General features: G+C 39.3%; 2 protein-coding genes across 3 annotated transcripts; one reads left to right on the top strand and one right to left on the bottom strand.

Moving 5' to 3' along the window:
- The first annotated feature begins 28808 nt into the window (after window positions 1-28808).
- Window positions 28809-34727, top strand: LOC110920205 (T-complex protein 1 subunit alpha). Its single transcript, XM_022164428.2, has 16 exons — window positions 28809-28907; window positions 29014-29100; window positions 29213-29272; window positions 29377-29427; window positions 30150-30245; window positions 30346-30411; window positions 30523-30740; window positions 30793-30904; window positions 30990-31076; window positions 31884-32018; window positions 32123-32227; window positions 32866-32994; window positions 33081-33184; window positions 34046-34122; window positions 34478-34491; window positions 34588-34727. The coding sequence occupies exons 1-16, from the start codon at window positions 28809-28811 to the stop codon at window positions 34672-34674; spliced, it is 1527 nt and encodes a 508-aa protein (XP_022020120.1). The 3' UTR covers window positions 34675-34727.
- Window positions 34728-39068: 4341 nt separating this feature from the next.
- On the bottom strand, window positions 39069-44095 carry LOC110918747 (probable xyloglucan endotransglucosylase/hydrolase protein 28). 2 transcript variants are annotated; one of them, XM_022163031.2, is made up of 5 exons: window positions 43750-44095; window positions 43522-43622; window positions 41370-41578; window positions 39325-39819; window positions 39069-39213 (listed from the first exon to the last, which is right to left on the bottom strand). In XM_022163031.2, exons 1-4 carry the CDS (start codon window positions 43937-43939, stop codon window positions 39333-39335), a joined length of 987 nt encoding a protein of 328 aa, XP_022018723.1. In that variant the 5' UTR covers window positions 43940-44095; the 3' UTR covers window positions 39069-39213; window positions 39325-39332. The 2 variants fall into 2 exon arrangements, with proteins under 2 accessions (XP_022018723.1, XP_022018722.1); XM_022163030.2 differs by having other exon boundaries at window positions 39069-39819.
- Window positions 44096-72089: the final 27994 nt, after the last annotated feature.

The following is a 72089-nucleotide window of genomic DNA, read 5'->3' as shown; positions in this document are numbered from 1 at the left end:
TATCGAAATCAAATACACTATAGATCCTTTTCTTATACAACTCGCAGTTTTCATCACAGAGATGAATTTAGTGGATCTAAAGGGTTTATCTCCTTTAATTGTGATCTTTTCACCTCTTGGTGATTTTATCTGAATTGACTTTTGATCACATAAGATATTTGCTTTGTTGGCTATTAACCAATCCATTCCTAATACGACATCAAATCCTACCAGATTCATTGGGTAAAGGTTTGCAATAAATTTTTGATTAAAAATTTCTATTCTCGCTCCCTGCAAGATTTCAGAAATTCTAACGGTTTCTCCATTTGCTGTTTCTACTAGACATTCTTGTGGTAGTTTAGTTAATGATTGATTTAGGAGTTTGCAAAATGAAGTATTAATAAAACTTTGGTTGGCACCAGAGTCAAATAATACTTTAGCAAAAATATCATTAACTAAAAACGTACCAGCAATTACGTCTGGAATCATCCTGGCTTCCTCTGTAGTTAGCACGAATGCTCTGGCATTTTTAGGATTTTTGTTGGTTGCAGCTGGAGCCAATTTCGGACAGTTTGTCCTAGTGTGACCTTTTTCTCCACAATTGAAGCACATTCCATTACTGGATTTCTTCTTGCAATTCTCTTCCTTGTGTCCTGGGGCCTTGCAAAAATTACAGTAAGTAGAGCATCTTCCAGAATGCTTCTTTCTGCAGGCTTTGCAGTAGGGTGCAGAGGTAGAACCTACATTCCTACGATTGGAATTCCCAGAACGGAATTCTTGAGTAAGCCTTTGGGTTAGGTTTCTCCTCTGGTCTTCTTCTCTAGTACGGATTAACTCATCTGTCAAGGTATTGGCTAGTTCTACAACTTCCTCTATGGTTTGGGGTCTAGCTGCCTTGACTACATGTCTAATCTCTCCAATTAATCCCCAGATATATCGGGAGATTAATACCGGTTCAGGTGATGCAAGGGTAGGTACTATCCTAGCATATTCAAAGAATGTGGTAGTGTAACCCTTACTGTCTACTCCGGTCATTCTTAGATTTAGGAACTTATTTGCTATCTGTTCCTTTTCATTGGGAGGGCAGAATTTCCTTTCTACCATATTCTTAAATTCCTCCCATTCCATGTTATAAATTCTATCACTTCCTCTTGACTGGAGGATAGTGTTCCACCATTCTAAGGCTGCATTTTTAAACAGATTTGAAGCAAACATTATTTTATCTTCTTCAGCACACTTGCTTATTTTCAGAACTGCCTCAGTTTTCTCTATCCAGCGTAAAGCTGCAATGGGTCCTTCATTGCCCGAGAATTCTATTGGTTTGAAGGACCAGAATTCCTTGTAAGAACAACCATGTGGCATGGTTCTTCTTCTTTTGGGAACGGGTGCTTGAAGTATGGGTCCATTGTTCACGCTGTGTTCCGGTTCACTTGGTCGTTTACTGCTATGCTTACTTTTATTATTCGCTTCCTGAACTGTTTGAATAATAAATGGCATTGCATCTATAATTCCTTGTGCCACTATATGCTGAACGGCACTATTATCCATTTGGTTTCCGTTGTTATTATTGTCCGAATTCTCATTAACCACGTTAATGTTACTCTGGTTATCGTTATTCAGATTTTCTTGATTTCCCGCGTCGGCCATCTGAATTTTAGACATTTACCAAATATTAATATCACAAATAATATTTATATATAGCAAATCACATGACACACACGTTTAATCAAAAACGTCGAGCATTGCGACTTTTACTCTTTTTATATAGTATGCATCAATACACACCAGTACAGAAATAAAAATTACAGTACCGACTGAAATGTAAAGCTACAATACTAATAGTATGCATCCGTAGTTTTTTTTTTCTAACACATACACACATATATTATTTTATTATTATTACTACTACCGTACTGTCATCACGTTCACTGATATGGATTCATCCAAAAATCCATATTACGCTCATCGTATTTCCATACGAGGCGTTCTCCCACCTGTCGCATTCTATCACTGCTTTCTAAAATTTCCTCCCCAAAAGTCCTAAGTTCCTGGACATTTTCTGCACTCATTGGGGGTGCAGGTTCTAGGACTGGGTTTGGAAACTGAGGTATGGGTTCCTGATACGGAGGCATAGGGGCCTGGTACGGGTATGGATTTCCTAAAATTTCCCTAACATATGCATCACTAATGTTGTAGGGATCTTGAGGATCTAACCCTGGATAAGCTCCTAAGTTGGGTATTGGCACATTTTCCTGAATTGGGTTTTGTTGCACGTAGTCCCTAACATCATCCCACCAGGGGTCGTAATTGTTTGGGTCTAGAGGATCAGGTGCAGGTACCCTAGGTATTTCCTCCGGGTTGAAATTAGGCATTTCTATCTGGTCTTCTACTTCCATGGGTTGGTCAGGATTTTGTGGTTGGGGTGCTCGCATTTGTTCCAGGTTTGGGTCGGCAGCAGTGGTTGCTAAAATATGGATATTAGCGATACCCCTATTGAGCATATCCTGATTATAAGCATCAGTTTCTCTTTTTGCTGCGGCTAACACTCGCTGTTCCTGCAACTTTTTCATTCTTTTCCTACGCTCGTGCGCTCCCCTACTGAACCATCCCCTCTTTTTCTGAGGAAATGGCTCTTCAGACTGAGCCTTAAACACAAAGATCCCTTCTTCTGTGTCAGCAGAATACCCTGAGAGGGCAGGCTGAGAAGAGGAGGTGCCTTCGCTCCTAGGCGAACCAGACAGTTGACGATAGGCGTCAGAAGGTCCTTGGTCACTCATACTGTAAACTAACAAATAGTCAGATAACACATAGCAAGAAATACAATTATACACGAATTTCCATAATTTATTTCCTAACACTTTAAATTTTGATGTCAGCAGAACGCTTCTGTGGCTGAATCAGTGGCATAGCTCTGATACCACCTTCTGTCACAGCCCCCGATCCCTATCTCCCGGGAACGGGCGGCCGTGAGCCAGTTTCGGTGGTATCACGTTTATTTATCCAATTTGGCAGCGGAAATTTTCATCAGGACCGTAGTTAGGAAATATTTTAATCAGAGTAAACCACCATGTTTTATAACATTAAACATATGGGTAAAAACCCAAGTTTTTAATACACACGTTTCATAGGAATACATCCTATTTATTTAATAAAAACATCCATTTTATTCTTAGGTAACTTTATTGCCACTTTTCCAAGCCTTCAGTGCTGTCCAGCTGGCTTCTATTTGGCTTTCACATATTGTTACCTGAAACGCGTTTTAAAAACATTTTGTCAGTGGGAAATACTGGTGAGTGAATCCCAATTTAATCAAGTTTAAGTAAAAACCAATTTGCAGTATTGAGGGCACATCCGCAATTACATTTGTATCCAAGACATCACAATTAACATCAGTGGTACGGTCATACTCAACTTATGGGATGTTACCACGCCAGTAACCAATTTTGTATACAAAACCCCAACATACCCACTATAATTGTATTCTTTACAAATACTCAATAACTGGTTTGTATGTATTTAGTTAAGTGAGGTTTTGTAAAAACAGTTAACAAAAAGGAGATTACTCACAAAAATGAGTACATAAAAAGAAGGATCAACTCACATTGCTGTTTTAGGTTTTTCGTAAGGGTTTCCTGGAGATAATCTATAAATTACACAAATGCACGTGTGTTAGTATAATAACCCATTTTAACATTAGTAATACCCTCCCCGAGACGGCATTCCAACGACTACGTCGGGCAGAACCACGACAGCCGTTATGGAACCCTAGATCAATCGGGCAGCGTATCTAATACGTCTCCAGGGGTTATAATACTTACATCGTAGCAGAACCTCGCTATTTTAGGGGATATTGAACTCGGGTATAATGCCCACTATTTAAAAGTGTAGAGAGACAGAAAGAAAATGAACGAAATGGACTGAAGGCCGTTGCCTTCTATTTATAGTGCTGAATTCGAGTCCCCACGCGGCCCGCGTGAAGTTTGGGCCGGGTCTACGCGGCCCGCGTCACAGTGGGTCAACGGCGTAGCTTGGCCCGCTCACCACTAGACTGGACACGGTGCTGACACGTGTCGGCTCCGTATCATGCCACAAATCAAGACGCGCGCGGCCCGCATGGACTTAAACGATTATGTACGCGGCCCGCCTAAACTAATGGATTTGGCTAAGTCTGCTTATCTCCTCGCGCGGCCCGCTTAAGCTTGAGGTGAGGCCCTACGCGGCCCGCCTCAACTTAAATATTATTGTTTTTATTTATTTTATATAGTATAATCTATTTTGGGGCTCGGTTTTCACATACGGGTTGCATATAAAGACACATCGAGATATTTTAAAATATATTAAGGCGTCGGAAATATTATGAGGATGTCTGTTTTACCGAGGGTTGTTATAGATATCCTGATCTTAAATCAATTTTAGAGAAAAATCGAGCTCCTTGAAGTTGATCAAACAAATCATCGATCCTCGGTAATGGATACCGATTCTTAATCGTGACTTTGTTTAATTCACGGTAGTCAATGCACATACGCATTGATCCGTCCTTCTTTTTGACGAACAATATCGGTGCTCCCCATGGCGATGAGCTTGGCTGTATGAATCCTTTCTTTAACAATTCGTCTAGTTGTTTTTTCAGTTCTTGCATTTCAGCGGGTGCCAAACGGTAGGGTGCTTTGGCAATTGGTGATGTAACACCTCGAAATTTTGTGTCCAATAATGTGTTGACACGTGTCATGAATATAAACGTGGTATTAAACAATTAATAAAGGACTAAAGTTGACAAACCTTGAAAGTATGTAAATTCGAGGGTTGAAAATGTCAACAAAGGGTAAATATACTGTATAGTAACCCTAAATGATGCTCGTACCTTCAAACGAATAAATCATGGACCGTACGGAGCGAAACGCGGAAGAAAGTGAGAGAGTACAAACTACAGGGGTCAAATGTGTCAACATGTTTAATTTATACCTCTGAGTGACCCTTTGACGAACCCGAGACTTTGTAACAGTGTAATACGCTCACTAGAATATACGATATAAATTTCGTGAAGTTCCGTTTTAAAACGAGAAAGTTATGATCAAATTCGTATGCGAGGGGTTAAAAGCGGCAACAATAAAAGTTAAGCCTTTCCGGATGGTAATTAAACTAACCGGGGACTTAACAACGCGGGTAAATGTCACGAGGCCCTTATTCGTAAATAATCGAGGCCAAATCGCAAAGTTACCCCTTCGAAACCGAAAGGTCAGGTTAATGATTATAAAAGATATGAAAATCTTGAAAATCAGACCTCAGGCGGGCCGCGTAAAGGATATAGTTGAGTTGATGCGGGCCGCGAGCCACCTGTTGATTCGTTTACTGACATGAAGATTCAGGTTGCCCGCGTACATGTAGTCTGATCTTAACGCGGGCCGCGTGAAAGTTCCAAATGCAGAAAACTTGGACAGACTTGCTGTTTGAGCTTGTGAACAATCATTGAGGCATTTATTGAAGCATCGGCGCCCTCTACATGTCTCCTAGCACCTTAGGACACCTGCTGATCATCCATGAACCATTGTAGAGTGAGTTGTAATGATCTTGTGCATGAAACTTCACTATAAAAGGACATACATTGTGCACAATTGAAACACACCTCAAACCTGCAATCTAGTTCACTTCTGGAGCTCCAAAGCATTCTTCTAACATCCTTAGTCATGCACCAAGCTTCTGTAAGTATGCCTACCCTTTTGTGGCTTAGTTTTTGCTTAGTTTAGCTTGAAAGTCAATCCGTCGTAATTAACGATTGACTTTGCGATAAATCACAAATGGTCCAGTGGTTTGTCGAATCAAAGATAGTTATATGTTGGTAATCATGTGGGCTTTAAACCCCAAAAAGGGCACCCTCTGATTCCCACTCTAACTAGTCCGAATGTCGAGTCAAACGTGCTTAGAAAAAGTCAACAGAAATGTTATTTTGGGATTTCATGCATAATATGTAATGTAGATGATATGTAACCTGTTTAAACACTCATAAAACATGATAATAAGTATATTAACTAGTCTAAGCTTGTTTGATCTGACCATTTACTGTTTTGACCCGGTTCGGAGCCGAAAGTCGCAAAGCTTTGACTTTTGCATTGACTTCAGTTCTGACCCGTTAAAGTATGATTTAGATATACCTTAGGACTCTCTTAGGACCAGGTTACATGATGGTATAACCTCTGTGACCGGTTCGTTGGTTGTCCGAGTCTTTTACACCTTTCCGTAAAATGCTTAAAAGTTGACCGTAACGCCTTTTTAAATTAAAACGAGAATTTCGGACATGTGAAAGAACCATAACCTTAGTTACTGATTTCTAAACGTGTCCCTAAAATTTCACGTCAATCCGAGGTCCAGAATAGGAGTTATGCTAAATAGCGCAAATTGCGAAAACTTTAGTAATTAAATAGCGCAATTAGCATAACGCCTATCTAAACCCAGATTTCGACACCAAACCTTTTGCACACTGATGTAAAATAATATTTTGGGATTTTTAAAGATTTTTAATTATTTTTAACCTGCTCATAACCTGCGGTTATGGCAACGGTTCGGTAAATTCCGAATATACCCTTTTCGGCCATAACTTGAGTTCTACAAGGTCTTTTGACCCGATTCCAGTTGCCACTGATTTTAAATAATAAATAAAGTATTTTAGGCTTTAAAAACTGTTCGGGAAACTCAGATTTCCTGTAGAACTCAGAAACCTCTTTTATGATCTTTAAAAAGACCGAAATACCCCTACGGGGCATAATATGAACTTAAACTCGTTACGGGCATTATGGAAGGTATCCTACTGATACCACAACCTCTTTAAAGCATATTGACTTAGGAAATCAGTGTAGGACTCTTACGGTTACCCGTTACGCCTTTTGCGCGCACGGTTCGGCTTATATAACTAGTTTACATAAACTAGCCGAAACGGGTCAAACCATATTGTTTTGACCCCAAAATACAGAGTATGGTTATTATACCCATATAAAACAAGTCTTCAAACTTGTTGGGTTCAAATCACATTCCATTCTCGGTTTTCGCCTTTCACGCGATTAAACCATAACAATCCTTTGAAACTGGCCGGTCTAAGCTACGGCTAAGATAAAGACCTGTTAGGATTCTAATAGGTTATTTTTTAAACCTTCGTTCCAGAATAGGAGACCAGTAAAAGCTATTTGCAATTTACTCAATTAAGGATTTATACTTGCAAAGGTAAATACTTTTAACTTACTTTCCGTTATACGGGCTTGGGCTATGATATATAGCATACCGCTTGATCGAGCATCAAATTCTCCACCGTTGAGTGGGTAATTGAATAAATTTGATCGGCTCGTTTAAACAGTCTTGTTACTTAAAAGCCTTTGGGGGGTTAATGACCATGTCCCGGATATCCCTGGCATCATTTTACGAAATGGCCACGACCTAAGCGCGGAGTGTAGGCGTACACTCGTCAGTGCATAAATAGTCACTGTGGTGTGTCTATTGATCTTTAACCCGGACTAGATCCGGGCTACTGAATGCATAAGGAACATGTAATTCATTCACAAGATTATAATATTAATAATTCTCCCAAGTTATAAAAGGTTAATCTTGCCTCTGTGCATTTTAATCAAAGGTATTTTATGCCTTGTGCATTCAAATCAATTTTACTAAACATTTTACAAAAGTGTCGGTTGAATGTATTTACCAGTGTAAACTGACGTATTTTCCCAAAAAGACTAAATACAGGTACTATGCGTAATTGGCTGGATATTTCTCCTTAGCATCATAAAGAGTCTCGCAAGCTTAAGATGCCTACGTCTGTTGAACAATACTTATATTATTATTTGATCCCCTGTGGATACCATTCGACTATTCGTAATACATTTGATATTACAAACAATGGTTGAAATATAATTATCTTTATGCTTCCGCTGTGCATTCATATATTGTGTGGTTTGAGTATATTGTTGCCAACTACGTCACGGTAATCCCCCACCGGGCCCACCGGTGAGACACGCGGAAATCGGGGTGTGACAGGTTGGTATCAGAGCCAACGTTGAGTGAATTAAACACTATCCTTCTGTGTTTAATCTCAATGACACAATTGCACATATTCGAATCTAGACAAGAACATAGGACAAATTCGAATTGTTATTCCAGTTTGTCTTTTTATAGTTTATTGTGATTTTAAAGTTTTGGAAGCAGGAAATATGCCACCAGCAATTAGAAGAGGAAGAGGAGGAAGAGGCAGAGGGCCGATCATTACTCACAATGATCACGAGGCTGGACCTTCGAACATGCGAGCTCCTTCCAGTACAAGGAGTGAGGAACCACAGAGGAGTAGAAGGAACCTCTTTGAACCTGCAAGACATTCTACCTCGCACAGTTCAACACCTTCATACCATCATTCTTTCGGGCCAAACTCAGAGAATGAACCCAATAACCCTCAACCTTCGTTTATACCTCTACAGCGATCTCTCTCGCACCATTCTTATGGCGATCCTTCGCCTTTCTTCGTAGGACAGTTTAACCCGGCTGATTATGTCCAAGAACCTACAAGTTATGACCCTTTGGGGCCAGAGGATCACTTTTCCGAAGATAATGCAGTGGATATGGACGAGGATATAGACCCCGTCGAGCCTGCAAGGGGTACTCCCAATCATCCAATCGAGATCTCTGATGGGTCATCCTATCATGGAACACCCTATCAAGGTCCCGACAGCTACCAGGCAAGGTTTGACCAATGTGATTGGTACTTCACACCTTCTCATCATTTTTCGCCTCATGACCAACAGCAGCAACAGGATCCCTCTGAGGATTCGCGGTTCGTGGCAGTTACGCCACCGCCACCGCCACAAGTTCAACCAGTACTTCCTGATCCGCCAAGGCGTAGGAGATCAGGCGCACGGATGTCCACCCGAGGAGGGGAATTCCATTTCAGCACCCCTCGCCACTCGAGTGCGAGTCACTTTCCGTCAGTGTCTAAAGAACCACAATTAGGGGAACCTTCGGGTCACCCTGCAGAGGTGAATTCTGCACCAGTTGCACCACCTCCGCCACCTTTCGGCTATGATAACCCTATACCAGTGTACGGCGGTTCCACCGCGTATAATCCGTTTGAGCAGCCGACTCACACGCATTACAACTATAACTATGATGCTGATCCATATGTGGTCGCGGCTAATTACAATGCCCTCCATGGAACCTCTTGGAGACCAGATTACTCAGCTCATGGGTATCCAATACCTCCTAGACCTCCGGTTCAGCAACCGTCGCAACAGCCACGTTTTTCTACACCGGAGCAAGAAGAAATCCTCCACCGTCTAAACCGAGTGGAACGAGACTTCGAAAGAGAACGTAAGAGTAATCGTGGATTTCTCAAGGGCCTAGCAAACCTACTGAAGGGGAGGAAGAAACGAGATCCTTAGTCTCTTTATGTATTGTTGTATTTACAATTTAGTCCCTGTGTGGACATTTATCATGTTTAGTCCCTGCGTGGACTTATCTTTTAGTCCCTACGCGGACATCTATCTCGTATTTGGTCCCTGCGTGGACTTGTTTTTCTGTAAACCTCTGCGTAGGTACTTACTTAGAAAATCCCGTTTAGGGCAGCGTGTAATCATTTTTGAGATTAATGGAATATTATGTTATAAATTTCATTTTGTTATTATATATAAAATAAATCAAAAATTATTCCTTTTAAAATTGATCTGCCTAAATAAAGAATCTTAAGAGTGAAACCTAGCCAGGTGTCATTATAAGACCCGGCCAAGATGGTAAGACCTAATTAAAAGATCCAGATTTCATGTTAACCTCTGTAACATGTTAACGTTCTTGGCAGATGTAATTCGTTAAATCGCACGCGTCATTCTTATATAAGAATCCTTCTAAGGATTCCAAAGCCCAAATTAATGATTGTAAATCGTGGGTTAAATCGTCAATGAAGACGATCACATATTAAACATCCATTAGTGATGTAGTGCCTACAGGCCAAACTTATTAAACATCCATTAGTGATGTAGTGCCTACGGGCCATATCTATTGTCATATAAGACAAAAGGCAGTTGTAGTCTATGACTCCCTGTCAGAAAAGGTAAAAGGACCACGGTTCAAACCTTCATGCCTTGATTCTCTGAAATCCCGGCTAATATTATAAAAACGTCCTCGTGACTAGGCTTTTATGCCACTAACATTATTGTTGTAATTAGGATAAGTATATTCAGATCCTAAATAAATGTGAGTAACAAATTAACCAGATATGGTCTCTGTTTACCATGGTTAATGAATTGCCATAAAAGACAATTCCATAATAAATTCCTAAATAAAACTTTTTCGTTATCTTTTGTAGCAGATTCAAGTTACAATGGCTGATCCAAATGAGGAGAATAGTCACTCGAAAGAAGACAAATATGATAACGCCCAGGTTCATTTGACGGGCGCAGAATTGAAAGCTCTGGTCGACGGTGCTGTTAAGGCAGCCCTGGATCGACAGTATGAGGAGTACACTGAATCTCGGAGCAGAACCATATCTAAACCACACTCAAAGCCGAAAACCCACTCAAAATCTCACAGCAAACCCCCGTCTAAGCCTAAAAAGGACGATGATAACCACTCATCTAATGAAAACAGTGTTCGTCCAGAAAAAGTGTATACTGATGCATCTCGCGCCAGGGGCTGCACCTACAAGTATTTCGTATCATGCAAACCCCGAGATTTCACTGGGGAGAAGGGCGCGGTAGATTGCATGACGTGGTTAGACGAGATGGACACCGTGGTGGACATCAGTGGTTGCGCAGAGAAAGATGTGGTAAAGTTTGTTTCACAATCATTCAAGGGCGAGGCCCTGGCTTGGTGGAGGTCGTTGGTTCAGGCCTCGGGAAAGGCTGTTTTGTACGGCATGATATGGGAGGAATTCATTTCGTTCATCAAGGAGAATTACTTCCCTCAACATGAGGTTGAAAAGATCGAGTCCGACTTCCTATCGTTGGTTATGACGAACCTTGACTGTCAAGCTTACCTCACAAGCTTCAACACGATGTCCCGGTTGGTTCCATATCTGGTAACCCCGGAGCCAAAGAGAATAGCTCGTTTTATCGGTGGTTTAGCCCCCGAAATAAAGGCAAGTGTAAAGGCCTCTCGGCCAGTGACCTTTAGATCTGTAGCTGACATTTCCTTGTCCCTCACTCTGGATGCGGTCAGACAAAGATCGCTGAGGAACAAGGAAGCTGAGAAGAGAAAGCGTGAAGATGATACTTCACGGAGGTCGAGCAAGAAGCACCGTAGAAACGGTGATAACAAGAGAGGGTCTGAGTCAAAGAAGGATGGGCAACAATCTGGTGAGAAGCCCAAGTGCAAGAATTGCAAGAGACATCACTTTGGAAAGTGTAGGCTCGAATCGAACTCGCAGACTCAGTCGAAGTCGTTTGCTTGCGGGTTATGCAAGTCCAAGGACCACAAGACCTTGGATTGCAAAAAGACAAAGGATGCAACTTGCTTCAGTTGCAACGAGAAGGGGCACATTAAAACCAACTGCCCTAAAAACGCCAAGAAGCCTGAAGAGGCCAAGAAGAACAATGAACGAGTCTTCAGGATGGAAGCAAAAGAAGCCGTGCAAGACGATAACGTGATCACAGGTACTTTCCTTGTAAATGATGTTTTTGCGAGAGTACTTTTTGATTCAGGCGCTGATAAGTCTTTCGTAGATGATAAGTTTTGCACATTGCTGAATTTACCTGTCAAAACCTTGAATGTGAATTATGAGGTAGAGTTAGCAGATGGCACCATAGAAACCATCTCTACTGTGTTAGATGGATGTGTGATATCCATTAAGAACCACTCTTTTCCTCTATCTCTACTTCCCTTTAAATTGGCCGGTTTTGACATAGTTCTGGGTATGGACTGGTTATCTCACAACCAGGCCCAAATCGTCTGCAACAGAAAGCAAGTGGTGATAAAGACTCCATCTGGTGAATCACTTACCATTCGGGGAGATACCCAGTATGGACTGCCTGAGCAGGTGACTGTGCTCAAGGCTTCAAGATGTTTAAAGAAGGGTTGTGTCATCTACACGGCACAAGTGATTATTGACGAGCCTAAACCGAAGATAGAAGACATTCCCGTCATTTCGGAATATCCAGAAGTTTTCCCTGAAGATCTACCTGGCTTGCCACCAGATAGGCAAGTGGAATTCAGGATCGATATCATCCCTGGAGCAGCACCTGTTGCTCGAGCGCCTTACAGGCTAGCACCAACCGAAATGAAGGAGTTGAGGACCCAATTGGATGAACTGCTAGCTAAAGGTTTCATCAAACCTAGTTCGTCTCCCTGGGGAGCACCAGTCCTGTTTGTTAAGAAGAAGGACGGATCGATGCGCCTGTGCATCGATTATCGTGAGCTTAATAAAGTCACGATAAAGAATAGATATCCCTTGCCGAGGATCGACGATTTGTTCGATCAGTTACAAGGGGCAAGTTATTTCTCGAAGATTGACTTGAGGTCAGGCTATCATCAACTGAAAGTCAGAGATGAAGACGTACATAAAACCGCATTTAGGACTCGTTATGGTCATTATGAGTTCCTAGTGATGCCTTTTGGGCTCACTAATGCACCGGCCGCGTTCATGGACCTCATGAATCGCGTTTGCAAGCCGTACTTGGACAAATTCGACATCATTTTCATCGACGATATTCTTATCTACTCTAAGAACCAAGCTGACCATGAGAAACACCTTCGTTGTATTCTCAAACTCCTGCATCATGAGAAACTCTATGCCAAATTCTCTAAGTGTGAATTTTGGCTACGAGCAGTCCAATTCCTTGGACACGTTGTTAGCGAGCGTGGTATCCAAGTGGATCCCGCTAAAGTAGAAGCTGTCATGAATTGGCAAGAGCCGAAGACGCCGACAAAGATTCGTAGTTTCCTGGGATTGGCAGGATATTACAGGCGTTTCATTGAAAATTTTTCAAGGATTGCTGCGCCCTTAACTTCCTTGACCAAGAAGAAAGTAAAGTTCGTTTTGGGCCCTAAGCAGCAAGAGTCCTTTGATATTTTGAAACAGAAGTTGAGCAACGCTCCTGTTCTGACATTGCCTGAAGGTACTGAAGAATTCGTAATTTACTGCGATGCATCACACACTGGTATGGGATGTGTGCTTATGCAAAAAGGCAAAGTTATTGCCTATGCTTCGAGACAGTTAAAGGTGCATGAAAAGAATTACACCACCCATGACTTGGAGTTGGGTGCCGTTGTGTTCGCACTAAAACTGTGGAGGCATTATCTGTATGGTATCAAGTTTGTGATCTATTCTGATCATAAGAGCCTTCAACATCTGTTTAATCAGAAGGAGTTAAACATGAGGCAACGCCGTTGGATGGAGACTTTAAATGATTATGATTGTGAAATCAGATATCATCCTGGCAAGGCGAATGTAGTCGTTGATGCCCTGAGTAGAAAGGAAAGGGTGAAACCCATCCGAATCAATGCCAAGAGCATTGAAGTGAAGAATAATTTGATTGAAAGGTTGTTAGCTGCACAGAGAGAAGCTGTGTTGGAAGCTAACTATCCTAAAGAAAAGCTAGGAGTAACTGAGGAGCAGTTAACTCTTGGCAAGGATGGAATTCTAAGATTGAATGGACGAATATGGGTTCCAATTTATGGAGGACTACGAGATGTTATCCTCCAGGAAGCCCATAGTTCCAAATATTTTGTCCATCCTGGAGCTGATAAAATGTATCAGGATCTAAAGGCAAATTATTGGTGGATAGGCTTGAAAAAGTCTGTAGCCGCTTATGTAGCCAAATGCTTGACTTGTGCGCAAGTCAAAGCCGAGCATCAAAAGCCGTCAGGCTTGCTACAACAGCCTGAACTTCCCGAATGGAAGTGGGAATGTGTAACTATGGATTTTATTACCAAGTTACCCAAGACGAGGAAAGGAAATGATACAATATGGGTTATTGTAGATAGACTGACTAAGTCAGCACATTTCTTACCCATCAAGGAGACTTATAGCTCCGACATGTTAGCCCAGTTATACGTTGATAAGATTGTAGCCTTACATGGCATATCTGTGTCTATTATCTCTGACAGAGATACTAGATACACGTCACATTTCTGGAAAAGTTTCCAGCAATCTTTGGGCACACGTTTGAATTTTAGTACGGCTTACCATCCTCAGACAGACGGTCAGAGTGAGCGTACAATTCAGACGTTGGAAGACATGCTGCGTGCATGTGCTATCGATTTGGGTGGTAGTTGGGATAAGAACCTACCATTAATCGAATTCTCCTACAACAATAGCTACCATACCAGCATTAAGGTTGCGCCCTTCGAGGCATTATATGGTAGAAAGTGTAGATCGCCCGTTTGTTGGGCGGAAGTTGGAGACGTCCAATTATCAGGACCAGAGATAGTCTTCGAAACGACGGACAAGATTGTCCAGATTTGAGACCGTCTCAAGGCTGCCCGAGATAGGCAGAAAAGTTACGCAGATTCAAAGCGTAAGGCTTTTCACTTCGAAGTAGGTGATAAAGTGTTGCTTAAAGTATCACCCTGGAAGGGGGTGATGCGTTTTGGTAAGAAAGGCAAGCTAAGCCCGAGATACATAGGACCTTTCGAGGTTATCGAACGTGTCGGGTCAGTTGCCTATAAGCTGAACTTACCTGAAGAGCTCAGTGGAATTCACAATGTGTTCCACATCTGCAATCTGAAGAAGTGCTTCGCTGACGAATCACTGGTGATACCCCATACAGATGTGCACATAGATGAGAGCTTAAAATTTGTGGAAAAACCTTTGTCGATTGAAGATCGACAGGTAAAGAAGCTTCGAAGGAAGCATGTACCTATTGTTAAGGTCAAATGGGATGCTCGTAGAGGTCCCGAATTCACGTGGGAGGTTGAGTCCACGATGAAAGAAAAATACCCTTATTTCTTTGAGTAAATCTCGGGTCGAGATTTATTTTAAGGGGTGAGGATGTAACACCTCGAAATTTTGTGTCCAATAATGTGTTGACACGTGTCATGAGTTTACACGTGGTATTAAACAATTAATAAAGGACTAAAGTTGACAAACCTTGAAAGTATGTAAATTCGAGGGTTGAAAATGTCAACAAAGGGTAAATATAATGTATAGTAATCCTAAATGATGCTCGTACCTTCAAACGAATAAATCATGGATCGTACGGAGCGAAACGCGGAAGAAAGTGAGAGAGTACAAACTACAGGGGTCAAATGTGTCAACATGTTTAATTTATACCTCTGAGTAACCCTTTGACGAACCCAAGACTTTGTAACAGTATAATACGCTCACTAGAATATACGATATAAATTTCGTGAAGTTCCGTTTTAAAAAGAGAAAGTTATGATCAAATTCGTATGCGAGGGGTTAAAAGCGTCAACAATAAAAGTTAAGCCTTTCCGGATGGTAATTAAACTAACCGGGGACTTAACAATGCGGGTAAATATCACGAGGCCCTTATTCGTAAATAATCGAGGGCCAAATCGCAAAGTTACCACTTCGAAACCGAAAGGTCAGGTTAATGATTATAAAAGATATGAAAATCTTGAAAATCATACCTCAGGCGGGCCGCGTAAAGGATATAGTTGAGTTGATGCGGGCTGCGAGCCACCTGTTGATTCGTTTACTGACATGAAGATTCAGGCGGCCCGCGTACATGTAGTCTGATCTTAACGCGGGCCGCGTGAAAGTGCCAGATGCAGAAAACTTGGACAGACTTGCTGTTTGAGCTTGTGAACGATCATTGAGGCATTTATTGAAGCATGGGCACCCTCTACATGTCCCCTAGCACCTTAGGACACCTACTGATCATCCATGAACCATTGTAGAGTGAGTTGTAATGATCTTGTGCATGAAACTTCACTATAAAAGGACATACATTGTGCACAATTGAAACACACCTCAAACCTGCAATCTAGTTCACTTCTGGGGCTCCAAAGCATTCTTCTAACATCCTTAGTCGTGCTCCAAGCTTCTGTAAGTATGCCTACCCTTTTGTGGCTTAGTTTTTGCTTAGTTTAGCTTGAAAGTCAATCCGTCGTAATTAACGATTGACTTTGCGATAAATCACAAATGGTCCAGTGATTTGTCGAATCAAAGATAGTTATATGTTGGTAATCATGTGGGCTTTAAACCCCAAAAAGGGCACCCTCTGATTCCCACTCTAACTAGTCCGAATGTCGAGTCAAACGTGCTTAAAAAAAGTCAACAGAAATGCTATTTTGCGATTTCATGCATAATCTGTAATGTAGATGATATGTAACCTGTTTAAACACTGATAAAACATGATAATAAGTATATTAACTAGTCTAAGCTTGTTTGATCCGACCATTTACTGTTTTGACCCGGTTCGGAGCCGAAAGTCGCAAAGCTTTGACTTTTGCATTGACTTCAGTTCTGACCCGTTGAAGTATGATTTAGATATGCCTTAGGACTCTCTTAGAACCAGGTTACATGATGGTATAACCTCTGTGACCGGTTCGTTGGTTGTCCAAGTCTTTTACACATTTCCGTTAAATGCTTAAAAGTTGACCGTAACGCCTTTTTAAATTAAAACGAGAATTTCGGACATGTGAAAGAACGATAACTTAGTTACTGATTTCTAAACATGTCCCTAAAATTTCACGTTAATCCGAGGTCCAGAATAGGAGTTATGCTAAATAGCGCAAATTGCGAAAACTTTAGTAATTAAATAGCGCAATTAGCATAACGCCTATCTAATCCCAGATTTCGACACCAAACCTTTTACACACTGATGTAAAATAATATTTTGGGATTTTTAAAGATTTTTAATTATTTTTAACCTGCTCATAACCTGCGGTTTTGGCAACGGTTCGGTAAATTCCAAATATACCCTTTTCGGCCATAACTTGAGTTCTACAAGGTCTTTTGACCCGATTCCAGTTGCCACTGATTTTAAATAATAAATAAAGTATTTTAGGCTTTACAAACTGTTCGGGAAACTCAGATTTCCTGTAGAACTCAGAAACCTCTTTTATGATCTTTAAAAAGACCGAAATACCCCTACGGGGCATAATATGAACTTAAACTCGTTACGGGCATTATGGAAGGTATCCTACTGATACCACAACCTCTTTAAAGCATATTGACTTAGGAAATCAGTGTAGGACTCTTACGGTTACCCGTTACGCCTTTTGCGCGCACGGTTTGGCTTATATAACTAGTTTACATAAACTAGCCGAAACGGGTCAAACCATATTGTTTTGACCCCAAAATACAGAGTATGGTTATTATACCCATATAAAACAAGTCTTCAAACTTGTTGGGTTCAAATCACATTCCATTCTCGGTTTTCGCCTTTCACGCTATTAAACCATAACAATCCTTTGAAACTGACCGGTCTAAGCTACGGCTAAGATAAAGACCTGTTAGGATTCTAATAGGTTATTTTTTAAACCTTCGCTCCAGAATAGGAGACCAGTAAAAGCTATTTGCAATTTACTCAATTAAGGATTTATACTTGCAAAGGTAAATACTTTTAACTTACTTTCCGTTATACGGGCTTGGGCTACGGTGTATAGCATACCGCTTGATCGAGCATCAAATTCTCCACCGTTGAGTGGGTAATTGAATAAATTTGATCGGCTCGTTTAAACAGTCTTGTTACTTAAAAGCCTTTGGGGGGTTAATGACCATGTCCCGGATATCCCTGGCATCATTTTACGAAATGGCCACGACCTAAGCGCGGAGTGTAGGCGTACACTCGTCAGTGCATAAATAGTCGCTGTGGTGTGTCTATTAATCTTTAACCCGGACTAGATCCGGGCTACTGAACGCATAAGGAACATGTAATTCGTTCACAAGATTGTAATATTAAATAATTCTCCCAAGTTATAAAAGGTTAATCTTGCCTCTGTGCATTTTAATCAAAGATATTTTGTGCCTTGTGCATTCAAATCAATTTTACTAAACATTTTACAAAAGTGTCGGTTGAATGTATTTACCAGTGTAAACTGACGTATTTTCCCAAAAAGACTAAATGCAGGTACTATGCGTAATTGGCTGGATATTTCTCCTTAGCATCATAAAGAGTCTCGCAAGCTTAAGATGCCTACGTCTGTTGAACAATACTTATATTATTATTTGATCCCCTGTGGATATCTTTCGACTATTCGTAATACATTTGATATTACAAACAATGGTTGAAATATAATTATCTTTATGCTTCCGCTGTGCATTCATATATTGTGTGGTTTGACTATATTGTTGCCAACTACGTCACGGTAATCCCCCACCAGGCCCACCGGTGAGACACGCGGAAATTGGGGTGTGACAGGTGCTGTTCCTGGTAGCAGGTGTATTCTGAATTCAACTTCCCTGTCTGGCGGCAGTCCTGGCAATTCTTCTGGAAAGACATCTGAAAACTGAGATACTACTGGAATGTCTTTTAATTCTTTTCCTTTAGTGTTAGTGATTATAGAAATCAAATACACTATATATCCTTTCCTTATATAACTTGCAGTTTTCATCACAGAGATGAATTTAGTGGATCTAGATGGTTTATCTCCTTTAATTGTGATCTTTTCACCTCTTGGTGATTTTACCTGAATTGACTTTTGATCACATAAGATATTGGCTTTATTGGCTATTAACCAATCCATTCCTAACACGACATCAAATCCTACCAGATTCATTGGGTAAAGGTTTGCAATAAACTTCTGATTAAAAATTTCTATTCTTGCTCCTTGCAAGATTTCAGAAATCTTAACGGTTTCTCCATTTGCTGTCTCTACTAGACATTCTTGTGGTAGTTTAGTTAATGATTGATTTAGGAGTTTGCAAAATGAAGTATTAATAAAACTTTGGTTTGCACCAGAGTCAAATAATACTTTAGCAAAAACATCATTAACTAAAAACGTACCAGCAATGACATCCGGAATCATCCTAGCTTCATCTGCAGTTAGAACGAATGCTCTAGCAATTTTAGGATTCTTGTTGTTTGCAGCTGGAGCCAATTTCAGACAGTTTGTCTTAATATGACCTTTTTCTCCACAGTTGTAGCACATTCCATTACTGGTTTTTCTCCTGCAATTTTCTTCCTTGTATCCTGGCATCTTACAGTAATTACAGTGAGTGGAGCATTTTCCAGAATGCTTCTTCTTGCAGTTTCTGCAGTATGGTGCTGAGGTAGAACCTACATTCCTACGATTGGAATTCCCAGAACGGAATTCTTGAGTAAGCCTTTGGGTTAGGTTTCTCCTCTGGTCTTCTTCTCTAGTTCGCACTAGTTCATCAGTCAAGGTATTGGCTAGTTCTACAGCTTCCTCTATGGTTTGGGGTCTAGCTGCCTTGACTACATGTCTAATCTCTCCAATTAATCCCCAGATATAACGGGAGATTAACACTGGTTCAGGTGATGCAAGGGTTGGTACTATCCTAGCATATTCAAAGAATGTGGTAGTGTAACCCTTACTGTCTACCCTGGCCATTCTAAGATTCAGAAACTTATTTGCTATTTGTTCCTTTTTATTGGGAGGGCAGAATTTCCTTTCTACCATATTTTTGAATTCCTCCCATTCCATGCTATAAATTCTATCACTTCCTCTTGACTGGAGGATAGTGTTCCACCATTCTAAGGCTGCGTTTTTAAACAGATTTGAAGCAAACATTATTTTATCTTCTTCAGCACATTTGCTTATTTTCAGAACAGCCTCAGTTTTTTCTATCCAGCGTAGGGCTGCAATGGGTCCTTCATTGCCCGAGAATTCTATTGGTTTACATGACAAGAATTCTTTGTAAGAACAACCATATGGCATGGTTCTTCTTCTTTTGGGAATGGGCGCTCGAAGTACGGGTCCATTATTCACGCTGTTTTCCGGTTCACTGGGTCGCTTACTGCTATGCTTACTTTTATTATTCGCTTCTTGAACTGTTTGAATAATAAATGGCATTACATCTATAATTCCTTGTGCCACTATATGTTGAACGGCACTATTATCCATTTGGTTTTCATTGTTGTTTGGATTCTCATTAACCACGTTATTGTTACTCTGGTTATCGTTATTCAGATTATCTTGATTTCCCTCGTCGGCCATCTGAATTTTAAACATTTACCAAATATTAATATCACAAATAATATTTGAATATATCCAATCACATGACAAGCACTTTTTAGTCAAAAACGTCGGGCATTGCGACTTTTACTCTATTTGTATAGTATGCATCATTACACACAAGTACTAAAATTTAAATTATAATACCGACTGTAATGTAAAGCTACAATACTAATAGTAGGCATCTGTAGTTTTTTTTTTCTAACACATACACACATATATTATTATATTATGTTATTATTATTATTACTACTACCGTTCCTGCCATCACTTTCACTGATATGGATTCATTCAAAAATCCATATTACGCTCGTCGTATTTCCATACGAGGCGTTCTCCCACTTGTCGCATTCTATCACTGCTTTCTAAAATTTCCTCACCGAAAGTCCTAAGTTCTTGGACATTTTCTGCACTCATTGGGGGTGCAGGTTCTAGGACTGGGTTTGGAATTTGGGGTACGGGTTCCTGGTATGGAGGCATAGGGGCCTGGTACGGGTATGGATTCTCTAAAATTTCCCTAACATATGCATCACTAATGTTGTAGGGATCCTGAGGATCTAACCTTGGGTGAGCTCCTAAGTTGGGTATTGGCACATTTTCCTGTATTGGGTTTTGTTGCACGTAGTCCCTAACATCGTCCCACCAGGGGTCGTAGTTGTTTGGGTCTAGAGGATTTGGTGCAGGTACCCTAGGTATCTCCTCCGGGTTGTAATCAGGCATTTCTGTTTGATTTTCAGGGTTTTCTACTTCCATGGGTTGGTCAGGAGTTTGTGGTTGTGGCTGGGGTGCGAGCATTTGTTCCAGGTTTGAGTCAGCAGCAGTGGTTGCTAAAATATGGATATTAGCTATACCCCTATTGAGCATATCCTGATTATAAGCATTAGTCTCTCTTTTTGCTGCGGCTAATACTCGCTGTTCCTGCAACTTTTTCATTCGTTTCCTACGTTCATGTGCTCCCCTACTGAACCATCCCCTCTTTTTCTAAGGAAATGGCTCTTCAGATTGAGCCTTAAACACAAAGATTCCTTCTTCCGTGTCAGCAGAGTACCCTGAGAGGGCAGGCTGAGAAGAGGAGGTGTCTTCGCTCCTAGGCGAACCAGACAATTGACGATAGGCGTCAGAGGGTCCTTGGTCGCTCATACTGTAAACTAACAAATAGTCAGATAACACATAGCAAGAAAATACAATTATGCACGTATTCCCGTAATTTATTTCCTAACACTTTGAATTTTGATGTCAGCAGAACACTTCTGTGGCTGAATCAGTGGCATAGCTCTGATACCACCTTCTGTTACAGCCCCCGATCCCTAGTTCCCGGGAACGGGCGGCCGTGAGCCAGTTTCGGTGGTATCACGTTTATTTATCCAATTTGGCAGCGGAAATTTTCATCAGGACCGTAGTTAGGAAATATTTAATCAGAGTAAACCACCTCGTTTGATAATATTAAACACGTGGGTAAAACCCAAGTTTTCAGTACACATATTTCATAGGAATAAATCCTATTTATTTAATAAAAACATCTCTTTTATTCTTAGGTAACTTTATTGCCACTTTTCCAAGCCTTCAGTGCTGTCCAGCTGGCTTCTATTTGGCTTTCACATTTTGTTACCTGAAACGCGTTTTAAAAATATTTTGTCAGTGGGAAATACTGGTGAGTGAATCCAAGCTTAATCAGGTTTAAATAAAAATAATTTCACAGTGAACAGTATTGAGGGCGATCCCGCAATTACATTTGTTTCCAAGTTATATCAATTATCACCCGTCGGTACTGTCAGACCTGACTTGTGGAAATGTTACTCCTTAACCAGGTAGTAACAAATTTTGTATACAAAACCCCAACATACCCACGATAATTGTATTCTTACAAATACTCAATAACTGTTATTCGCATAGAAAAGTATGTAAGGTTTTGTAAAAATATTTAACAAAAGGTTTACAAAAAGCGGATCAACTCACATTGCTGTCTTAGGTTATTCTTTAGGGTTTCCTGGTGAATATGTATAATTTACACAAATGCATGTGTGTTAGTATAATAACCCATTTTAACATTAGTAATACCCTCCCCGAGACGGCATTCCAACGACTACGTCGGACAGAACCACGACAGCTGTTACGGAACCCTAGATCAATCGGGCAGAGTATCTAATACGTCTCCAGGGGTTATAATACTTACATCGTAGCAGAACCTCGCTAATTAGGGGGTATAACGCCCGGGTATAATAACGCCACTACAGAAATTTAGAAAGAAAGAAAGAAAGTGAACGATCAAACTGAAGGCCCGTTGCCTTCTATTTATAGGGCCTGATTCTGTCTTTCTCGTGGCCCGCGTTCAATGAGCATAGGGCCTACGCGGCCCGCGTTGACCTCCGGTCAATGCGTAGCTCGTCCGGATCACCATCTAGACTTGACACGGTGATGACACGTGTCATCACCGGGCAGCGCCACATTCTAGGTCGCTCGCGGCCCGCATGAACTTAGACGAACTCATACGCGGCCCACATCAACTAATGATTTCAGCGGAGTCCGGTTACACCTTAATGCGGCCCGTGTTAAGTTGAGGTGAGGTCATACGCGGCCCGCCTCAACTTAAGATTTAAGGTTTTTAATTTATTTTATATGTTATATTGTATTTTGGGCTCGGTTTTCACATACGGGGTGCATATAAAAACATATTGAGACATTTCAAGATATATTAGGGTGCCGAAAAATTTATGAGGGTGTCGGTTTACGTTAGGGTTGTTATAGATGTGGCCTTGAATGTCTTTGTCATGAGCTATCAAATACTACTTTTCATCCTCAGGATCAAGATATTTCACTTTATAAATCCTCATACCTTCAACCCTCTTATGAATATCTATATTAATAAATGTCATATTAGCCTCCTAGATTGGAAGAAGAAACTTTATCTTGTCACTCCTAAACTTCGTTTTCATTGTAACTACTTCGTTAATATTGTTTTCAACCATGGATTACACTCCTTTACTTTTACAAAGTTCTTTCACACACTACAACATAATGTCATGAAAGAGTTACATGTTATGATAAAAATTCTTAAAACAAGTTAAGGTTATCTTTAGTTAACCCCCCAGTTTTCTACAAGCTTCTTTAACCTCCTTTCCAAAATTTCTCTCAACTGCATCTTTAGTCGATTCTCTCTTTTTTTGGCTTGATTCTCAAGATGAGCATTTTGTACCGGGTACCGGTACCAAATTCCTTGAACCGAATTATTTTCGATACCAATTTGGTACCCACTTTTTAACGTTTTCAGTACGGTACCGGTATTTTACTTTCAAATATCGGTACCGTATCATATCGAGCATTTTCGGTACCAGTGCCGAGCTCATCCCTATTTCATTTTTCCTTGAAAAAAATTAAATTTATTCTTCTTTGTACTCTTAAGAACAACAATGTCATTTATTTCAAAAACCAACTTTTCACCATTTAAAAACCTAAATCTAGACAAGCAAGTGTTTTGTGCTAAGAGTAAAGGCTTGATTCTGATTGGATCATTGATCCCCACCAACTCAAAGACAAAAATAAAGTCGCCAACATTTTGAGTCAAGCAAACAGTTAAAGCCAATGTTCCAAAATCCAGAAAAACCTAGTTATCGATGGCATAACCACAACCTATATTCGAGATTCTTGTGATTAGTAACGGTTTATGGGAAGAGGTTGGCAATCAAGGTCACAATGAGTATCATTCCCAACACATCCAAGGACGATGCTTACGTGCTCTTCGCAACATTAACCTCGATAATTTTACGCAGGCCGTCATGGAGAGGTTGGGTTTTGTTCATCTAAATACCCAAAACATGTTAATGACTTACGTAAGCAGTCATGGTAAAATAGTCATTCTGGTACAAATCAATAATGAATTTAATTTTGAAGCTTTTAGGAGACAAGCAGCGCTTAGGCAACCACGATATGCGATTGAAATCTATGTTGAACCTTATCATGTTTAAATTTTGTTGTTAAATCTATTATGGGCTACTCAGGAAGTTATATGAAGTTTTTGCTACTCTGTGTAACATCTGTCAAAAACGGATCCGAGAAACCCTACTCGTTTTATGAATCGGATTTCAAGCAAATAATATGATTTATTGTTTTGGGGTGTTAGTTCTTATTTTGAAACTTTGTCAAATGGATTGAATGATATTAAGAAAATATCAAACATCTTATTAAATGCATTTATTTACTTATAACTAGAAGATGGACCCGCGCGTGTTGCGTCGCGGCCAACAAAATTGACATGTTGTTGATCATATTCACATTTACAATGTGTTAAAGATGTTTTTGTCGGTTAAGCATGTATTACTATCTTATACAAATAAGGGGTGAGGTTCAGCTACAAAGTCCATTTTTCCTACAAAGTGTACAAAGTCATAAAACACCACAATTTTAGCCATAAAACACACTTAAAACCCACAAATAACAGAGTGAAGATCACTAAAACACAATATCCAAACCCTAACAATCCATAGAAACTTCAAACACATCATCGTAGAACTATGAATATAAAACACAACATGATAATCAACATAAAACACACTTAGGTTAGTCATTCGATAATCAAAGCCTTATCATCGAAAATACAACATAAAACCCACAACTAAGGCGTTTTAGTAATCTTCACTTTGGTATTTGTGGGCTTTGAGTGTGTTTTATGTCTGATATTATGGTGTTTTATGACTTTTTACACTTTGTAGGAAAAATAGACTTTGTAGCCAACTCCCACCCTACAAATAAGTAACTCACCAAATAAACTCAATACAATTAATGGTATCATAACTATTACGTTACATGACTTGTATGCATATAAATAACTTATCGTATTAAGCCCCCGCGTTGCGGCGGGGGCGTAAAACTGTGACAAATAGCACCAATGTCACACTATAGCCAACGACCACCAACATTGAAGTTGCGGCGTCTTAACGTGAAAAAATTAGACTGACATATAAAACATAGAAAATAATAACTAACTCGATTTAGGACTCGCGCATTGTGACGAACTTATTAAACGGGAAAAAAATAGACGACGTAAACACACTGAACCACACACGTATGTTGCCCCATGTTAACTCACAAAATTTAGAACGAAACGTATAACAAAACGTAAAATCGTTGAACCACACACACACATTGTGCCGTGTTAAGTCGCAAAATTTAGATCTAAACGTAAAACGAAAAATTTTGCAAAAAATGAAAAACATAGGGGATCAATGTTGAAAGTAAAAGGTTGTGAAGTTAAATTGGGGAAACTAAAAACTTTTGGGTTAAAACTACAAAATCAAGTAGTTTTGGGTTTCAAGTGAAACATCATTTTTTTTTTTTTTTTGAAAAACCCTCAAAACATGGGTACAACACCCAAATGCCTCAACCTGTTATAAATTTATAAAACTACAAAATCAAGTAGTTTTGGGTTTAAAGTGAAACATCATTTTTTTTTTTTTTGAAAAACCCTCAAAACATGGGGTACAACACCCAAATGCTTCAACTTGTTATAAATTTATATTAGAGTAAACTGTGATTTTACCCCCTGGGGTTTGGGGTGATTGGCACTCTTACCCCCCCCCCCTAACGAAATAATTGCAATTTTACCCCCCAACGTTTGGTGTTATGTCACAAGTTTACCCCTGCCCTCAGTCAACAGTTATTTGACTGTTATAGGAAGGGGTATTTTAGTAATCTTACCCTATATTTATTATTATTATTATTAAAATCAAATTATCATCATCATCTTCAAATAACCCAGATCCATCATCATCATCTTCAAATAATTACTCCAACATATTAGATCCCATCTGCAAGGTTAACTTGGAGCCTATCCACTAAAACCCTTCTTCACCAAATACATATCCAAACTGGGGATCAAGATTCTCACTTTGACTCATCAATGGCGGACGACGACATTGAAGAACCTGCCGCTCCGATTTCTTCAAACCGATCAAAAAAAAAGAAAGTATGTATAACAATCTCAAATGTAACAAAAACCACATTCAATTTCCGAAATCACTCATCAAATTTTCCGATTATTCATCTCTCTCTCCGTTAATTCCTCAAACAAACACTCTTCTTGAAATAGCCACCAGAGTTCATGCTGATACATTCGTTATTACATTCACGTTTACGTGAATTATTGTTTGTATTGTTCCTTTGATCACAAAACAAGCCTCTTCTTGGGTTTTCCACCAGTTTGTTGGTGTTTTAGGGGTTTTAAGCTGTTGTTTTGTTATAGGTTGGTGTTTGGAGAGTGATTTTGAGTAGTGTGATCAGTTATGTTGGACTTTAGGATAGTGGATTAGGGTTTATTGGGTGATTTTTAGGGATTAGTGTTAGGGTTAGGGTTAGGGTTAGGGTTAGGGTTTTGTGTTTAGAGATGGTGAATGAGACTGAGCTTGAAGAAGGAGAGGCTCGGTTTGATGATAATGGTGCTGGTTTTGACCCTGATACAGCTCTCTCTTACATTGTAAGAGTTTTGACTTTTGTTTGTTTATAGAAGTTTTGTGTTTTACGCGATTGAATTGATGAATTGTGTTAGTGAAACTTTGTGGTGGTGGTGGTTGGACCGAGAAGTTTATGGTCATTGAATCATGTCAAGTTTCGTTTTGTATGCATTATTGTAGGCATTTTACTAAATTGGTTCGGTAACTGTTGCAGAAAAACCAAAGACATGAATCTACATTGTTGATTAGATTTATGTTTGTTGGTACTTGGTAGTTTGTTGCAATGTCAGTTTGAAACTATTTGTGGTTCATTGAATTGAGAATTATAGACAGTATGCTTCAGTCGTTGCAAAAAACGACAATTTGAGCACTAAATTTAAGTAGTGGATTGGTTACTTTTTAAAATGTAGTTGTACAAGCACTCATAAACTTGGTACCATAGCATCGGTTTGGGGCTTCTTGAACTTATTTCTGTTTTTATTGATTACTGGTTTGGTTGGGTTTTTTTTTTTTTTTTTTTGTCTGTGTAAATGTGTGATTATTGAAATTGTTTCAGGTGAGGAGTATTGAAGAGGGGTTTGAAGGCTCATGGCATTCAGCAACGGTGAAGAGGGGCTATACGGTTTTACAATGGCTGCAGATTACTGATCTACAGATGTTCTTTCTGTTATCAAATCTACACGGTTTTACAATGGCTGCAGACAAATCTGGTGGTGACCTTCTGTGATGCTTAAATGGCTGAAGTTCTACTTGCTGCATTTCAGTTTGTGATCTTGAGTTAATTTGAGGTGTAGTAAATTGACTTTGGCTTTTTTTTCTTGTTTTTGGTGTAAAACCATTACAATGGTAATTAACAGTAATTTGAGGTGTAATAATTCTTATAAAGAACAGATTATTCAAATGTAATAATTCTTGCAGGGGGTAATATTGTTGCTTAACACAAAGTATAGGGGGTAATACGAAAGGGCATTTTAGTAATTTACCAGTGGGGGTAATTATGCGACATAACAAGAACCTTATGGGGTAATATTAAAGGGTAAAATAGTCATTTCACATTAAAGTTAACAGATCTGTTAATAAATTTGACATCGGGGGGTAAAAGTACGACATAACACCAAACGTTGGGGGGTAAAATTGCAATTATTTCGTTAGGGGGTTAGAGTGCCAATCACCCCAAATCCCAGGGAGTAAAATTGCAGTTTACTCTTTATATTATGTAAATGTAAATAATAATAAAACCGGGATTATCAAAGGAACGGTCCAACTCGGCCCAGTTCAAAAAACCCAATCGGTTAATAAATAAGCCGGAGTTAGAAAACCCTCCATAACAAGCAGACATCAAGGGCTCACACACTCACAGTATTAGGGTTCTTCCAAAACTATCATTTTAACCTTCACATCCTCAAGAATCACAATCAACAATGGCGCTTGGTTCACAGCCGCTTGATATTCTCGGAGATCGTCAATCTGGTCAAGATGTTCGCACTCAAAACAGTAAGTGTTTGTGTTCATCTTTTAAAACCCTAATTTCTGCACTCGATAGATAATCACTCAATTGATCCTTAATGTTTTGGTGCAGTTACTGCTTGTCAATCTGTTTCGAATATCGTCAAGACTTCACTTGGTCCCGTTGACTCGAGAAGGTATTTGTTGTTTTGTTATAACAGATTTAGGTTTTTAGGGTTTTGTATACCGTAGATCTATTATGTTTGTGCTGTAAAAATTGGATAGATTTGAGTATGCACACATTTTTACAAACCCTAATTCAAGATATGTGATTCATGAATTTAACATGACTAGTATTATTTGCCTACCAAAGTTAAGGGATAAAATTTGCTGCTTTATGTGGTAGATGACAATATGGTAGTTAATAGTTTGTGATAAAGCTTGAGGATAGGCAAGTCTGTGATCTTGTGGTTTCGGTCGGGATTTTTATATTGTGATCGTCTGTTTTTAGTATGCGACCGATGAGGCTGAGCTCGCGTACATGTTTCAAAGTATGAGTGTGTTTTGTGAATGCGGTTTAGTAGCGTTTGTCGTTGCTCTTGTGTTTATAACATGTTATGCTAAAGACTACAAAGTCGGTGCATAAGAAACAGTAAACCTTTTGCTTATGAATTTGTGATGGATTAACATTAAGTTGAAGTAAAGGAAACAATAAACCTTTTTCTCTTGTATTGTACATAGCATCCAGTTTCGCTTCTTATAACTCGTTATAGTACTTTGGCAATTGTAATTGCTTCTCTATTCTGTTTTGGTTTTATGCTTCTGTTATTTTCTGATTAAATCAAACCTTGTGAGTGTAACTAATGTAAGCACATGCTTCAGATGTTGGTCGATGACATTGGGGATGTAACCATCACAAATGACGGTGCTGCAATTCTCAAGATGTTAGACGTTGAGCTTCCAGCTGCCAAGGTTAGACAAAAAATAGTTCATCTTTTTAGTCTTTTGTAGTTTTTTTATCTTCTTGCTATTTGTCTGTTCAATATGTCATTTTTTGTAACGTATGATTATATTATAGGTTCTTGTTGAACAGGCCGAGCTCCAAGATAGAGAAGTAGGAGATGGCACTACTTCTGTCGTCATTGTAGCAGCTGAATTACTCAAGGTATTAATATACATATTCTAGTAAATACATCTTTGTATTTACTATTTTTCATAAAAGAATTCGACCCCTGTTGTAAAATGTTTATTAATATATTCTTATGATAATTTTGCAGAGAGCAAATGATCTTGTGAAAAACAAGATTCACCCAACATCTGTAATTAGCGGATACAGAGTGAGTGTTAATCAATTCTTCGTCTTCTATATAATATTGTTTTGTTAATTTGTTAATTCTTGCTCATGGGCATGTATACTTTTTTTTTGTTTTAATGTTCGTAGCTTGCAATGAGAGAAGCATGCAAATATATTGAAGAGAAGCTCGCGATTAAGGTAATACTATTATAGAGTAATATGTGAAAATGCCGAAAGTACGTCTACAAGGATTGGATTTTCTTACGTTTATGTTGAAGAAGCTATATTACCTTTTGATTATTTTAAGTAGGGGTGTGCACGGTTCAGTTTTATGGTAAAACCAAAACCACAACCAAAATGTTTGGTTTTTGGTTATTGAAAACCGTTCGGTTTTGGTTTTTTGGTTCTAGTAACGGTTCGGTTTTATGGTAAAACCAAAACCGCAACTGAAATTTTTGGTTTTCGGTTATTGAAAACCGTTCGGTTTTGGTTTTTTCGGTTTTAGCAACTGTTCAGTTTTCCGGTTTTTGGAACAAAATTTCGTAAGATTCAAAAAAAAAGTATAATCCAAGATTCAAGAATCTTTCTTAGATGTTTACATTTAAGTTATTGTATCTAACCTTTTTAATTTTTAATTAATATTGTTCACATAAACCTAACCTTCTAATCTGTTTTTATGTTTCTCCAAAGTTTTTATTAAGACATTTTCTTTTATAATACTTTGAAAATCATTTTAGTTATATCTTAAATTTTGTTATTTTTTAAGCAATGGATAAATCATTTCAAAGATATAATAATTCCTATAACCAATATATAACAACCATTAAAAATGATTTTTTCGGTTTCTTGTGCAGTTCTGTTTTTTTTGGATCGGTTTTCTGCTCGCCCCTAACCTTAAGTGTTCGTTTGTTTTTCTTTAGGTTGACAAGCTTGGAAAGGATTCTCTTGTGAATTGTGCAAAGACAAGCATGTCTTCTAAATTGTTATCCGGTGACTCCGACTTTTTCGCAAATCTGGTACGCTTTTATTATTTTTCTAAAAGTTTTCAGTTTTGTTTTTTTTTTTTTACTTCATCTAAATTGAATAAAATAACAATCACGGGTTACACATCATTAGGTGGTCGATGTAGTGCAAGCTGTTAAAATGACCAATACACGTGGTGAAATCAAGTATCCAATCAAGGTTCGTGACTTTGTTCATAATAACGTCATTACTTTGTCCTTGATGTATATCAGTACCATATTTTCAATATCTCACGCCTGAAAATGTCTGAAACGCTTTTAATATCGTTAGGGAATTAACATCCTTAAAGCTCATGGAAAAAGCGCTAAAGAGAGCTACTTGTTAAAAGGTTACGCTCTTAATACCGGGCGCGCAGCACAAGGAATGCCGATGAAAGTTTCTCCCGCAAGAATCGCATGCCTCGACTTTAATCTCCAAAAGACGAAAATGCAATTAGGTGTTCAGGTTTTAGTCACTGACCCACGCGAGTTGGAGAAAATTCGTCAAAGGTAATAAAATCTATTAATTTATGCATTTACGTGTTTTGTGTTTCTATTAAAGTATTGATATGGGAATGATGTATAAACTTACAGAGAAGCGTATCGAAAAGATTCTAAAAGCTGGTGCTAATGTTGTTTTAACGACCAAGGGGATTGATGACATGGCACTCAAGGTAAATTTGCTTAATTTTTTTGATTATATAACATTATAACTGTATATTTCCTTTAATTCTAACAATTTTTATTGTATCAACTCAGTATTTTGTGGAAGCTGGTGCCATTGCTGTGAGGCGAGTTCGAAAAGAAGATTTACGCCATGTTGCCAAAGCAACAGGCGCAACTGCGGTAATATGCATATATGTATTTATAAATTATAGTTTTTTTTTTCAATGAACACGTTAAAAGTATAACAATTTGTGGAAAAGTGTTTCACTGTAGCAACAATCAAATCAAGGTTTTTTAAAAAAAATTCCAACTTTTCTTTTGGTTTTTTTCTTTTTGTACCCTCAACATTCAGCATTGTCATTTACACCCCTTAGCTTTATAAAAACTTTGTAAAATGTCTTTTTGACCTTCTTAAGTTTTACGTGCTAATTCATATGTATGTGGGTCAAATATAATACATTTTCGTGCTTGTTTTTATGTATGTTTTAGGTTGGTCTACATTTTATCAATTTGTTTTCTTACTTATTTTTATGTATGTTTTTAGTTGGTTTACGTTTTGTCATATATAATACGTTTTCACTAGGCGGTTTAAATTCCAGTTACTTTACGTTTCAACGCCTCCATGCGTGATACCATTTTTTAACATAAAAAAAAACACTCTTTTCTTACGTGCTTTTTAAGTACATTTCGTTGGTTTGCGTTTTGACATAAATGGTCTACTTTTTGTAATAAATTTTCTTCGAAAACAAGTCTGGTCAAATATAATACGTTTTCACTAGGCGGTATATGAGTTTGATTTACTTTACGTTTCAACGCCGTCACAACGCGCGGTACCGCTCCTTAACTTAAAACATACTATTTTCTTTCGTGCTTTTTTAGATATGTTTCCGGATAAATCTATGGTGGTTTACGTTTTGATGTAATTTTTTCTCAACAATGAGTCAAAATACTAGTTTATATTAAACGTAAGTTTATTACCATGTACAGGTGTCAACATTTGCTGACATGGAAGGAGAAGAAACTTTCGATTCGTCATTCCTCGGATCCGCAGATGAAGCAGCGGAGGAACGCATTGCAGACGATGACGTCATACTGATCAAAGGAACCAAAACATCAAGTGCAGTACGTTATTCAACATTTCAACTTGTTTATATTTTTTTAAAAATCGTTTCCATCCACAACATAATTTTTTAAATATTTATATTTGGGATTATTCATTCCAACAGGTTTCTGTCATTCTTCGAGGTGCTAATGACTTCATGCTTGATGAAATGGATAGAGCTTTACATGATGCTTTATGCATAGTCAAGAGGACCTTGGAATCTAATTCCGTAATGCCCCATTTGAAATTTGTATTGATATAAAATAATAGGGGAGGTTCAAATGAAAACAACTAGTTATTGTGAAAACTAGAAAACTAACTAAAACCCACTAAAAAGGAGGGGGGGAAGACTTTTAATGAAGGAGGGGTAAAATTGGAACAAAAAATATATACTTTTCAAACATTTCCCATTTCTCCATACGTTATTATTTTAAAACAAAAATGGCACCATAAGATCACAAATTTTCTTATCTTTCATTCAAGTATATTCGAGCATATTTTTTATGATATAAAAAAAGATTTATGGTGTCGTCTTGTTTTCAATACTATTATTGGTGGGAGGGTGAATTTAGGTTTTTTTTTTTTTTTGGGGGGGGGGGGGGGTGGTTTAGGTTTTTGGGGGGTGTCGGTGGGGGGTGGGTTAAGTAGTTTAGACTTTCCGTATTAGTGCACATGTGCAGTACAACCAAAATTTTTTTTTTTAATGTTTTTTTCCATATATAAAAAGTAGCGCTTTTTTCTAAAAAAATTGTAAAAAAAAAAAAAATTGTATGTTTTTTAGGCTTTTTTAGTTAGTTTTCGAGTTTTCAAAATAAAAGTGGTTTTCATTTGAACCATCCCCTAAAACAATATACATACATTCCAAAGGTGGTGGCTGGCGGTGGCGCGGTTGAGGCGGCGTTGTCAGTGTATTTAGAGTACCTTGCTACAACGTTAGGATCTCGTGAACAGCTGGCAATTGCGGAGTTTGCTGAATCGTTGCTGATCATTCCAAAGGTGTTGACTTTTGTGTAGTCTAAGATCAAGTTATTCAAATTGATTTATTCTCGACGTTACTGATTATAATACTATTTTATGAATAGGTTCTTGCTGTCAATGCTGCGAAGGATGCAACTGATTTGGTAGCCAAATTGCGTGCGTATCACCACACCGCGCAAACTAAAGCAGATAAGAAACATTTATCAAGGTATGTTTATTTTAAATTCATACCTACCACTATAGGGGTGCAAATGAGCCGAGTCGAGCCCAAGCTCGAGCTCGATTAACTTATGAGAGCTCGGGCTCGAGCTCAGCTCGATTCGAGCTTTGTTTTCAAAGCCCGAGCTTGGCTCGTTTGTGTTTTATCAAGCTCGAGCTCGGCTCGGGCTCTGGCTCGGCTCGTTTATTATCTATTAATTAGTATAGTAAATAAAAATGATATAAATAATAGACTTTTTAGGCTTGCAAGCTCGATAAGTAAAGCTCGGGCTCGTTTACTAAATAAGCTTACTTTTAGGTTCGAGGTCGGCTTGTAAACAAGTTTAAATAAGCTCGGCTCGACTCGGCTCGTTTACACTAAGGCTCGAGCTCGGGCTCGATAAACAAACGAGCTTTGTTTTGAAGCTCAAGGTCGGCTCGGGCTCGATAAGGCTCGGTTTGTTTTGAGCTTTTTCTCGAGCCATTCTCGAGTAGCTCGCGAGCCGCTCGGCTCGTTTGCACCCCTACCTACCAGTTAACTGTAGTTAGGGGTGAGCAGAAAACCGAAAAAAAACCAAACCACATAAAAAACCGAACCTAAATTTATGGTTTGGTTTCTAACATAAAAAATAAATGATTTTCAAAGTATTGTAAAAGAAAACGTCTTAATAAAAACATCGGATCAACATAAAAATAGATTAGAAGGTTAGGTTGATGTAAACAATATTAATTAAAAAGGTTAAATATATTAACGTAGATGTAAACATCTAAGAAAGATTCATAAATCTTGGATTATACTTTTTGTTTTTTTAATCTTATGTAATTTGCTAGTTTCCATTTGGATTTTGCTTTAATTTATTTTGATTCGCAGTATGGGGTTGGACCTGATAAACGGTACGGTCCGCAACAACTTAGAAGCCGGTGTAATTGAACCTGCAATGAGCAGAGGCGGAGGATAGTGGGTGCTCGGGGGTGCACCCGCCCACCCCAATATTTCGGTTAGAAGTGTACAAGTTCCGATTTTTTGTCTGAAAATTTTAAAATTATATAGGATCGCCCCCCAGATTATTTTTCCTAAATTGTATATTCTAAATATTTATAAACTTTGTATATAAATGATGGGTAGTTTGGTAAATATACACTTTGTTTTATTTGGAACTATTATTATTTGACCCGATTTGAATCGAATAGCCAACCCGACCCGAACCGAAACATAACGATAGGAAAAAAAGTTTTTTGGGTCCCCTTACTTTACGCCCACTCGAAACTTTTGGTCAAGCTCCGCCACTGGCAATGAGCAAAGTCAAGATACTACAAGTAACTGATAAAACTACTCTTATGTACATAAATTTGTGTTTAAAAATTTGTATTTAATTTTACGAGGTGTAAATACAACTGTTATATGTATCACGGTTTGCAACGGAAGCAGCTATAACGATTCTTCGAATTGATGACATGATCAAACTAGCCAAAGATGAGAGTCAGGATGGTCAAGATTAGATCTTTTTTTGTGGAATGATGTTACCGTTAATCTTTCTTTTTTGGCTTGTTTATTTGGGAAGTTTTGATGAGATTTAGGGAATATTTTATAGAATACTAACCAAGTTTTAAAAGTGTTCTAATTAGGTCACTTGTGTCGTTTTTGTCACAATTAGATAATTTAACATTCAAATCGAGTCATGTCTTTTTCTCCACGTATCAAGAAAAAAATGGAGCATAAGATGTTGGGGTCGAATTATTTTAATATATGATATTATATTTATTAAAAATAACCATTTAATTACATTAAAAATTAAAAAAACAAGTTACAATCCACGTCATCACTCGACGTTAGCATCAAATAAAAGAGAAAAAAGAAACAAAAATCCACATTACCACGGTTATCTACGAAATGGATGAAAAACCTTTAATTTTAATGAAGAATGAATGTTGAGTGACCTAATTGGAACACTTTTGAAACTTGAGTGACCTAATTGGAACACTTTTGAAACTTGGTTACTATTCTACAAAGTTACCCCTGAGATTTATGTTATTAGTGTAAGTTGATTTTGTTAAAACTAGTGGTGATCATCAGTATGTAGCTTTGGATTTTTGAGAGCTTTGATATTTTGTTGTTGGAACTGAAATTTTTTAATTTTTAAGAAAGCTTGGTTAAGAATAGGTTTTTATTTATTTATTTATGTAACTAGTGGGTAGCAACCCGTGCTTCGCGCAGGTCGAACATTCAAACGGCTCAGCCTTGCACATCAAAACGTAACCACGTAGAGGCGCAAAAAAATAAAAAAACTAACGTTAAAGCATTACCAAAAGACGTCGATAACATTCAAAACCAGCCAACCCGTGCGTTAGACCGTTAATAAAATCACATGGCAATAGCAATGAAGAAAACTACTAATTTCAAAGATACGACACCAAATGTTAACGTCTCCAAATTTATTTTGTTGGAATGGGTAATTAACACTTTCAGTTGGGAGTGAAATATTTTTAAAAGCAATTGTAACTTCAATAAACTTTTCCAGAAAATGATTTTTGTAACCAAATCACAATTTGATTACGAAAATCATTTTCCTAGGCTCTTTTGATTACGGGAAAAAATAAGTTATAAAATTATGCATTAGTCTTTCTAAAACATGAGACAAAATTGAGCATAGATATGTTTTTAGAAAATAAAAATGAGGAAGAAAGTGTTTTAAGGTATCTTTACTTCCTCCGGGCCACATGGTAGGCAAGTAGGCAACGATTAGAGTTTCAGGTCACCTACAAATCAAGCTATCAATTACTGTAGCTAAGAGATTGTTCTATGATATAGTATAGATTGGAAGTATATAACTTATGAAAAATTAGAGGGTAGGGATAGTGTACATTAATTCAGAAATGTGAGAAATGTATTATAACACTATATAACACCATATAAACACCGTATAACACTTTGTAACACCATATAACACCATGTAACACTATTTGACACTATATAACAATATATAACACTATACGTCTATCATAGACATGCTATCAGACAAACTATAGTGTTATATTTGTTATATAATGTTACGTAGTGATATATGGTGTTACATATTGTTATACGGTGTTTATATGGTGTTATATAGTTTTATATATAGTGTTATAATACATTTCTCACACTTCTGGATTAATGTACAGGATCCTCTACCACGAATTAGATTGATTACATCATTTATATAATTGTACTTCAAAAGTTGCATTGATTAGATCATTTATATAATTGTACTTTAAAAGTTGTATTGATTGGAGAAAATTTGGAGTTACAAGTGATTTGACAATAGGTTGTCACTTTTAAAAGATTGAAGTTTTTGGTGATACATCTTGATCATGGGTAACAAACGCTCCACACGCCCATGGGTATGGAGAAATCCAATTCATCACCCCGGCGGAATCACTTTTGCAGGTTTGGGATTGTACACCGCACATGTGGGGCGTGGAGGGGAAGGCGTGACCCTAGTTAGTCAGTAGTCATGCTTGAAGGGGTGGATTGCATCAATGTGGCTCTCAAGTGGCGTGATGATCACACCTTGGGTGTGGACATTACACTTGGTTTAATACGATTAGCATGAGATAGGTAAATCTTGTAAATTACAAATAAAATACGCCGGTCATGATAAAGTAGCTAGTATAAACAAAACTCATTTATACATGTCTTGAATGGCTAACTATAATCCTTAGGGTTTAACAGGCAATATTAAACGAAACTTATTTTCCTTTGATAATTTTTAAGTGTGACTTTATTCAAACAAACTTATAATGGTAGGCTAGGCAATGTGACTCGACTTTTCTTTTTAGATCACTTTTCATCATCACATTTTTTAATAGCGTGATTGATTTTGAAATAGTAGATTTGAGTACTTTTCACAATCTTGGAATCTGTAATAATGAAAGTTTTAAATCATGACAAATAGGTCAAAAGCTTTCTAAATTAAGTCATACTTGTGTTCTTAATATACAAAATAAGAATTCTTATAGGAACTTTATGAAAACTTTGATATCAACTTTTCCATAAAAAATTATCATATACAAAAAGGGTTTATATAAATTATCATATACAAAAAGGGTTATATGATAGATTTGTCATTACATACAAAGTTCTAAAACGTATCATCTTAAAGGTAGTAGCCACGTTATCACTCGTGTGTTTAAGAAAAATAAAAATTATTGTTAATAATTATATAAATAGCTACACCAAGTTGAAAAAAGAACAGTTGCGTAAAACTTTATTAACGAGTTTATTTAAATTTTATTTTATCTAGTTTTTTTAACAACAAATTAAAATCACTGACGGACCACTAAAGTATCAGCGGAAGTTGGCTCGCTCGGCTAGTTAATAAAAAACCAATATCCAATTATACTCTTATACAATTAGCAACTTGGGTTACGTCTTATTTATTTAAAAGTCACAGCCTTTAGTTTATTTTACTCACACCCTTTCATTTTAAAAGGCATGTTGGTTAAAAAAATCAAAATATAATTGCTAAATGATGGTTGCCTTTCTAAAATGAAAGGATGTGATTTTAATTTACTTCATATAAAAACGTCCACCCCTTCCGAAAAGTTGTATCCTTTTGTTAAGAGGTTTCATGAGTCTAAGTTGTGAAAGGGTACGTTGGTTCAAAGCCTTAATCACAATGAAATTAAATGCATGGCTTTAAAGTTATATTTATACATCAGATCTTCTACTCTAATCAAGAGTTGATGTTGATTTGCTGCATTATGATAAACGAAAACAGATTTGAATGGATTTTCCATCTTTTACAAGGAAATCTAATCTTTGATCAATTGGTTTTATTTTGTCAACCCCCTGTTTTTAACAATCGGCTAAATTCGTATTTATACTCAAAATAAATCAATGGTTTTATTTGATCTCTTTGTCGTGAGTAAAAAAATGAAGAACATTAGTCGCTTTTGATCTGTCGGTTACTTCCATAAAAAAATAACAAAAAGCAGTACTAAGATTACGATATCATGGATGTGATCATGCCGATAGCAACTACGGTTTAACGTCATACACGAATCAACACAATTCATTCTGGTACGACGTAACGAACGAGGGCATATGCAAATCAAGACAATTCATTTTGATACGACGTAACGAATGGCAAGCAGGCGTATCTCTTCAACGTGAACGGACGACACGAAAATATAATACTAGAATAATCCCTATTGTTAATGGAAGAAACCCCACCACAACTGCAAGAAATTCCCTATGAAGAATGAAGGTGCATGGCAATTTGGGCAAAAGCACGAGCGACATCTCCCGACGAGTTACACACCCGTAGGCCGTAGATGTGGCAGCGCCTGTGGTGGAGTACAGTTTCGATGGGTCTCTCTGATTTAATCAATAAAGAAAACGGAAAACAAAACAATAATTACCGGATTTCAGCGCTCGCCGCTGCTCCAGTCCTCTGAAGCACCCCCCCCCCCCCCCCCCCCAATTGACCATCGTCACAAACAACCAATTAAACAACTTTTCATGTAAGACAATGTAGTTGTACAGAATTCTTCTCATTAAAATACATGAATATAGTACATTTAGAGAACTTTTTACCAAATAATATGCATCAACTAAATTTTATTCCTTCCTTCATTGTATTTAGCATTATCTTTGATGAGAAATGATGTGACCAAGCATGTTTTGAGTAACCAATAATCCAATATGTTCAAGGTGATCTTAATCTAAGACGAGCAACTTTGCAAATGATTGGCACCAACTCAATATTCCTAATTGACAACCCGCCGCAACGCGCGGGTAGGCATCAACTCGTAATATTACAAATAAAAACCCAATATCCAATAACAACCGTATTTGTAAAAAAAAAATTAAAATTTACAAATAAAAACTACCATTTAACAACAGATAAAAAAACTAGGGTCAACAATATTTATAATTAAATAAACAAAAGTGAAAAAGGGTTGCATGATGGATTTGTCGTGTATTCATCAACCAAAATCTCATATTTCTCCACATAATCATCATCACAAACAAATTATATGCTTTCCCACCATTGTCCTCTATTCACATAAAAATTAACAAAAAAAAAAAAGATCAAAGATGATCAACAAAATAAGAAACTTAAAAAAAAAAGAAAAAGAAAATGATAGTAACATAATAAGAGAACCAACCACCATGCTTAAATCGCCACCGCACGGCGGTGTCTCTTCCCATGGTGGTGACCCCGACCGCCACCAAACGTCACAGGATCAAACTTCTTCAACCTCTCCGCTTCTTTCGAGTTGACCACACACTCAGAAGGTGGCGTTTTGTACCTTATTTTGTCATAACAATACGAATATTGCATATGTTTCTTTCTAAAACTTTCCATTTTCGCCCTTTGTGAGCTCGTGATACCCTTTGGGATTGCGTTGGCGTTTGATGCGTCGTCGCATTTGAGCGACGTGAGCTCGATGGGGTCCGCGGTGCATCCGTGGAGAACAAAGTTGGAAAACTCGGCGATGTAAGGGGCGTATTTGTAATTAACCTTGTACTTTCCGCCATTCGTAGCCCACTCGGAAGCGTCCCATATTGTCGCGTATAAAGTCATCGGTTTTGATGGGTAATCCCCACCCATTGATTCGGTTCTTTTGATCTCTCTTATCGGAACATCATCGACATAGAATCTGAACCGAAAATTAAACATCAAGAATTAAAATAATAAAATTTAGAAAAAAAAAAAAAAATTACGAAATTACCCTCCTTTTTTATATAAAAAAAAAACTAGGATTGAAGTAAGGCAGAGAGATGTCACTATTGCTATATATATATATATATATATATATATAGGGTAAGGTTCATGCGAGAACCACCTTATTGCGAGAACCGCGAGAACCAATGTGAACACAACCTAAAATAGCTAAAAAAACCTAAAAAAACCTAACCCCCCCCCCCCAAGCTAAATGCTAAAAACTAAAACCCTCAAAAAAACCTAAAAAAAACCTAACCCCCCCCCCCCCACCCCACCCCCAAAAACCTAAACCCCCCTCCCCCACCCCTCAATAGTAAAAAAAATTTTGGGTGTTTTTTAGATTTTTTTAGGTATTACTGTTTGTGTTCACACTGGTTCTCGCGGTTCTCGCAATAAAGGGTGGTTCCTAACGGATCTTTGTCATATATATATATATATATATATGAAAGCTAACTAGTGTTTCTATTACTACATACAATGTACCAGTAAAACAATTATACCTGCAGCTTTAAATAGTAAAGAAAATCATATTGTAGCTATGGACCATTTGGGTATTCAAACAGGTTCTATAGCTAGCTAGCAACCCATAAAGTAGTTGAGATACCATGACATATTATATCACATGCATCATCATGAAATGTTCTAGAAATACATATATGATATCATGCCACCTTAGGAATGCATTATAACAAACAAATATATTATTAATATAATTTTTTTTCATAACAAAATGGTCAGTTTTGTCACTTTCGTCCAAAGGTCTGTTTTTTTTCACATCTGGATCTAAAAGGTTTGAAGTCTTGTCATTTTCACCTGGCACGTTAACTCCATCCATCTTTTTTTGTTATGTCAGGGGTATTTTCGTCTTTTTTGTTAACTCAAAGGGCAGTCCGGTCTTTTTCACTTTACGTACAAGCATTTAAAATACCCTTAACGAAGAAAAATACGAAAATACCTCTGACTTAACGGAGAAAAATGAATGGAGTTAACGAGCCAGATGAAAATGACAAGATTTCAAACCTTTTGAATCCAGATGCGGAAAAACAAACCTTTGAACGAAAGTTGCAAAACTGGCCAAAACTCATGGATGAAAATGGCATTTTACTCTTTTATAAAAATAATGATCATCAAACATTCAGACAATAGGGAGTGGTGTCATATCAACATCTTTTAAAAGCTCTCATCAAAGTAAAGAGATGACACCTTCAGAAATGTAAAAAAAAAAAAAAAAAACTTTTGCAGAAAGAGATACAAATTTATGCACTTTTTCAGTAGTAAAATTAAGCTAAAATTACCTTTACATAACATAAATAAGTGTTATGAATTTAATCGAGACAGATGGCAAACGGGCAACAAGCTGCGCCGCTAAATCAGTGTTATATTCCCAACCAAAAATACCCATTTTTTTTAATCTTGATAGCTTGTGGTCCATTAAAAAAATAAAGCTATTAAATGAAAAAATAGGGTGTAAATTAACTAACTTACATGATGTGGGCGTGAGTCCAAAGGATGCTATATTGATGAAAATCATCAGTAGGATCAAACCAGAGGCCATATCTCTCTTCCCTGCCAACTTTTGTGCTTCCATTTCCATAAATATTTGTCTGAATTCTCCATTCTTTTCCTCTTATATTTCCCAAAAATTCAAAATCAATTTCATCATGATTCTTCTCAAATATATCTCCATTTGACATCTGCATAAATGTTTTTTGTAATGTCAACAAAAAGAATTTGAAATTATATCATCACAAAGGCAACTTTAATGTTTGACTAATTGTCTAATTGTTGCAACTTTAATATCAAATTTTATAAAAAAAAAATTTTAAGAATTTGAAATTATATCATCACAAAGGCAACTTTAATGTTTGACTAATTGTCTAATTGTTGCAACTTTAATGCACTTTAATCCTTTAATATGCAGAAAATACGGAAATGTTACTTGAACAGGGTCAACATACTAGATTTATGACGTTGACCGTAGCGAAACAAGTTTTCTTTCATTGTTTGATTTCCTACATTACTTTTGACAAAAAAAATTGCAACGTCAAGACTTCCGTAAAAGTTTAATTAAAATCTTGAGTAAATTACTTTTTGAGTCCCTGTGTTTTAGTGGTTTTAACCACTTGAGTCCAAAATCAAAAAGTTTAACGCCCCGAGTCCCTAGCCATTTATTTTATAACGTTTTGAGTCCAAAAAAATGGACTCAACAGGTTAAAATTTGGACCCAAAAGGACTCAGGTCGTTAAACTTTTTGCTTTTAGACTCAACTAGTTAAAACTACTAAAACACAGGGACTTAAAAAGTAATTTACCCAAATAAAATCTTTATCAGTTATATACCGTGCGCGCGCATGTGTGTATATATATATATATATTTAAAATTAAAATTGCAACGTCAAGACTTCGTTAAAAGTTTAATAAAAATCTTTATCGGTTAAATACTCTATGTGTGTTTTTGTGTGTGTGTATATATATATATATATTTAAATTGCAACGTCTAGACTTCGTTAGAAGTATAATTAAACTTTTTATCAATTAAATACCGTTTCCACCACTTAACAAAGACGAAAATCTAAGGTATAACTAATCAAGCAATGATTTTTTTTAAATTACTAACAAACCGGATTCAAATCGGAATAAGAAAATGTTACCTTGTTTACTATATAGTTCTAAAAAGTGATGCAATTTTCACGGGGTACATAACGAATAATCGTTTAATTATTTGTTTGTTTGCTTACAGTGTTTTTACAATGAACACATTACTAATAATCATGGATATGGACTACAATACAAACAATAATAACCAGGTTAAAACAGACAAGAGGAATCCATTTTCATGTATAACTCCAAGCTTATTATATACAAAGTAAAAACATGTGGACAAAATTTTAATTTAAAATCAAAGTGTATGTATCATTAAAAGTAGTGATTTTGGGAGGAAATATTTAATAATATTGACTTAAAATAAAGGAAAAGGTAACGGTTATCAAGAAATGAGGTGCAATAATAAATCTAATTTTATTTATTACCTTTGATCAAACTTCAATGGAAAAAAGGCAAAACAGTAGTCCAAGATGCAAGCAATCCCATTTTATTTTTACTTTTTAATCTTAATTGGAAAAAATAACCCAGAAATATAAAAGTTTTTAACTTTTGATTTTACATAACTTGATAAAATCATTCCTGTCTGGAAAAATTACCTATTTATATCTTTTTTCCATTTATGGCATGGAAAATAAATCAAATCAATTTATAAAAAAATCATACCGTCAATCTTTGAACTTAATTACAAAGTTGTCAAAAATCAAAATCAAATAAAATCAAGTCAAGAATCAAAAATAAAAAATAAAAAAATTTCAACCTGATGATGTTTTTTAGACTCTGTTCTCCACATTTAATAAATGATAAAATTAAATTAAATAAATTAAATACTATTCAGAATGTGAAATAAATTAACACAATAAATACAAATAATTTCTTGAGTAATTTCAGTCATGGATGAATTCATTATCATATATAAAGTATAAACCTTCAAACAAATTTTCCTTCAAAGCTAAAAAAATACCCAAAACTAATAAAAATTAAAAAAAAATATTTTTTATTTTTCAAAATATATAAAAATAAAAAAAAATACTCACATAGAAAGCAACAACAACACCGGCTGTATAATCTGCAGGAAGCTTAATAGAGGCACTGAAGAATCCATGAAGATAAAGGTCTTGTGACACAAATCCAGAACCTGCAAACACACAAAACACAAATAAATAATAATATTATTATTTTCAAACAAAACACATACATAAACAACATATTTAAGTTTATGATATCATAATAAATTAAAATTAATAATACTAATAGTAATAAACCTGTTCTTTCATCAAGAGATAAGTGAACAGATTTTCCATCTTTCAAGACCATAAGATTATCATCCCCAAACAAGTGTGAGTAGCCTTCATCAAAAGATAAAATGGGAAGATTTCTTGAAAACCCATGACCCAAAACAAAAACAGAGCATAGCAGAACAAGTATTAGATGAAAAGTTTGCATCTTGTTCATGTGGGTTGCAATATTTTTGAGCGTAAGGTACAACCCACTAATGCATACACTTGTTTGCAAGAAAATATATAGAGTTTAAAAATGGCAGAGGTTTTAGAGAGAGAGTGAAGAGAGAGAGAGAGAAGGGGAGGGGAGTGGGGGGTTTTATCGGTGGTGACTAGGGCTGTAAACGAGCCGAGTCGAGCCGAGCTCGACCCGGCTCGAGCTCGGCTCGAACTTAATTCGAGCTGGCTCGGCTCGAGCTCGAATTTCAAATCGAGCTGAGATTTGAGGCTCGAGCTCGACTCGATTAAAATTCGAGCTAGCTCGGCTCGACTCGATCTAGCTCGAATTAACAAAGAACCACAAAATTCACTACTTAAAAATCCCTAAAAATGAATCTTTTTATAGACTAAGGGCCATAATTGCAATTATATTTAACCAAATGGCTAAATATGCAAGTATAAATAGATAACTCACTTTGTACATTTTCTTTACTTTCTTTTATAGATGAGATACTCCTTTAGTTTTTATCTCCTGAGCGATGTGGGACCCAAAAATGAAGGATGTAAACCTTATCGAGCTGGCTCACGAGCTCGCGAGCCGAGCCAGGCCAAGCTCGAGCTCGGCTCGTTTACAAACCGAGCCGAGCCGAGCTGGCTCGTTTACAACCGAGCCGCTTTCGAGCCGAGCTCTTTTCGAACTTTTTTCGAGCGAGTTTCGAGCGAGCTGCGAGCCACGAGTTTTTTGAACACCCCTAGTGGTGACTGCTGAAAGGTGTGAGCTGTTTATCATTTGGACACATTTCATTTTTTTTTTAATTTTGAAAACTTAGTTTTTCTATAATGTTAATTAATAGGTTATTTTATTTTTATTTTAAGTTGTAGCTATGATTTAGGTGTCAGATTAATTAAGATTCGGAAGAAGTGAATCTTGGGTATTTTTGTTCCCAAGTTTTTATTGTTTAAGGGTGAAGGAGTGGTTACGGGTTACCTATTTCAAATAGGTAAACTTCTAATTCACCCGATCACAAATTGTCATGTCAATTCATCTAAATAAGTTATCTAATACTTAAAAATGTTGGTGGTGGTTTACCTAACGGGGTTTAACTATTTTTTTTTAAAAAAGAAAAAATGTGTGATTGGCTGAGATGGAATGGACCCCACCACACCCCCCCCCCCTCCTTCCCTCCCTCTCACCGAATCGGTGTAGGTTCACTGAACTCCTCAACCAAAATCGGTAAAGGGAGTGTTGCAGTGGTTTACCGTTCCGGTAAACATGTTTACCGCCTGAAACCGAGCTTCACTCCACTCACCCTAATATTTAAATTCCCAAGTTTTAATTGTTTAATGTTTAAAGGGATTTGAAATATTTGTTGAAAAGATTTATGATTTGTTTTTAAAAATGGTATTCTTTTGACCTCTTGGCGTATGCCTATGTTATTGTTAGGTTGTTAGCTATCTTATCCTCAAAGGTTATGTTAAAAGATGTCAGTTTGATATTTTAAAGGATTATATATCCTACTACGATGTTGATAATGTTATTTCATTTTCAAATTCGAGTGATTTTGATATGTGATGACATGTCCTTTTAGCTTGGTTTAATGTTTGGGATAGAGTTTGTTATGTTCGCCGTTTAAAAAACAAGTTTGGATATGTTCGTCTTTGGCTTTGGCTTCGGCTTCGACAATAATGATCAATGTTTTCTTAACTGAACCGATCATGTTAGTCGGATTGACCGTGCATGCTACTAATTCGCCACATGGAGACCGCTTAATTTTGGGGCGGACGATTTTGACAAGTTTTGGTTGAGCTACTGCTCTTTTGAGAAGTTTGGAAGAGATGATATTTGTTTAATTATTTAAATTTTCATAAATTCTTTTTTTCAGTTTCGTATAATATATGGAAGTAAAACCATGGTACCTATATATGGAAGTAAAATCATGGCACCTAGTATATATGTAATCCAAGAAAGCTCGAAGAAAGCTCGGCTCGGTTCAAAAAACTCGTGGCTCGCAGCTTGCTCGAAAAAAGCTCGAAGAAAGCTCGGCTCGGTTGTAAACGAGCCAGCTCGGCTCGGCTCGGTTTATAAACGAGCCGAGCTCGAGCTTGGCCTGGCTCGGCTCGTGAGCTCGTGAGCTGGTTTGATAAGGTTTACATCCTTCATTTTTTTTTTGTCCCACATCGCTTAGAAAACAAAAACTAAGGGTGTATCTCCCCTATAAAAGAAGTTAAAGACAATGGAGAAAGTGAATTAACTATATATACTTGCATATTTAGTCATATGGTTAAATTAAATGACAATTATGGCCCTTAGGTTATGAAGAAATTCATTTTTAAGGGCTTTTTAAGTAATAAATTTTGCGGTTCTTTGTTAGTTCGAGCTAGATCGAGATTGAGCCGAGCCGAGCTAGCTCGAATTCTAATCGAGCCGAGCTCGAGCCTCAAATCTCAGCTCGATTTGAAATTCGAGTTCGAGCCGAGCTCGAGCTGGGTCTAGCTCGGCTCGACTCAGCTCGTTTACAGCCCTATAATCAGTACAGTGTAACACCCCGTGTTTTCGAATGTCAAAGTCAAAGTCCAAGTCAACTTTGACTTCTTTGACTATAATTAGTCTATTTTATGTTTTATTTGTATTATGCGGAGTAAGTGTTGTTATCAGAATTAATCGAAGTAATCGAATGTTTAATCGACGCGAACCGATTTACGACTGTGAATAGTAGGAAGTAACAATGCGATAAAGTTAACTAATCAGTAATCAAACCAATCTAACCATCATCGAACTCGAATCTCGAATTACGCAAACTTTGGTTGTTATTATACGTGTGTGTGTGCCTTATGTGTTACCTGTGCGTGTTTACTTTATGTTTTGTGTGGTGATCAATCGAATCAATCGAAACTCGAATCGAAACTCGAAACTCAAATCGAATGCAATCGAAATCGAATTGTGACGAATAGTAATGTAAGGATAGTGTGAAGTATAGATGATTGTATGTTAGATATAGTAGTTGGGACGGAAAGTAATTTGAATAGGAAACTCTGTCATACTCGTATCGTCTTCAATCGAAATCGAAATATCGAAAATCGTCGCACCGAACACTCGAACCAGGCTGTTGATCGATCAGGCTGTCAGCCGATCGAACAGCCCAGCCGATCGGATGGACTGTCCGATCGAGCAAGCTGTCCAATCGGGATGCCTGGCCGATCGGCCAGCCCTTTCCTCTTTTGGAGCCTATAAATAGGGTTGTCATTGTCATTCTTTCCACTTTTGGAAACTCCCTGACCGACCAGCTCATGCTCCTCACCTTTTCTCAGATTTCTTCCGATTCCGGTAAGTTTTCATCCTAAATCTTGTACTTTCTTGATCAATGCACACTCCTATACCTTTCTATCTTTCGAATCTTGATTTCTAACCGTGAAATCATCAAGATCTAAGCATTCTAGGATGATGTCATCATGGTGTTCTTCAAGAATGTAACACCTCGAAATTTTGTGTCCAATAAGGTATTGACACGTGTCTTAAGTTACACGTGGCGTATTTAATAAAGGACTAATGTTGACAAACCTTGAAAGTATATAAATTAGAGGGTTATAAATGTCAAACAAGGGTAAGTATACTGTATAGTAACCCTAAATGGTGCTCGTACCTTCAAACGAATAGATCATGGATCGTACGGAAGCGAAACGCGGAAGAAAGTGGGAGATTACAAGCTGCGGGGGTTAACTGTGTCAACATGTTTAATTATACCTCTGAGTGACCCTTTGACGTACCCGAGGCTTTGTAACAGTTAAATACGCTCACTAAAATGTACTGTACAAATTCCGCGAAGTTCCGTTTTAAAACGAGAAAGTTATGATCAAATTCGTACGAGGAGGACTAAAAGCGTCAGCACTGAAAGTTAAGGCTTTCCAAATAATTAATAAACTAACCGGGGACTTAACAATGCGGGTAAATAACATGAGGCCCTTAGTTGTAAATAATCGAGGGCCAAACCGCAAAGTTACCCCTTCAAACCCGAAAGGTCAGGTTAATAATTTCGAAAGATTTCGTTATTAATTACCAGATTCTGATCAAGATTACAAAAGATTTAAAAATCTGAAAATCTTGACCTCTCGCGGGCCGCATAAGGTTTTAGAGTAAGTTAAGGCGGGCCGCGAGCCACCTCTTTAATCACGTCTGATTTTAAACTTCAGGCGGCCCGCGTTAAAGTGTGCCTAATCTCCCATGCGGGCCGCGTGGGACGCCCAGATGCAGAAAGTTTGGACTTGCATGCCTTTTGAACTTGTGAACGATCAACTAAGCAATAAGTGAGGCATGGGTGCCCCCTACTCGACCCATAACACCTTAGGACACCTGCCCATCATCCATGATCACTTGTAGACCAATGTGTGATGATCTAAGAGCTTGTCTTGCACTATAAATAGATCTCATTGTTCACAATTTAGAACACACCTCAAACACACTTCTCTGGTCATTTCTGAAGCTCCCAAGAGTTCTTCTTTAGTTCTAAGTCTTTCAACAAGTCTCTGTAAGTATGCCATACCTTCCATAGCTTTGTTTTTGCTTAAATTAGCCTAAAAGTCAATCCGTCGTAACTAACGATTGACTTTGCGATAATTCACAAATGGTCCAGTGAATTGTCGAATCAAAAGTAGTTATGTGTTGGTATTTATGTGGGTAATAAACCCCTAAAAGGGTTCCCTCTGATCACCACTCTAACTAGTTCAAATGTCGAGTCAAACGAATGCTTAAAAAGCCAACAGAAAGCTATTTTAGCGATTCTTGTATAATTTGTAATGTAGATGATATGAAACCTGTTTTGACACTTATAAAACATGATGTTAAGTATATAAACTTGTCTAAACTCGTTTGAATCGACCATTTGCTATATTGACCCGGTTCGGAGCCGAATGTCGCAAAAGTTTGACTTTTGCATTGACTTCAGTTCTGACCCGTTTTAGTGAGGTATAGATACACCTTAGGACTCTCTTAGGACCAGGTTACATGATGGTATAACCCTCTGTGACCGGTTCATTGTTTGTCCGAGTCTTTTACGCATTTCCGTTAATTACTTAAAAGTTGACCGTAACGCCCTTTCTAAAATAAAACGAGTATTTCGGACACGTGAAGGGACCATAACCTTGCTTACTAAATTCTAAGCATGTCCCTAAAGTTTCACGCCAATCCGAGGTCTAGAATGGGAGTTATGCTAAATAGCGCATTTATAAGAAACTTTTGTAATAAACGGCGCAATTAGCATAACGCCTACCTAAACCAAGATTTCGTCACCAAAACTTTTACCCACTGTATTAAAATAATATTTTGGGATTTTTAAAGATTTTTAATAAATTTTAACCTGCTCATAACCTGCGGTTATGGCTACGGTTCGGTAAATACCGAATATGCCCTTTTCGGCCAAAACTTGAGTTCTACAAGGTCTTTTGACCCGATTCCAGTTGCTACTGATTTTAAATAATAAATAAGATATTTTAGACTTATCAAACTGATCGGGAAACTCAGGTTTCCTGTAGAACTCAGAAAACCCTTTAAAAAGTCTTTAAAATAACCGGAAAACCCCTACGGGGCGTATAATGAACTAAAACTCTGCATTATGGAAGGTATCCTACTGATACCACGACCTCTTTAAAGTATATTGACTTAGCAAACAGTGTAGGACTCCTACGGTTACCCGTTGCGCCTATTGCGCGCACGATTCGGCTTATGTAACTAGTTTACATAAATTAGCCGATACGGGTCAAACTATATCATTTTGACCCCAAAATCCGGAGTGTGAATATTAAACCCATATAAAACAAGTCTCCGAACTTGTTGGGTCAGAATCACATTCCATTCTCGGTTTTTGCCTTTCACGCGAATAAACCGTATCTATCCTTCGAAACTAACCGGTCTAGGCTACGGCTAATATAACGACCCGTTAGGATTCTAATAGGTTAATTTAAACCTTCGTTCCAGAATAAGGAGCCCCAGTAAAAGATACCTGTGACTTAATTGATTAAGGAATATACATTGCAAAGGTAAATACTTTTAACTTATTTTCCCTTATACGGGCTTGGGTTACGGTATATAAAATACCGCTTGATTGAGCATCAAATAATTCCATCGCTTAGGTGGTTAATTGAATAGTTTGATCGGCTCATTTAAACAGTCTTGTTACTTAAAAGCCTTTGGGGGGTTAATGACCATGTCCCGGATATCCTAGGCATCATTTTACGAAATGGCCACGACCTTGACAGTCGGGTGTAGGCGTACACCCGGTATTATGTCTATATTATTAAAAGACGTAGCCGATGGTTTACCCACCTCGGTTTTACGCAAATGTGGTGTGTCTATTGATCTTTAACCCGGACAGGATCCAGGCTACTGAACGCAAAGAAGGAACATGTAATTCGTTCACAAGATTATAATTTTAAATAATTCTCCCAAGTTAAATAAACATGTTTATGCCATGTGCATCCAAACCAATTTTTAACCATTTTTACAAAATGAGTCAGTTGATTGTATTTACCAGTGTAAACTGACGTATTTTCCCAAAAAGATTAAGTGCAGGTACTACATGTAATTGGCTGGTAGTAGCTCCCTAGCATCTAAGGAAGTCTCGCAAGCTTGATGTCTATCTGTTGAACAATATTTTATTTATTTGATCCATCCTGTGGATACTATTCGACTACTTGTGATACAATTGGATATTACAGTAAATGGTTGAATTATATTTATCTTTATGCTTCCGCTGTGCATTCATATATTGTGGTTTGACTATATTGTTGCCAACTACGTCACTGTAATCCCCCACCGGGCCCACCGGTGATACACGTGGAAATCGGGGTGTGACAGGTTGGTATCAGAGCCAACATTGAGTGAATTAAACACTATCCTAATGTGTTTAATCTCAGTGACACAATTGCACATACTTGAGTCTAGACTTGAACATAAGACAAACTGGAATCATATTTTTTTTTTCAGTAATCTTTTTCTTTTATTATTGTTATTTAAAGTTTAAAAGCAGGAAATATGCCGCCAGTGATTTTCCGAGGAAGAGGAAGGGGAAGAAGAGGCAGAGGAGAGATCGTTACTCATCACGATCACGAAGCCGGACCTTCAAATACGCGAGCTCCTTCAACCACAAGGAGTGAAGAACCGCAAAGGCGAAGAGACCTTTATGAACCTGCGAGGCATTCCACCTCGCATAGCACAACGCCATCATACCGGCACTCATTCGGGCCAAATTCCGAGAATGACCCCAACAACCCACAACCCTCCTTCATACCTCTACAGCGTTCGGTATCACACCGAAATTTTGACGACCCTACTCCATACTTCAGAGGTCAGTTTAATCCAGCTGACTACATCCAGGAACCTTCAGGTTTTGTTCCATTAGGGCCGCAAGATCACTTCTCCGAAGATCATATGGACGAGGATACTGATCCGACAGAACCTGCTCGTGGTACGCCCACGCACCCAATAGAAATCTCTGATGGGTCATCCTTCCATGGTGCGCCCTATCAGGGACCAGATAGCTTCATGGCGTTGTTTAATCAACACGAGTGGTACCATACGCCACAGTCATCACAACAGCCGCAACATCCGCGAGATCCCTCCGAGGATCCACATTTCATGGCAGTTACGCCACCACCTCCGCCACAGGCACAGCCAGTAATGCCTGATCCGCCAAGGCGTAGGAGGACAAATGCCCGTATGTCCACCCGAGGAGGAGGGGATTTCCACTTCAGCACCCCTCGACACTCTAGTAGTAGCCACTACCCGCCACTACAAGAAGAAGGACCTTTAAGTCCTGTACAGGAGGCGAACTCCGCACCAGCTGCACCAACTTCGCCACCCTTTGGGTATGACCACCCAATACCTGCGTACACGGGTCCAACGGCTTACAACCCGTTCGAACCGTCATCGCAAGCACATTACAACTACAACTATGAGCGCAACCCATATGTGGTGTCGGCCAGGTATAATGCACGATATCCTGACGGAGCTCATGGGAACATGGGAGCACCGGACTACTCAGCTCATGGGTATCCAGCACCTCCCAGACCTCCAGTTCCGCAACAGGCGCCACAACCACGTTTCTCTCCTCCCGAACAAGAAGAAATACTCCACCGTTTGAGCCGTGTGGAGAGAGAATTCGAGGAAGAACGTAAGAGCCACCGAGGATTCCTCAAGGGCTTAGCAAACCTACTAAAGGGCAAGAAGAAGAAACGTGACCATTAGTCCTTATGTATGTTCTAATGTAATGTTTATTTTAAAAGAAGTCCCTGCGTGGACATTTATCGTATTTCAGTCCCTACGTGGACTTATCTTTTAGTCCTTGCATGGACACTTATCTTGTATTAGTCCCTGCGTGGACTTACCTCTTATTTTAACCTCTATGTTGGTATGTACTATTTAAAAGTCCCGTTTAGGGCAGTATGTGATCAAATTAAAATTATAGAATGTTATATTATGAATTTCATTTTGTGATTACTATATATGAAATAAATCAAAACCATTCCTTTTAATTTGATCGGTCAAAATAAAGAATCTTAGAGTGAAACCTAGCCAGGTGTCTTTTAAGATCCGGCCAAGATGGTAAGACCTAATTAAAAGATTCTGATTCCCTGTTAACCTCTGTAAGCATGTTAACAATCATGGCAGATGTGATTCGTTAAAATTACACACGCCATTCTTATACAAGAATCCTTAAAAGGACTCCAAAGCCCAAAATAATGATATAATAAATCATGGGTTAAATCATCAATAAAGATGATCACTTGTTAAACATCCATAAGTGATGTAGTGCCTAAGGGCCAAATTATCAAACATCCGTTAGTGATGTAGTGCCTATGGGCCATAATTGCTGTCATAATAAGACAAAAGACAGTGGTGGTTTATGACTCCCTGTCAGAAGGAGTAAAAGGACTACGGTTCAAACCTTCATACCTTGATTCTCTGTAATCTCGGCTAACATTATAATAACGTCCTCGTGACTAGGCTTTTATGCCACTAGCAATATTAATTGTAATTAGGATAAGTATGTTCAAATCCTAAATGTAATGTGAGTAACGAATTAACCAAATATGGTCTTCAATACCATGGTTAATGAATTGCCATAAAAGACAATTCAATGATAAACTCCTAAACAGAATTTTCACTATCTTCTGCAGCAGATACAAGCTACTATGGCAAACCCAAATGGAGGAAGTAGTCATACAAATGAAGATGATTATGATAATGCCCAAATAAATCTAACGGGCGCTCAACTCAAGGCTCTTGTCGACAATGCTGTGCAAGCAGCTCTGGATCGACAATATACAGAATCCCGAAGCAGAACAGTTTCCAAACCACCATCAAAGCCAAAGACACACTCAAAAACCCACAGCAAACCACTATCCAAACCTAAGAAGGACGACGATAACCACTCGTCCAAGCCCAAGAAAGACGACGACAACCACTCGTCAAACGAGAATAGTGTTCGTCGCGAACGGGAGTATACTGATGCTTCCCGTGCTAGGGGCTGCACATACAAGTACTTCGTATCTTGTAAACCCCGAGACTTTATGGGGGAGAAGGGTGCCGTCGAGTGTATGACATGGTTGGACGAGATGGACACAGTTGTGGACATCAGTGGCTGCGCTGAAAGGGATGTAGTGAAGTTTGTGTCACAGTCATTTAAGGGCGAGGCCCTAGCTTGGTGGAGGGCGCTGGTTCAGGCCTCAGGAAAAGCTGTGCTTTACAGCATGACGTGGGAGGAATTCGTTTCTCTCATCAGGGAAAATTACTGCCCTCAGCATGAGGTGGAGAAGATAGAGTCCGATTTTGTGTCATTGGTGATGACAAATCTGGACTGCCAGGCCTACTTGACGAGCTTCAATACGATGTCTCGCTTGGTTCCTTATCTAGTCACCCCGGAACCAAGGAGGATTGCTCGTTTTATCGGGGGGTTAGAACCCACGATAAAGGCTAGTGTGAAGGCCTCTCGACCAACGACCTTCAGGTCTGTGACTGACCTCTCTTTGTCCCTCACGATGGACGCGGTCCGACTGAGATCGCAGAGGAACAAAGAGGCCGAAAAAAGGAAGCGTGAGGATGATACCTCGCGAAGGTCAGGAAAGAAACACCGTGGAAACGGTGATGGCAAGAGAGGGGGCGAGTCGAGAAAGGATGGGCAACAATCGGGAGAGAAGCCCAAATGCAAGAACTGCCAGAAATTCCACTTCGGGAAGTGCAGGCTTGGGTCGAACTCACAGTCGCAGTCAAAGACGTATGCTTGTGGACTGTGCAAGTCCAAAGACCACAAAACTGTGGACTGTAAGAAGATCAAGGACGCAACCTGGTACAACTGTAGTGAGAAGGGGCACATAAAGAGCAACTGCCCCAAGTTCGCCAAGAAGACTGAAGAACCCAAAAAGAATAACGCTAGAGTCTTCAAAATGGATGTGAAGGAAGCCCTGCAAGACGACAACGTAATAACAGGTACTTTTCTCGTGAATAATATATTTGCAAGAGTACTTTTCGATTCAGGCGCTGACAAATCCTTCGTAGACCAAAAATTTTGCAAACTGTTGAACATGCCTATTAAAACCCTAAATGTAAAGTACGAAGTAGAGCTAGCAGACGGCACTGTAGAAACCGTCTCCACTATATTAGAGGGATGTATGATATCCATTAAGAACCATTCTTTTCCTCTATCTCTACTTCCCTTTAATCTAGCTGGTTTTGACATCGTTCTGGGCATGGACTGGTTAGCGCACAATCAGGCCCAGATAGTCTGCAATAGAAAGCAAATTGTGCTAAAGACCCCGACTGGCGAATCGCTCACCATTCAAGGGGATACGCAGTATGGGTTGCCCGAGAACGTAACCATGCTCAAAGCTTCGAGATGCTTAAAAAGAGGTTGTGTCATCTACATGGCACAAGTGATTATTGAAGAATCCAAAGCAAGGATAGAAGACATTCCTGTCATTTCGGAGTATCCAGAAGTTTTCCCTGAAGACCTACCTGGGTTGCCACCAGATAGGCAGGTGGAATTCAGGATAGATATCATTCCTGGAGCAGCTCCCATTGCTAGAGCACCCTACAGGCTAGCACCGACTGAAATGAAGGAATTGAGAACCCAGCTGGATGAACTGTTAGCTAAAGGATTCATCAAGCCTAGTTCGTCTCCCTGGGGAGCACCTGTCCTGTTTGTGAAGAAAAAGGACGGATCGATGCGTCTGTGCATCGATTATCGTGAACTCAATAAAGTCACGATAAAGAATAGGTACCCATTGCCAAGGATCGACGACTTGTTTGATCAATTGCAAGGAGCTAGCTATTTCTCAAAGATCGACTTGAGGTCGGGCTACCATCAGTTGAAGGTCAGAGATGAAGACGTACACAAAACAGCATTTAGGATTCGTTACGGTCATTACGAGTTCCTAGTGATGCCTTTTGGGCTCACAAATGCACCGGCTGCGTTCATGGATCTCATGAATCGCGTCTGTAAGCCGTACTTGGACAAATTTGTCATCGTTTTCATCGACGACATCCTTATCTATTCAAGGAATAAAGCCGACCATGAGAAACACCTACGATGTATTCTCGAATTACTGCATCGCGAGAAACTCTATGCCAAATTCTCTAAATGTGAATTCTGGCTACGAGAAGTCCAATTTCTTGGACATGTCGTAAGTGAAAGTGGTATCCAGGTGGATCCCGCTAAGGTAGAGGCGGTCATGAATTGGCAAGAGCCAAAGACGCCCACAGAGATCCGTAGTTTCCTGGGATTGGCAGGATACTACCGGAGATTCATTGAGAATTTCTCAAGGATTGTTGCGCCCTTAACTTCTCTAACCAAGAAGAAGGAAAAGTTTATTTGGGGCCCTAAGCAGCAAGAATCCTTTGATATTTTGAAACAAAGGCTGAGCAACGCTCCTGTGTTGACGCTACCAGAAGGTACCGAAGAGTTCGTAGTTTACTGCGACGCGTCACACACATGCATGGGGTGTGTGCTCATGCAGAAAGGCAAAGTGATTGCCTATGCTTCACGACAGTTAAAGGTGCATGAAAAGAATTACACCACTCATGATTTGGAGTTGGGTGCCGTTGTATTCGCACTAAAACTGTGGAGGCATTATTTATATGGAATCAAGTTTGTGATCTATTCAGATCACAAAAGGCTTCAACATTTGTTCAACCAGAAGGAGCTAAACATGAGGCAACGCCGTTGGATGGAGACCTTGAATGATTATGATTGTGAGATCAGGTACCATCCCGGCAAGGCGAATGTAGTCGCTGATGCCCTGAGCCGGAAAGAAAGGATGAAACCCATCCGAATTAATGCTAGGAGGATGGAAGTGAAGAACAACTTGATCGAAAGGATATTAGCTGCACAGCGAGAGGCTGTGTTGGAAGCTAATTATCCTAAGGAAAAATTAGGAATAACTGAGGAACAGTTGACTCTCCACAAGGATAGACTTTTGAGATTAAATGGATGGATATGGGTTCCTATTTGTGGAGGACTACGAGATGTTATCCTCCAGGAAGCCCATAGCTCCAAATATTTTGTCCATCTGGAGCAGATAAAATGTATCAGGATTTAAAGGCAAATTATTGGTGGATAGGCTTAAAAAAGTCTGTAGCCGCTTATGTAGCCAAATGCTTGACTTGTGCGCAAGTCAAAGCTGAGCATCAAAAGCCATCTGGCTTGCCACAACAGCCTGAACTTCCTGAATGGAAATGGGAGTGTGTAACTATGGATTTTATCACCAAGTTACCAAAAACGAGCAAAGGAAACGACACAATATGGGTTATAGTCGACCGACTGACTAAGTCAGCTCACTTCCTACCCATCAAGGAGACTTATAGCTCTGATACCTTGGCCCAGTTATATGTTGATAAGATTGTCGCCCTACATGGCATACCTATGTCTATTATCTCTGATCGAGATACGAGATACACGTCTCACTTCTGGAAGAGTTTTCAACAATCTTTGGGCACACGTTTGAACTTTAGTACGGCTTACCATCCCCAGACAGACGGTCAGAGTGAGCGTACTATACAAACGTTAGAAGACATGCTGCGAGCATGTGCTATCGATTTAGGTGGTAGTTGGGATAAGAACTTACCCCTAATCGAATTCTCCTACAACAATAGCTACCATACCAGCATAAAGGTTGCGCCTTTCGAGGCATTATACGGTAGGAAGTGTAGATCGCCTGTTTGTTGGGCGGAAGTGGGAGAGGTCCAATTATCGGGACCAGAGATAGTTTTCGAGACAACGGACAAGATTGTCCAGATCCGTGAACGTCTCAAAGCTGCCCGTGATAGGCAGAAAAGTTACGCTGATCCGAAGCGTAAAGATTTTCACTTTGAGGTAGGTGAAAAAGTGTTACTAAAAGTATCGCCCTGGAAGGGGGTGATGCGTTTTGGTAAGAAAGGTAAACTGAGCCCGCGATACATAGGACCTTTTGAGGTTATCGAACGGGTCGGGTCAGTTGCCTATAAATTAAACTTACCGGAAGAGCTCAATGGAATTCATAATGTGTTCCACATCTGCAATCTAAAGAAGTGCTTCGCCGATGAATCATTGGTGATCCCACACACGGATGTGCATATAGATGAGAGCTTGAAGTTTGTGGAGAAGCCTTTGTCGATTGAAGACCGACAGGTGAAAAAGCTCCGAAGAAAACATGTGCCGATAGTTAAAGTTAAATGGGATACCCGTAGAGGTCCCGAATTCACGTGGGAAGTTGAATCCACGATGAAAGAGAAATATCCCTATTTGTTTGAGTAAATCTCGGGTCGAGATTTATTTTAAGGGGGTGAGGATGTAACACCTCGAAATTTTGTGTCCAATAAGGTATTGACACGTGTCTTAAGTTACACGTGGCGTATTTAATAAAGGACTAATGTTAACAAACCTTGAAAGTATATAAATTAGAGGGTTATAAATGTCAAACAAGGGTAAGTATACTGTATAGTAACCCTAAATGGTGCTCGTACCTTCAAACGAATAGATCATGGATCGTACGGAAGCGAAACGCGGAAGAAAGTGGGAGATTACAAGCTGCGGGGGTTAACTGTGTCAACATGTTTAATTATACCTCTGAGTGACCCTTTGACGTACCCGAGGCTTTGTAACAGTTAAATACGCTCACTAAAATGTACTGTACAAATTCCGCGAAGTTCCGTTTTAAAACGAGAAAGTTATGATCAAATTCGTACGAGGAGGACTAAAAGCGTCAGCACTGAAAGTTAAGGCTTTCCAAATAATTAATAAACTAACCGGGGACTTAACAATGCGGGTAAATAACATGAGGCCCTTAGTTGTAAATAGTCGAGGGCCAAACCGCAAAGTTACCCCTTCAAACCCGAAAGGTCAGGTTAATAATTTCGAAAGATTTCGTTATTAATTACCAGATTCTGATCATGATTACAAAAGATTTAAAAATTTGAAAATCTTGACCTCTCGCGGGCCGCGTAAGGTTTTAGAGTAAGTTAAGGCGGGCCGCGAGCCACCTCTTTAATCACGTCTGATTTTAAACTTCAGGCGGCCCGCGTTAAAGTGTGCCTAATCTCCCATGCGGGCCGCGTGGGACGCCCAGATGCAGAAAGTTTGGACTTGCATGCCTTTTGAACTTGTGAACGATCAACTAAGCAATAAGTGAGGCATGGGTGCCCCCTACTCGACCCATAACACCTTAGGACACCTGCCCATCATCCATGATCACTTGTAGACCAATGTGTGATGATCTAAGAGCTTGTCTTGCACTATAAATAGATCTCATTGTTCACAATTTAGAACACACCTCAAACACACTTCTCTGATCATTTCTGAAGCTCCCAAGAGTTCTTCTTTAGTTCTAAGTCTTTCAACAAGTCTCTGTAAGTATGCCATACCTTCCATAGCTTTGTTTTTGCTTAAATTAGCCTAAAAGTCAATCCGTCGTAACTAACGATTGACTTTGCGATAATTCACAAATGGTCCAGTGAATTGTCGAATCAAAAGTAGTTATGTGTTGGTATTTATGTGGGTAATAAACCCCTAAAAGGGTTCCCTCTGATCACCACTCTAACTAGTTCAAATGTCGAGTCAAACGAATGCTTAAAAAGTCAACAGAAAGCTATTTTAGCGATTCTTGTATAATTTGTAATGTAGATGATATGAAACCTGTTTTGACACTTATAAAACATGATGTTAAGTATATAAACTTGTCTAAACTCGTTTGAATCGACCATTTGCTATATTGACCCGGTTCGGAGCCGAATGTCGCAAAAGTTTGACTTTTGCATTGACTTCAGTTCTGACCCGTTTTAGTGAGGTATAGATACACCTTAGGACTCTCTTAGGACCAGGTTACATGATGGTATAACCCTCTGTGACCGGTTCATTGTTTGTCCGAGTCTTTTACGCATTTCCGTTAATTACTTAAAAGTTGACCGTAACGCCCTTTCTAAAATAAAACGAGTATTTCGGACACGTGAAGGGACCATAACCTTGCTTACTAAATTCTAAGCGTGTCCCTAAAGTTTCACGCCAATCCGAGGTCTAGAATGGGAGTTATGCTAAATAGCGCATTTATAAGAAACTTTTGTAATAAACGGCGCAATTAGCATAACGCCTACCTAAACCAAGATTTCGTCACCAAAACTTTTACCCACTGTATTAAAATAATATTTTGGGATTTTTAAAGATTTTTAATAAATTTTAACCTGCTCATAACCTGCGGTTATGGCTACGGTTCGGTAAATACCGAATATGCCCTTTTCGGCCAAAACTTGAGTTCTACAAGGTCTTTTGACCCGATTCCAGTTGCTACTAATTTTAAATAATAAATAAGATATTTTAGACTTATCAAACTGATCGGGAAACTCAGGTTTCCTGTAGAACTCAGAAAACCCTTTAAAAAGTCTTTAAAATAACCGGAAAACCCCTACGGGGCGTATAATGAACTAAAACTCGTTACGGGCATTATGGAAGGTATCGTACTGATACCACAACCTCTTTAAAGTATATTGACTTAGGAAAACAGTGTAGGACTCCTACGGTTACCCGTTGCGCCTATTGCGCGCACGATTCGGCTTATGTAACTAGTTTACATAAATTAGCCGATACGGGTCAAACTATATCATTTTGACCCCAAAATCCGGAGTGTGAATATTAAACCCATATAAAACAAGTCTCCGAACTTGTTGGGTCAGAATCACATTCCATTCTCGGTTTTTGCCTTTCACGCGAATAAACCGTATCTATCCTTCGAAACTAACCGGTCTAGGCTACGGCTAATATAACGACCCGTTAGGATTCTAATAGGTTAGATTAAACCTTCGTTCCAGAATAAGGAGCCCCAGTAAAAGATACCTGTGACTTAATTGATTAAGGAATATACATTGCAAAGGTAAATACTTTTAACTTATTTTCCCTTATACGGGCTTGGGTTACGGTATATAAAATACCACTTGATTGAGCATCAAATAATTCCATCGCTTAGGTGGTTAATTGAATAGTTTGATCAGCTCATTTAAACAGTCTTGTTACTTAAAAGCCTTTGGGGGGTTAATGACCATGTCCCGGATATCCTAGGCATCATTTTACGAAATGGCCACGACCTTGACAGTCGGGTGTAGGCGTACACCCGGTATTATGTCTATATTATTAAAAGACGTAGCCGATGGTTTACCCACCTCGGTTTTACGCAAATGTGGTGTGTCTATTGATCTTTAACCCGGACAGGATCCGGGCTACTGAACGCAAAGAAGGAACATGTAATTCGTTCACAAGATTATAATTTTAAATAATTCTCCCAAGTTAAATAAACATGTTTATGCCATGTGCATCCAAACCAATTTTTAACCATTTTTACAAAATGAGTCAGTTGATTGTATTTACCAGTGTAAACTGACGTATTTTCCCAAAAAGATTAAGTGCAGGTACTACACGTAATTGGCTGGTAGTAGCTCCCTAGCATCTAAGGAAGTCTCGCAAGCTTGATGTCTATCTGTTGAACAATATTTTATTTATTTGATCCATCCTGTGGATACTATTCGACTACTTGTGATACAATTGGATATTACAGTAAATGGTTGAATTATATTTATCTTTATGCTTCCGCTGTGCATTCATATATTGTGGTTTGACTATATTGTTGCCAACTACGTCACGGTAATCCCCCACCGGGCCCACCGGTGATACACGTGGAAATCGGGGTGTGACAAAGAACATCATGTTTTGGCCTCAATCCACCACGAATAGCTCGGATCTATCCGATTTCCACATAAACAAGCTAAGATCTATCACAGATCTGAACGATTACATGGTGTGAAGGATTGAAAGAAGGATTTCCAACTTTCTTTCAACTCTTTTACACTCAATGCCTTCAAACCGATAGAAACGGAGCTTGAGTCAACTCACCAATCATTCTAATGGACGAGTGGCACAAGATTCGGATTCTATCTACGAGGTTCACCGACTTCGGGTTAAACATCAAACTACCGTTCCGAACATTTTGCCGGCCGGACTTGGGTGATTCCTGTCCGAGCAGGGGAAACAAGTAAGAACGAAAGTTCCATGGTCTAGCTCGTTGTTAAACTACCTCGAAATAACGTCAATAACCAAAACAGCCAAGTGTTAGACGAACAGGCCGACCAGGTCAGAATGCTGACCGAACGGTTAGGCTGTCCGAACGAACAGCCCAACCGATCGGACATGTCAGCCGATCGACCAGGCCTGCCGATCGGCTAGCAAGTGGCCCCACACTTTGACAATTTCATGAAGTATAGTATTAAACGAGGTGATGTTCGATCGAACGAATTACTCATCGGATCATGAGATACTATGCTTCAACCCTTAATCGATTTACAACTCGTAGTAGTACGGAGTGCCACCCGATCGAACAGGTGACCTCCAGCTGAGGACTCACTTTTGAAGTTCCTAACCGATCGGTTAAGCCGGCCGATCGAACAGGCCCTTCGATCGATCGACCTGAAGGGTAAAGACACTTCAGTGTTCTCAAATGCTACAACGAAAACTTCAAAAGGTCAAACCATCATACACAAACACATCCTACTCAAAGGAAGAAACAATCCACTCGAACAGTCCAGCCGATCGAGCCTACCGGCCGATCGAACAGCCTGTCCGAATGTCACAGCCCCCGATCTCTAGTTCCCGGGAACGGGCGGCCGTGAGCCAGTTTTGGTGGTATCACGTTTATTTATTCAATTTGGCAGCGGAAATTTTCATCAGGACCGTAGTTAGGAAATGTTAAATCAGAGTAAACCACCTTGTTTAATAATATTAAACATATGGGTAAAACCCAAGTTTCCAGTACACACATTTTACAGGAATAAATCTTATTTATTTAATAAAAACATCCATTTTATTCTTAGGTAACTTTATTGCCACTTTTCCAAGCCTTCAGTGCTGTCCAACTGACTTCTATTTGGCTTTCACATTTTGTTACCTGAAACGCGTTTTAAAAACATTTTGTCAGTGGGAAATACTGGTGAGTGAATCCCATTTTAATGAAATTTAAATAAAACCATTTTCACAGTGTACAGTTTTGAGGGCGCATCCGCAATTACATTTGTTTACAGGTAATACCAATTAACATCCATGGTACTGTCATCTGTCTTATGGTCATGTTACTCCTCACCCCAGGTGGTAACAAATTTTGTATACAAAACCCCAAATATACCATCATAATTGTACCCTTACAAATACTCAATAACTGCTTTGTATATATTTAATTAAGTGAGGTTTTGTTAAAAACAGTAAACAAAAGGTTTACAAAAAGTGAATCAACTCACATTGCTGTTTTAGGTTTTTCGTAAGGGTTTCCTGGAGATAATCTATAAATTACACAAATGCACGTGTGTTAGTATAATAATGTAACACCCCGTGTTTTCCAAAAGTCAAAGTCAAAGTCAAGTGTTGACTGTTATTGGAATTAAAGATTAATAAAGATTAATTTCATTTTAGTTTCATTTTGATTTTCGTATTATTTGGAGTAAGTGTTGTATAATCAAACTAATCGACCGATAATCGAACTATGAATCAACGACCGACTGTGAATGATAGGAAGTAACAAAGCAATAAAGCTAGTCAATCAATAATCAAGCTAATCGAATCAATCATCGAACTCAAGTGTGGGGATTTTAATGCTTTTATACGTGTGTGTGTGCCTTATGTGTTACTTGTGCATGTTTACTTTTGTGTTAAAGTGTGTGGTGAATCAATCAAATCAATCAAGACACAAAGGTGAATCAAACTCAATGGAAATCGAACCCGAAATGGTTGTAAGGATGCTTGTATGTTAGATATAGTAGTTGGAACTAAAAGTAATTTGATTAGGAACTTCTATCATCCTCAAATCATCGTGCATCGAACTCGAAATATCGAAAATCATCGCGAAACACTCAAAAACCAGGCAAGCCGATCGAACAGGGCAACCTGATCGAACAGGCTAGCCGATCGAACAGGCTGTTCGATCGGACAGCTGCTCGATCAGGGATGCTGTTCGATCAGCTGACCCTTTCCTCTTTTGGAAGCCTATAAATAGGGCTGTCCTTGTCAAGCTTTCCACTTTTGGAAAAGCTCTGACCGACCAGCCTCTTCTTCTCACTAAATCTCAGATTTCTCTCAAACCGGTAAGTATTTCGTCCTAATCCTTGTACGTTTTTGTTCATTAATCGATTCTCCATCTTTCTATCTTTCAAAACTTGGATTTCATCCATGAAATCACCAAGATCTAGGTGTTCTTGAGTGATGTCATCATGGTGTTCTTGGTGTCCATCAAGAACTTCATGTTCTTGACTTCATTCAACTATGAATAAGCTAGATCTAACCGATTTCCATATAAATAACCTAAAATCTTCCAAAGATCTTAACATTTCACGGTGGAAAAGGATTGGAAGATGGGTTTTCATCTATCTTTCAACTCTTTTACACTCAAACCAGTGGAAACGAAGCTTGAACCGATTTACAAATCAATCTAAACAAACACATGGTTCAAGATTCGGGTTCTACCGAGAGATATACCGATTTCGGGTTAAATGTTAAACTTGGGTTCCAAACCGTCTCTGGCCGAGTTTGGGTGATTCCTGCTCGAGTCGGTAGACTAAGTAGGGACTTCAGCTTTGTGGTTCAACTCGTAGTCAAAATATCTCTAAAACATCAACAACTAACGGGAAGAAACAAGTGTTAAGTGAAGGGTTAACCAAATCGAGAAGCTGGCCGAACGGCTAGGCTGTTCGATCGAACAGCCCAACCGAACGACTATGCCAGCCGATCGACTAGGCTAACCGATCGACTAGCACTTAGACCCACCAACTTACAAAAGTGTAGTATTGACGAGGTACTGTTCGATCGACTACGCCACTCGATTGTAATCATTACTGCTCGAATCATGAGATACTATACTTCAAACACTTAGACTTTTGAAACATTGGAATGTCACCCGATCGAGCATGCCAGCCGATCGAGTGACATATTTGAAAACAATGCAATGCTAACCGATCGGTTGGGCTAACCGATCGAACAGCTGTTCGATCGGCCAACTTGAAAGGTAGTACAAACCATCGTACACAAACACATCCTTCACATCAAAGGAAGAAACAATCCACTTGAAGGAACCAGCCGATCGAGCCAGCCAGCCGATCGAATGGATGTTCGAACGGACTTTCAAACCAATCGAACAGCCCACTCGATCGAACTGCTGTCCGATCGAATGGCCTACTCGATCCAAGTACATTGTTTACTTTTTCCGCGTTACTCATCGTTGTGTTATCAAACTATTCAGGCTAACCTATTCTCAGTGCTCCCTTCAATCCACAACCAACCACTGTGAGTATACTCGATCCCTTTTTGCTATCAGCACTTTTGGGTGTTACATACGTAATCTATCAAATTCACAAACCACACAAACTATTTGAACGCTAACCTACTTGCATGTATTACTTATCTAAATGATTGCTGTTTATTATGTTTACACGTGGAGTGCTATCTACCTGCTTTAGCAACATAGTACTATAGTTTGGACTCAGCACCCGTTCACACGGGGGTTGCTAAGGACAATTACTTGCATGGATTACGGTGGTAATCATGTATTGCGAACTGTCTCGGACAGTCAACTCGAAGTCATTGGTATCGATGGTCCCATGTTGATAATTTACATGCATCGTTTGCCCTTGTGTACGTGCATGGTTATGCGTAAACTATTCGAACTTTATATGCTATATCAAACTTGTGTACTCACCTTTACATTATATGTATTGACTTTTATTTTAACGTATGTGACAGGTGTTTAAGCTACTAGCGTGCTAGGGAAGCGAGGCAATAATAAGCTTCTAGGAGTCCGTGACCTTAGGACAGTGTCCACGTACCTGTTCCAGGGCCATAATTATCTGTAGATCTTGTACTGGCACCTGTAGTCAGTAAGATTTACGGATAGCCGTCTAGAGGTCTTAAAACAATATTTACGTTTGGTCTGTAATAATTAAGGATTTGAGTTGTCGAAACAGTTCCCATATTGTTTGGTTGATTTCTATGATAACTTGTTATTGTTTGGGACACGGTATGGGACGTGTTATATAACTGAATTGTATGATAGTTGTTGTGGAAACTTCTGAACAATCTGTTTCGCTCAGTGCCGCGCCCCGATGATTCCGCCATCGGTTGGGGTGTGACAGATTGGTATCAGAGCCATAACTATAGGGAATTAGGTTAGACACGATCTAGTCCGGATCGCTGTCTTAGAAACCTAGACTATAGTTAGGAACCAAGAGACCAAGTTTATGTGCTTATTCTATGTTGTTTCCTTCTATTCTATCATTACATCCGAACTCCGAGCCAAATTTCGTAATTTGGACGGGATTAGGAGTGAAACCCGCAAATTCCTGCCTAAATTGCAAATTTTGCCAACTATTTTGTACAATTTTCTATCAACAAACGGGGGAGAATTATACCAAATTAGGGCTGAAACCCGCAATTTGATGAAAATTTTCCTCTAAATTTTCTTAAAACAAGGAAGAAATTGCTGAGCTAGGGGTGAAACCCTAACCTTGGCAGTTATTCCAACTTTAATTTTATCTCGCCAAGGCAATTGACGGACTCCAACGACCTGAACTCACGAGTATGACCTAGAATGCGCATGCATAATGCCCAAGAATCGAGGCAGGAACATGTCCCCTAGAGTCGAAAGTGACTACAAGTTAACTGTGAATAGTTAAATTGCCATGGTTAGTCAAAGTCTAGTAGCCGCAGACAATCCATTTTCCGATTTTGAGTGTTGTTTTGTTGATCTTATATGATTTACCTGTTTACGTGTTTTAAAGATTCATTGGTTACTCCATTTGTTATCAATCTGCGTGACCTTTGTTGTTATCCTATCTCGATCCAAATCCCTGTTAATGTGATCTAAACGAAACCAATATGCTATGCTACGCTACGCCATCCTATGCTACTCGATGTGGTATGTGACCGCTATATTCAAGAACTTAGAGGTTGTCAGGAAACTAAGTGTGCTACTGCGTACTATTAGGAGGAATTATGTGACATTAATAAGCCTCTGGGATAAAAATTGCGTACGTGTTTAGGAAATTAAGTGCTCTACTTGCTTAATTGCTTATGTGCCCTAATTGTTTCTGTGCTTATGTGCCTCTATGATTATGTGCTTATGTGACTATATGTGTTACGTGACGAGAAATGCGACGTGATTATAAGCTTTAGAGATCTAAGAACGTGTGAGACTCGAATTCGTTGTGTTGAGCCTGTGACGATGTCTATTGCAGACCATGTCGTCATCTGGACAACCTAGATCACGCTCGCGTCTTACCCGCCAGGAGAAAAGAGATCGACGTTTAGCTGCTATCATCTCTAAGACCTTGGCAAAAGCCGTCAGTGATGTGTTCGAAAACGCGAGCAAGTCATCTGAGGAATCCCGAACCCTCACGCCCAAAGATCCCAACAAAGCTACTTTTAGCTTCAAACAATTCAAGGCATGTGGGCCAAAAGAGTTTACCGGTGAAGATGGCCCTACGGCTCTGTTTCATTGGTTTGACTCGGTAGAAGTCACCCTTCGTCAAAGCGGATGCCCAGATCACCTCCGTACTCTCAATGCTACTGGTGTCTTCCAGTCGCGAGCTTTAGACTGGTGGACCGCAGAAAGGAACAAGCGCGGGGACGACGCTGCATACGAGCTGACGTGGAAGGAATTGAAAGCGATCATGATGGACGAGTTCTGTCCTCCCCACGAACGCCAAAAGTTGGAGGATGAGTTCTGGGGTATCAAGCAAAAGGAGGGGGACAATGCTGGTCTTACCGCCCGTTTCAAGCAATTGAGTATCATATGTCCCGACCAGGTCAAGACTTCTGACATGACCATCAAGAAATACATCCGTGCTCTCCCGGATTGTGTCGCAGATTTTGTTCACGCCTCCAAGCCCGCAACGATCGAGGAAACCTACCTACTCGCCGCTGAGATTAACGACAAGCGGGTGAAGGCTGGTTTCTGGGATAAACAAACCAAGTCTCTGCATCAAGTCACCGCAGCATCAACCGATAACACCACTGCCCAAGCCTCCAAGTCTTCAAGAAGAAGAAAGAAGAACAAGAGTTGCGCTGCCGCAACCACTGCTGCTCCACTACAGTCTGTACCAGCCCAGCAGCAACAGCCACAGCGTTCAGCGCCAGTGATCAATGCGCCGCCAGCAAAGCGTGCGTACACCGGCCCCCACCCACTCTGTGCTACATGTTCTTATCATCACCCGGTGGGTGTGGCCTGCCGATTCTGTACCCACTGCAACGTCTACGGGCATTTCACTGCGAGTTGCCGCTATGGTCCCCGTCAAGCTCAAGCTCAAGCCGCTGTCAACCAGGCTCTACTCCCAGCTCCTCAAGCTCCTCAAGCTGCACAGGCCCCGGCAAACAATGTTCGGACCTGCTTTGCATGTGGTGACCCTAACCACTTCGCAAACCGGTGCCCGAACAGGGTAGTGAAACAAGAAGCTCAACAACCCCAGCAACAACAACAACAGCCTCAACAACAAGCCGCTCACGCCAGAACTTTCAACATCAATGCACGCCAGGCTCAAGCTGACAACAACGTGGTCAATGGTACGTTCCTTGTGAATGGTATATATGCATCATGTTTGTTTGATACTGGAGCCGATAACTGCTTTGTGTCATTTGAATTTGAGAAGCTTCTTAGACGTAAGCGCTCTTATCTTTCGACACCCTTCGAAGTAGAAATCGCTACCGGAAGAACCATTGCTGTCAATTCTGTGCTCCGTGATTGTACTCTCAAGCTCAACAATCATATATTTCCGATTAATCTCATCCCAATGCAGCTCGGAAGTTTCGATGTCATAGTAGGCATGGACTTTCTCCGTGAAAACCATGCTGAAGTTGTGTGTGCCGATAAGATGATTCGTTTTGTGCTAGCTAGTGGTGATATTCTATGTGTTTATGGTGAAACTACTGCAAGAGATCTCAAGCTCATGTCCTGTCTTCAAGCTCGCAAGTATCTCCGCAAGGAATATCGAGCCTTCTTGGCCAACATTGTTGTAGCTGAGACGGACAAGAAAAAGAAAGTTGAAGTCAAGGATGTTCCTGTTGTCCGAGAATTTCCTCAGGTGTTCCCTGATGATCTTCCTGGATTACCTCCAAGTCGTGATATCGACTTTCGAATCGACCTCATTCCAGGAGCTAACCCAGTGGCCAAAGCTCCGTATCGACTCGCTCCATCTGAGATGCGAGAACTCTCAAACCAACTCCAAGAGTTACTTGAAAAAGGCTTCATTCGCCCGAGCACTTCTCCTTGGGGCGCACCAGTCCTTTTCGTCAAAAAGAAGGACGGGTCGTTCCGGATGTGCATCGATTACCGGGAATTGAACAAGCTGACCATCAAGAACCGATACCCCCTACCAAGAATCGATGATCTGTTTGACCAACTACAAGGTGCTCAGTGTTTCTCCAAGATTGATCTACGTTCAGGCTACCATCAGTTGCGGATTCAAGAGGAAGACGTACCCAAAACCGCTTTTCGAACCCGATACGGCCACTACGAATTTGTTGTCATGCCTTTCGGTCTGACCAACGCACCCGCGGTCTTTATGGATCTGATGAATCGCGTGTGTAAACCGTTCTTAGACCGTTTCGTCATTGTATTCATCGACGATGTCCTGATCTATTCCAGATCGAGGGCCGAACATGCGCAGCATTTGCGATTGGTTCTCGAGTTGCTTCAGGGAAACCAACTCTACGCCAAATTCTCCAAGTGTGAGTTCTGGTTGGAGGAGGTTCAATTTCTGGGTCACATTGTGAATAGTCGGGGTATACACGCTGATCCCGCAAAGATTGAGGCAGTCAAGGGATGGGTTACGCCAAAGAATCCGTCAGAAGTTCGCTCTTTTCTCGGATTAGCTGGTTACTACCGGCGATTCATCGAAGGATTCTCAAAGATTGCTGTACCGCTTACCTCCCTTACTCATAAGGACAAGCCTTTTGTGTGGGGAACCGCGCAGGAGACTGCCTTCCAAACCCTCAAACACATGCTGTGCCATGCACCAGTTCTTACACTGCCGGACGGAAGCGATGACTTCGTTGTCTATTGTGATGCTTCAAACCTTGGACTTGGCTGTGTTCTCATGCAACGAGACAAGGTTATAGCTTACGCATCTCGACAGCTCAAAATCCACGAGAAGAACTATACAACCCATGACCTCGAGCTAGGCGCAGTTGTCTTTGCCTTAAAGATTTGGCGACACTACCTGTATGGTACAAAGTGTACGATCTTCACCGATCACAAGAGCTTACAACATATCTTTAACCAGAGAGAACTCAATATGCGTCAACGCCGATGGGTAGAACTTCTCAACGATTACGACTGTGAGATCCGTTATCACCCAGGCAAGGCGAATGTAGTTGCAGACGCCCTCAGCAGAAAGAATTACGTGATAGGTGTTCGAAACATCCAGGCTCAGTATAACCTCGAAGCTCTCATCCGCGAAGCACAACACGCATGCTTTAACGAGCGTACGTTGAAGAAAGAACGAATCTATCACGATGGAACTCAGCTCGTGAGCAAAGCCAACGGGATATTCTATTATCTGGACCGAATCTGGGTTCCGAGGAGGACAGATTTGCGAAAGATCATCATGAACGAAGCCCACAAATCCCGATATTCCATTCATCCCGGTGCGGACAAAATGTACCAGGACCTTCGCTACAAGTACTGGTGGCCTGGGATGAAAAGGGATATTGCTCTATATGTTGGTAGCTGTTTAACTTGTGCAAGAGTCAAGGCTGAACACCAAAGACCTTCAGGCTTACTCGAACAACCGCCGATACCCGTATGGAAGTGGGAAAGCATAGCTATGGATTTCATAACTAAGCTTCCGACCACGCCATCAGGTCACGACAGTATTTGGGTTATAGTCGACCGTCTAACCAAATCAGCCCACTTTCTGCCAATACGAGAAGACTATAAGGTGGCCAAACTAGCCCAAATCTACACCGACGAGATCATTAAGAATCATGGTACGCCTCGAGACATCATTTCGGATCGCGATGCTCGGTTTACATCGAGATTGTGGGAAACTTTTCAAGCAGCTCTTGGTACGACGCTGAATTTGAGTACCGCATTCCACCCGCAAACCGACGGGCAGACTGAAAGAACGATTCGTACTATTGAAGACATGCTCCGTGCGTGTGTTATCGATTTTGGTGGTAGTTGGAGCAAACACCTACCGTTAGTCGAATTTTCGTACAATAATAGCTATCACTCCAGCATCGAAATGGCACCTTTCGAAGCCTTGTATGGTAGGAGATGTCGCTCGCCTATTGTATGGCACGAGGTCGGTCATTCACAATTGACTGGGCCCGAGATTCTGCAAGAAACGACTGACAAGATCCACCAGATAAGGGAAAATTTGGTAAAGGCCCGGGATAGACAGAAGATGTACGCCAATAAACGACGCAGGCCCCGCGAATTTGCAATTGGCGACTACGTGCTCCTAAAGGTATCACCTTGGAAGGGAGTGGTCCGATTCGGCAAAAGAGGGAAACTTGCGCCTCGATTCGTTGGACCTTTTAAGATTCTGGAAAGGATCGGTAAAGTTGCCTACAAACTCGAATTACCGGAGGAACTCAGCAATGTCCACCCGACTTTCCATATTTCAAATCTTCGTAAATGCGTAGCCGACCACGACGCAATAATACCACTCGACGATCTTCAGGTCAATGAGACGCTACACTTCGTGGAAAAGCCTGTCGAAATCATGGACCGACAGACCAAGCAACTCAGACGCTCTCGCATTCCTATTGTAAAAGTACGATGGGAAGGCAAACGAGGCGCGGAGTTCACTTGGGAACTCGAGAGTGACATGAAGGCCAAGTACCCGCAGTTGTTCAGGTAGATCTGAAGCATCAAATTGGTAAAAATCACACGGCGATGTACGGTTCTCGGCCTAATTTCGGGACGAAATTCCCTAAAGGAGGGGAGACTGTAACACCCCGTGTTTTCCAAAAGTCAAAGTCAAAGTCAAGTGTTGACTGTTATTGGAATTAAAGATTAATAAAGATTAATTTCATTTTAGTTTCATTTTGATTTTCGTATTATTTGGAGTAAGTGTTGTATAATCAAACTAATCGACCGATAATCGAACTATGAATCAACGACCGACTGTGAATGATAGGAAGTAACAACGCAATAAAGCTAGTCAATCAATAATCAAGCTAATCGAATCAATCATCGAACTCAAGTGTGGGGATTTTAATGCTTTTATACGTGTGTGTGTGCCTTATGTGTTACTTGTGCATGTTTACTTTTGTGTTAAAGTGTGTGGTGAATCAATCAAATCAATCAAGACACAAAGGTGAATCAAACTCAATGGAAATCGAACCCGAAATGGTTGTAAGGATGCTTGTATGTTAGATATAGTAGTTGGAACTAAAAGTAATTTGATTAGGAACTTCTATCATCCTCAAATCATCGTGCATCGAACTCGAAATATCGAAAATCATCGCGAAACACTCAAAAACCAGGCAAGCCGATCGAACAGGGCAACCTGATCGAACAGGCTAGCCGATCGAACAGGCTGTTCGATCGGACAGCTGCTCGATCAGGGATGCTGTTCGATCAGCTGACCCTTTCCTCTTTTGGAAGCCTATAAATAGGGCTGTCCT

This window comes from Helianthus annuus, chromosome 16 (genome assembly GCF_002127325.2).
Source record: "Helianthus annuus cultivar XRQ/B chromosome 16, HanXRQr2.0-SUNRISE, whole genome shotgun sequence".
Lineage (NCBI taxonomy): Eukaryota > Viridiplantae > Streptophyta > Magnoliopsida > Asterales > Asteraceae > Helianthus > Helianthus annuus.
Note: the sequence above shows the minus strand (reverse complement) of the source record. Positions and strands in the feature narration are given on the sequence as shown.

Bases quoted from the DNA above. Each gene is read 5' to 3' on its own strand.
- LOC110918747 (XM_022163030.2), bottom strand. From the start codon at position 43,939: ATGAACAAGATGCAAACTTTTCATCTAATACTTGTTCTGCTATGCTCT. The intron at 43,623-43,749 runs GTTTATTACTAT...GTGTGTTTGCAG, and splicing joins ATCTCTTGATGAAAGAACAG to GTTCTGGATTTGTGTCACAA. The intron at 41,579-43,521 runs GTGAGTATTTTT...ACATTTATGCAG, and splicing joins GTGTTGTTGTTGCTTTCTAT to ATGTCAAATGGAGATATATT.
- LOC110920205 (XM_022164428.2), top strand. From the start codon at position 28,809: ATGCTTCAGATGTTGGTCGATGACATTGGGGATGTAACCATCACAAAT. The intron at 31,077-31,883 runs GTAATATGCATA...TACCATGTACAG, and splicing joins AAGCAACAGGCGCAACTGCG to GTGTCAACATTTGCTGACAT. The intron at 32,995-33,080 runs GTGTTGACTTTT...TTTTATGAATAG, and splicing joins CGTTGCTGATCATTCCAAAG to GTTCTTGCTGTCAATGCTGC.